The 72,089-nt window shown below is 34.8% G+C and overlaps 5 protein-coding genes and 1 non-coding gene across 10 annotated transcripts in view; 4 read left to right on the forward strand and 2 right to left on the reverse strand.

The window, feature by feature from the left end:
* The first annotated feature begins 8,503 nt into the window (after positions 1-8,503).
* TRNAI-AAU (transfer RNA isoleucine (anticodon AAU)) lies at positions 8,504-8,577 on the forward strand. The gene has a single exon. It is a non-coding gene; the product is annotated as a tRNA-Ile (tRNA).
* A 146-nt stretch (positions 8,578-8,723) lies between these two features.
* LOC105155659 (Pentatricopeptide repeat (PPR) superfamily protein) lies at positions 8,724-15,548 on the forward strand. Of its 5 annotated transcripts, none has more exons than XM_088877813.1 (9): positions 8,724-8,880; positions 9,004-9,134; positions 9,791-9,972; positions 10,283-10,673; positions 11,111-11,197; positions 12,686-13,808; positions 14,022-14,180; positions 15,136-15,268; positions 15,386-15,548. In XM_088877813.1, the coding sequence occupies exons 3-6, from the start codon at positions 9,851-9,853 to the stop codon at positions 13,661-13,663; spliced, it is 1,578 nt and encodes a 525-aa protein (XP_088733939.1). In that variant the 5' UTR covers positions 8,724-8,880; positions 9,004-9,134; positions 9,791-9,850; the 3' UTR covers positions 13,664-13,808; positions 14,022-14,180; positions 15,136-15,268; positions 15,386-15,548. The 5 variants fall into 5 exon arrangements, with proteins under 5 accessions (XP_088733939.1, XP_088733941.1, XP_011069872.1 ...); XM_088877815.1 differs by lacking the exon at positions 8,724-8,880 and adding an exon at positions 8,884-8,908; XM_088877817.1 differs by lacking the exon at positions 8,724-8,880 and adding an exon at positions 8,893-8,908 and having other exon boundaries at positions 9,869-9,972.
* Positions 15,549-17,156: 1,608 nt separating this feature from the next.
* LOC105155660 (PTI1-like tyrosine-protein kinase At3g15890) lies at positions 17,157-19,417 on the forward strand. The gene is made up of 4 exons (XM_011071574.3): positions 17,157-17,360; positions 17,462-17,615; positions 18,084-18,346; positions 18,448-19,417. Exons 1-4 carry the CDS (start codon positions 17,314-17,316, stop codon positions 19,124-19,126), a joined length of 1,143 nt encoding a protein of 380 aa, XP_011069876.1. The 5' UTR covers positions 17,157-17,313; the 3' UTR covers positions 19,127-19,417.
* A 6,904-nt stretch (positions 19,418-26,321) lies between these two features.
* LOC105155887 (uncharacterized) lies at positions 26,322-27,287 on the forward strand. Its single transcript, XM_011071871.1, has one exon. The coding sequence runs from the start codon at positions 26,322-26,324 to the stop codon at positions 27,285-27,287; it is 966 nt and encodes a 321-aa protein (XP_011070173.1).
* Positions 27,288-46,818: 19,531 nt separating this feature from the next.
* LOC105155661 (zinc finger protein CONSTANS-LIKE 5) lies at positions 46,819-48,505 on the reverse strand. The gene is made up of 2 exons (XM_011071575.3): positions 47,594-48,505; positions 46,819-47,498 (listed from the first exon to the last, which is right to left on the reverse strand). Exons 1-2 carry the CDS (start codon positions 48,368-48,370, stop codon positions 47,139-47,141), a joined length of 1,137 nt encoding a protein of 378 aa, XP_011069877.1. The 5' UTR covers positions 48,371-48,505; the 3' UTR covers positions 46,819-47,138.
* Positions 48,506-71,537: 23,032 nt separating this feature from the next.
* LOC105155662 (putative 1-deoxy-D-xylulose-5-phosphate synthase 2, chloroplastic) overlaps positions 71,538-72,089 on the reverse strand; it is a 6,229-nt gene continuing 5,677 nt past the window's right edge. The window contains exon 10 of the mRNA XM_011071576.3: positions 71,538-71,929. Within this exon, the coding sequence (XP_011069878.2) occupies positions 71,777-71,929 (153 nt within the window). The 3' untranslated portion in view covers positions 71,538-71,776. The remainder of the gene's footprint in view (positions 71,930-72,089) is intronic.

Raw genomic sequence — 72,089 nt, forward strand, 5'->3', positions numbered from 1 at the left:
AATATTTTTGTCTTTTAACTTTCTACAACAGCATTTAACTTGGTCTTGCATTTTTATTTTATTTTTTCGCGATTTCAATTTTTATTTCCTCAGAGCTTACCTTTCTCGCTAGTGGAGTTGAACTCCAGCTAATAAAATAACTAAAATCCCAAAAATTAAAAAATATAGTACCAAAATGCTACTCTAAAAAATTAAAGACTGAAAATCCCGAATGACCTAAATTGCAGGACAAAAAAACGCATTTAATCCCAATAGCATATGTATGTGTGTGTGCAATGGAGTGCGATGACTGTTGTATTTGCATTGCTGGTACAACGAAATAGCTACAAAATTCGTGCTAATATTATTAAGAAAGAAATAGATAATCTTAACTAGGGAATATTATGATTTTTTTTATTAAGGGTTTTATTTTATATATATGGGATACGTACACAAGTGTAAGAAAAGAAGCAGATGCTATATGTGGACGCGTATTTTCTGCTATGTTTTCTTTCTTCTATTAGTCTTTCGGAAGTGACTTGTGAACGTACCCTCAAGAGAACTTGGCATCTTATAAAGCTCATCACTTGTGATTTTTATAGGAATTTGGATAATATGCAATTTTATATAAGTGGTGCATTGGAATATATATATATAATGTGTTATAGTGCTATTCGTACTATGAAAAAACATTAGATTATATTCTTTACATTATAATTATTACAATATCATAATTACGTAAATTAATACGATATATAACCACTAATAGAAATATGATTGTTTGTTAATTAATTACGATATATGCTCAAATGAAAAAGATAGTTCTTAGTACAAATTAACCACAGCTCCACACTGGTCATTAGTTGTTGTTTTTGCAAGTGAGCAAAAACATATTAGCCATAGCTAATTAATATCATGGTAAATATTTTGGCCGTAACTGAAGACCATAGCAAATGTTGATTCATCATGATAAAAGTTCGAGTTCGCATGAATTTTGTTTGCCCATAGTTGATCGTACTGGTTTGCTGCGATTTTTAGGTCGTGGTTATTTATAATATAGCGAAAACTCAATTTTTTATAGTGCACGTGTGGTCATAACAAAATTGATAAGAAAGTTTAAGTTTTGATCAAAATAATTTATCAACATTCGTTTCTTTTACCTATAACTAAAATATTAGTCATAATTTTTAAATACAACTAATTTTTTAACATCAATGCAAAAACAGCAACTAATAATTATTGCACAGCCATAATTAATTAATTAGTATTCATCGTAATTTAATTTTAATTATAGTAATTGATCACAACCAACAACCATATTTTTTTGAGTGACATCAACAACTATACATATATATACATGTATGATAAAGAATTTGTGGTCAATGTTTTAGCTGAAGAAAAGAAAAGAAAAACAAAAAAATGTCATCATCAGCTTTAATTTGTTAGCAAATCTGCTTACACATGAACAGCTCGAAGCACGCATGATTAAGTGCCGATACAGCAACACCCACTGATATACCACATACGGACATATATATATATATATATATATATATATATATAAGGTCAAACATTCCCTCAATAATGCAAATGTCCTGAGAGCAACAATTCAAGCCAGTCCCCACTCCTCATTTACCAATATTTTGACCACATTACAATCTCTGTTAAGGTCTATTCATAATCAAACTGCAAAATTTTTGGTATTACATGCATACGTTTTTAATACATGCGCAATAAAAATACATGTTGAATGGTTTTGTACAGTTTTATAACCCTATTTTATTCGCATTGGAGGAAGAACTCACTATAGTCGGATCCTGGATTATCTTTTATATATGAATCTGATGTGAAAATATCGAATGATGTTGGTCGTGTTATCATAATTTTTTTCGTTTCAAATAATCTGAATGTATTCAAGTTATTTTTGCGGATTAATTAAGAAGGGACAATTGTATTCGCTCTTGCTAAGATTTGGTATAATTACACCTAGATTTTGTATTATTTGAAAAATTAAATATAGTCTTCTTGAAGTTTATTTTTATCTAACAAATAGGTTATAGCCTCCATTAGTTGAAATTCACTGAATTTGCTGATATTAACAAAAAAAGTGATTGAAAATTGATTTTTACCCTCGTCATATAGATTAATGGGTGAAGACGTATTGTAGGTCAATTTTTTTTCTAGCTAAACTATTTTTATACGGTGAAAATATACCTTATCATATAGATTAATGGGTGAAGACGTATAAGGGTAATTTGATTATAAAAAAAATATGTTTAACCGTTAATAAATCAATTGGGGTTAAATATAGATTTTTACCCAATTTTTTTCGTTAATATCAACAAATCTAGTGAATTTTGACTAATAGCGAGACTTAACTGTTATATAGAAGCAAATCTCAATGGTATAACATAATATTTCAAATTATAACGGATCTATGTGTAATTACATTAAAATTTAGGGGAAGAAAATGTAATTATCCATATTAATAAATAGGTTGGGGTTTTCACCTAACCTTGTCTGGGCACAGATTACTTTCACCATAAAAAAAAAAAGAAAATTTAATATTTTCACACTCTATATATATATATATATATATAATTAGCAAATCCAATACTTCAGTTTTTTTTTCTTTTTTTTTTTTTTTTGTGGTGAAGATAGGGCACAAGAACTTGTGGAAGGGCAGTGAAGAATATGGGGGTTTTTGTGTTTTTCAATGATTGCAACCTGCATTATATATTTGGATTGACGTCAGAAAATGATTTGAATTATTTGAATATTATTGAAAGTTGGCAATACTATTATGTAATAATTAATATTACATGTTGGTCCAAAAGTCTTATTAAGTCAGCATAAGGTTTCAATTCTTCTGGCTACAAATTAGCCTCATTGCAACTAACAATTCATTTGGTTCGAGTGAGAGGAAAAGAGAAATAGAAGAGGGAGAGGAAGTAGAAGGGGGAGGAGAAGGGAAAGAATAATAATTTTTCTTTAAATTATTTGATATTATTGGAAGGGGATTAAATCTTGAATATTTTCCTTTGTTTGGTACGAAAAAAACAGATTGAGAAGAAAAGACTAACTCTTATAATTTTATTGAAATACCCTTCTCTTCACTTTGTATCAAAAAATACATAAATTAATATTATACTAATATAATTTTAGTATATCAAAAATTTATAAATCTTATTAATAAAAATATTTATCGAATAAGAATATTTTTTTTATTATAAAATATTTATTAAAATGAGTATTGTTCATTTATTTTAAAATATTTAGTTTAAATAAATAAAAATTACTAACAAGATTATTTACCTGATTGTCGATTTTGATGCAGTAGTTTTTCAACGATTCTATTATTTTTTCTTTAAAATAAGTACCGTATTATCAGCAAGAAGGAGAAAAGAATTGAAGAGAAATTATATATAAGATCTATATGGGTAATAGAGTAGATAAAAGTAGCAACAGTACGTTTTGTCTTTTTGGCCATATACTTCCACTTTTCCGCCCAATTTTAAACGGAAACAAAATTGGACTCAAAGGAGTTTCATATACATCGAGTTTTACTTCATCTCGGTCTCTTCCTCCTAACCAAACACAAAATCATTTTTTATACATCAATTTTTACTTTCACTTCTCTTATTTCTCCATTTTCCAACCAAATCAAACACACTTTAAGCCAAATGCATGCATCCACATATGTTGTATGCCAACATATACTAATGTGCGTACATATGTATATATATATATATAAAGTACATATACTTATCACATCAAAAAAAAAAAAAAAAAAAAACAAGAGATCGACAGATATATTTATGTTTTTTGTATTTGTAATTTCACTACTTCGATAAATACTTTATTTTTTTAAAAATAATTTTCATAAATAATACATACTTTTAATTTTTGAATGATATATATATAAAGTACATATACTCGTCACATAAAAAAAAGAGAGAGAGCGCGATATATGTATATATATATATATATTTATGTTTTTGTATTTATAATTTCTTTTTCTGGATATATACTTTATTTTTTAAAAAATAATGTTCATCAATAATACATATTTTAATGTTTGAATGATTTGATTCTTGTAAAACCCTATAATATGAGTACTTGCGATGAATTTTGAGCATATATAACATATGTCGGGATATATCTTTTCAACTTTGAAGGCTCTTAGCACACAATATTGGGGTTGGTCTATCCCAATTTAATTGTACTAAACCCCAAATATAATTCTAAATTGATGTGGGCTTCAATAATTTCACCGGAAGTGGACTAATTCCATGGAGCCCAACATAGAACCTGAAAGCCATCTTCTTCTAATAATTTTTTTTTTCGAGTTCGAGTCATACGATTATGAGAATTTATATATTTTTTTATAATAGTTATGTATTATTCCAATTTTTTTATTTTTTTTAAGGTACTTGCTAAATCAAGATTATCGACGTATTGAATTAATTTCTGAATTTAGATGTACTAAATGATGTAATGAACTAGATTCTATAAAAATATATATATTGTTTTTTTAATTTAATTTTAGTTATTTCCACAAATTATTACAGCCGAAATACCACATTTACATTCAATAGATGAAATGTGAGTTTATGTTATATACGATTTATTATAATGGTTAACAATAAAAATAAATAAAAAAATAAATTACCAAAGCTGCACAATGATCGACTATTAATTATTGTTTATGAAACAAGACAACTTCAATAGTGTCATAAAATCCCTAAAAATTTCTCTTATATTTTATAAGATGTTTGGCTAATTTAATTTAAAGGGTGTTTGGCTAATAGTTTTTTTTTAAAAAAAAATTAAAAGCTCCTATAGCTTATAAGATCTTTTAGAAATATATAAAATGTCGGATTTTATTTTAGAGATATGTTCCTAAAACGTTTGAAAAACATAAGATGTTAAAACTCATAAATAGTACACATTAATTTAACTAAAAAAAATTAATAAATATTTTTTTTATAAAAATAAAAAATTAATGAATTTATCACCTAAACTTTTGTATCAATATAAGACATTCATGCTAATCGAGCATTAACATAAAAACATAATTGAGATATATATATATATATACACAAATATATATATATATTTTAATTACAATGACTATTATTGGTCATATAATTTACAATGTTTTGAGAATATAATGAATAGCCATCGCTGTTAAGAACAACCGAGATCCAATGAGAATTTCCGGGTAGCTCCTGGTCTTTGACATAAAAAAAGAAGGTTGTAATAAAGAAAGGGCGAGACTGCGCACTCATTTGATCTTGATCCTTGTGGAGTGAAAGTGAGACTGGACTGGATCTGCACGGCCCCCCTAATAATATCCATAAATGACTTATTTTTGGTAATAGATGAACATTCCCATATGTAAATTCGGGTGCATGAGCTAGCTGAATCGAAGAGCGTGAAGGATGCAAACTGAGACGTTTCGGTCCTTCCCTCAGATACTTTTTTTTAAGAGCTAGCATAAGAATTAAAGCAGCCTCCGAAAGAGGCGGCGAGAGCTGATTCGCAGAAGCAGCTCGAAGCTAACATCTTGAGGAGTCAAGCCCGCGTCCGACCATTCCAGACTGCAAGTAATATTCGACCTCGTGTCCGGACTCCAAAAAAAATTTCAAACTATTTGAAAAAAAGAAAAATCTCTTCTACATCAATCACGACTCCTTATTGAGGAAAAAGAACAGGAGGAATAGGAATCCAGTGCAAGCATTGGAGCTCTTGCTGTAATTTATGAGTGGTTGGCGCATCTACTCTTTCAAAACCCAGCTCCTTTTCCTCTCTTTTACAGAAATGAATTCAATATCAGTGTTAGCCTCACTTCCTCTTATAGCGATAGGATTCCTTTTTGCTTCTGGAAGACAGTCTATTTTGGCTCTGAATTGAAAGGTCCGAATAATCAACTCTGCAATCAGTTGTTAGAATCAATAGGTCTTCAAATTGTTCATTTGAAAAAATGGAAATCCTTCTTATTGGATGATCATGATACTTTCCAAAAATCGTCTCAATATGCCCTTTTAGATGAGAGTCAGTAGGCCTAGAAGGCTCCTATGCCAAAAGAGAATGCTCTACATGACTAAAGTCAAGGCTTTTTTCGCCCGAGGGTTCCTTTAGAGAAGAACCACGCTAAATAGATAGAATCCATTTCTACCAATTTCAGCAAAGTAGCGAATGTTTTTAGAAAATATAATATCAATAGAAATTTTATTTTTGCTTAACTACAATAATTTATTATGAAACAGTTAAGAATTTTATCTTGTTGGAATTCCAAAAACTTAGACTCCAAATAAAAATCTCTAAAATTATGCACAAATAAAATAGTCATCACTATTATAGCTAAATTAAAACTTAAATCCATGTAAATTATAATTTCTATTAAAATTTAATGTGCTGCAGATGAAAGAAAAAAACCTTGAAATTCTATAATTGAAATTTAACATTTTCATGCAATTCTCATAGCTATTGAATTACACAATACCATCTCACATGGCATCCAATCAGCACCGACCTGTCTAGCCAACTCGGATTGCGATAATGTGAAGAGTCTCTAGCAGGGTAGGACTCCTATGTCAATAAGATTCTTTATCAATCTAGGACTCTCACCTTAACCAACCTCCACGAAATGCTGGAACCAAGGATATCCCCCTCTTACGAGGACTCTCTTTTATAAATGCAGGTTTTACCTCCTGAAAGGGGAGGATTCTCTCTTTGATTTTTCTAAAACATCCTTCGATTATCATATTCCAGTGATTAAAATCACTATTCATTACGTAAGCGTTCTTATTTATTCTATTTATCTCGAATTAATCAATGATTTGGGCGTCGGAGTGGTAACGGTTTTTTTGCAGGTTGTCTCTTCAAGATTTCAACTCATTTTGATTCGGGAACTTATTCCAGCCCAAGGTAGTATGACCTGTGCGTCCCTCACATGCATCAATTGATGTCGTCTGTCGAAAATCACAAAGCTAAAATTGTGAGTAACAATGAAAGCCCTTGCCAATGCCCCGAGTAAGCAAAAATCTGTGGAGGCGTCTAGCAACGACCAGGCTCTACAGGTCTTTTTGGGGACCTCCTTGGCTCCTACAACTGAAACATCGCTCCCAGCACCCCCTAGACTTGCAGATCCCGTGGCGGATCCCCCACGATACAGTACACCTTGGATATCTCCTCAGTGGAATTGTCCCCAACCCTCTTGGAGACCATTAAGCAAATAATTGTTGCCGCATCCAGGATAACTGGCAACTTTAGCCCCTGTTTGGGCAGCAACCCTTCTGATATAGGTGCACTTGAAGAAGTCGATCCAGCCCCACCTGCCCCTGCACCAATTGTAACTGAAGCTTTGGACACACTGATGCAATCCCAGTCGGGGGACGTCCCTCCTCAATCGCTTGCCCTGCTAAAGTGCGCGCAGAAAGGACTTCAAAATGTTCAGTATCAGGTAATGAGAGCACCATCTGAGGAGTAGTAGAGTATCCCTTTTACTGAAGGGGTGATGGCAGATGAATTATTCCCCCAATTGTAAGTCTCTGGCTATAATGGAGTGTGATGGAACTACGGATCCCCAAGAACACCTCTCTCCCTTCAAAAACGTTGTACTTTTGCATCGACATACGGATAGGATCAAATAATGAGTTTTTGTCACCACCTTCGCCAGGCAGCCCAATAGTAGTTTAACCAATTACCCTCAGGCACAATAGGAAATTTTCAAGAGTTTCACTCCCTTTTCTTACACCAATTGTCCAGGAATTTCAAGAAGATGGAATTAAGCCTTTTTTTCTATAAGTCAGAAGGAAGGGGAATTCTTGAAGGAGTATCTACAACAATATGTATATACTATGTGTGCAGTTTGGCAAGTAGCATAACTCCTTAATAAATGAATAAAAAAGATACGACCTTGATATCAAATCAGGCTGCTATTCAGAAACCTGAACAATCCATGATTTAGTATTCTTAAATTGCATTGCCCCATCTTAAGAATCGTCCTTGCTTAGGACAATGTATGTGCATGCCATTGGTTCTCTACTTCTCCATGATTAAAACCCTCGAAACAATTCAGGCTAATTCTTAAATGTAGTTGCAGAATTTGCGTATTAATATCCGTCATCCACCGCTTCAAACTTGTTACATCAAAATTTAATACTAGAATTAAAAAATAAATTAAATTATTCGATGGACTTGAGATTAATTTTTAAAAATTTATTTCAATTCAATTTGGTCAACATAATAAATCAAGTTTGCACATAATTTCATATCGAGAGCACTGAAATCCAGTTCGAGCATGACTCCGTTAGTGAAAAAGAGATAAAATATATTTAAAATGACTTGAGTTACTTGATTTAGACTTATTTTCTGTTCAATTGGAATTCATTTAAATTTGATTTTTTAAGATATAATTAAATGTAAATAATATTTTAAAAATGTGGGGAATACTTGAACAAGTTTGATTATTGATATTTTATAGAATTAGCTTACAAATTCATGGGCCTTCGTCAATGGCCTATTAGCTCAGTTGGTTAGAGCGTCGTGCTAATAACGCGAAGGTCGCAGGTTCGAGACCTGCATGGGCCATCATTGTTTAATTTTATATTTTCTTTTGATTTTGGCCTACAAAATATGTATTTAAGTTTTGATCCATGGAAAATATTAAATGTCATTTAGTTTATTCTAATGAAGTTTCAAAAATTCATTAATAAATTTTCCAACAAAATTAATTGATATATTTTCTTTCTTGAGCTTGTTTTAATCCAATTAAACCTGTTCTAATTTACTTTATTATATATACACAATTAACTTAATCCTATTAAATGAATCGAGATCAAGAAGTATTCACTACTTTAAATAATATTCTACAGCGACGAGTGCGGCTTCCAGGTAATCCTCCTTTCTCTGTTGACACACGGTTGCTTCTATTTTTTCTACTGCTGGTTATGTCGCTTCTATTTTTTCTTCGACTGTTAGCTGAAGTGGTGTAATCGGATTCTTTATTGTGCTTAGGCTGGCAGAGTAAATCATTGTAGTGATGCACTACTCCATTGTTAGCTGAAGAAAAGAAAGAAGAAAGCAATCTCTAGCCTCTCTCTTGCGGCGGCTCCGACGCCTTCGACACAACTTTTTTCCGACGTCAGGTAATATTTCTTCTTCGTTATCTTTTTTACATTTGTAGAAGAAGTTTGAATGGTTTGAAGGTGTTTGTTGAAATGCCTCATTGAACACCTCTATGTTCTTCTCATCAGAATAGTCATTTTTTTGCTGAAAATATGTTGAAAAACGAACAATTTGGCTGATTCACAACTCTGCCTTGGGCCGTGATAGCATATTTGTATTGGTTTTAAGAAATCTAAGCCAGGTTCTTTTTTGATTCATCTATCAGTATTTTTGTATGTGACTTGGTTTCTGTAGTCTATTGACTGTGGTGAGGAGCAGTAGTTTCTATATATGCTTCGTTTGCTTTGTGATTGCAAACTAGTTCTGATAGATAGCTTCTTGTTGAACATAGTGTAGTTTGGTTATGTGTTTTCTTTATACATTTGCTTATGGGGGTGTTAAACTGTTAATAATTATGTTTGTTAATGTAGAAATGTACTCATCATGTCTTTTCACTTGTTTCTTTTTTATTTGGTGATCAGCATTTCTCACTTCATTTTGATGTCAAGTCCTTGATGTTATAGCGAATGTGCCTTACTAATAAGAAACCATAGCAAAGTGATATTGTTTGTAGATAGTGTAAAGTATGTGGATTCTATACCAAACAACATCACTAATGAAATTCTTCTACTTGCAGGTTAATCAATTGGTTCAAGCCGTATTTTTTCAATTTTTTCAGGTTAATTAATTTTTTCAAATGGGATTCTCTGCTCAGATCGCCCCTTTCAGGGCTTCCGCGTCTTGCCCGACGTATTTCCGGTTTTGCCGCTCCTGTAGGGTGTTTTACTCATTTTCTTCTTTGAGCAGAGTCTCATCCTGGTTCGGCTTCTTTCTAATTCACTCAGTTTAGGCTGTTCTTGAGGTGTTATATTTTTTTCTTCACTTGCCCATCTGTTGTGTATGTGGAGTTTGCTAATAGTTTCTTGCTTCTTGAGCATAAACTCGGTGGGTTTTTCTTTTGCTTCAAAATTTGTATATTGTTAGGAAATACAGGGGCTCGGGGCTTGGGAATGGGTAGTATTCTTTTGTTATCCTGGAAAGATGGAATCTTGCTGCAATGTCTTTGGTTGTATACTACTTAATCAGCCGTACTGCTGTATTTTTACATTCTGCGTGTACCATTTCTCAGGTTGGAAGATAGAGTGGCCCAGAGTGCACATGGTCTCCTATCTGAAAGGACTCTCAGTTCCGACTTACTTGAGTTAAACCAAAGATCAAGTTACAGTACATTTCAGCAAAATGAAAGCCAAATGCTTTATAGACCAAGAAACAATTTTGCATCTTCTCAGTGGGAGCAGCCTTTGGTTTATAGAAAGGTGAAAAGGAGAGAAGAAGATAACAGAGAAGTTTCTTATGGACTACATCCTCCTGGACATTCTGCTGAAGACTGGGGTAGAGCTACCAAAGAATGTAAACAGAACAAGAGACTATTTGCTCGTCGAAATAATGAATCTACAGATGTTAAAACAATCACAGAAGAAGATGTTGCAGAAAAAGCCAAGTCTGGGATAAGAAACATAGTAAGATATTCTTAAAACGGGCAAAGCTTAGAAGTTGCATGGTTCATAAAAAGTTTCACTAGTTTTAACAACTATGATTCAGGACTTCATTAACATGGAAAAGTTGTCTATCTCTCAGTGCATGTAGCTTTGCATTTACTTTGTCTCACCATCTGTGTTCTGCTTCTGAACTTTAAACTTAAGATTGACATGAGATATTGTTGGTTTAAGTGTTGATTCTGCTTGCTCTATTGCTGTATATTTCTCATGCTTCTTTGTATTTCATTGCCACAGATTACACCTTAATCTGATTGCTTCAGAACCTGTTACCTTTCAGTCCTGAATCTTAGACATACCTTTCTCTAACTTTGGTTTATGTATGGACAAGGGTGTATTATTAGGATGGAGGACGACAGAGTTCTAATATTTTTAACCTTGTATTTCATTTTCTAACTCAGGGCTATCACATGAATGGGAGAATCCATTGTTCTCTGAATATTAACACTGAAACCAGATGGCTGTCTGCAAGAAGACCTAATTTGCAGGTCCATCTATCTGTTATTTTCCAGTATTACTTATAGTCTTTATGTGTGCTCTGAACAAATCAGCATGGAACTCCAACTGCATATGAATGAAGCCACTTAATTATCCCAGTTCCTTGGAATCGAATTTTCACGGACTAGGTACTTTCTCATTGAACTCCACTTTGCAAAAACAATTTTAATTCTTCAAAATGTCACAGAGGAGTGCAGAGATAAATCTATTGCTGATTACCAGTGAGAGCGAATAAATTTGATGCCCATGTCTTTTATCCAATGCAGTTTGAGGAGGAAGGAGGTGTCAAGAGATCTTTCCCCTCTGAGACTTGGTAGTTGTTTGGAATTTCAATCTAGTTCTCTTAATTAATAAATTCAACAGTCCTTACAAGGTTTCTAAAGTCTAAACCTATCCTTTCATTATTGGTCACTACATTACCGGAGAAATCTGCTACCGGAGTAAAATTTTTTGAAAATAAAGGCAAGTGAATACAAGATCATAAGCTTTCCAGTACATGATGCATTGTGAAGATTAAGTTTGACAACAGTAAAGATGGGAAAGCAGCTGATAACTTTCTTAATTCGAACCCATGGTTTTACTTATGTTCCATCTTTGTTATAATTTAAATGATAAGCTTGAATACCTACTTGATCTGAAGTAAGTGAGACTAAACAAATCTTTTCATCTTTCTCATGCCTATATATCTCTTTAGGAATTTTTTTGTAGTTGTTGTAAGCCCGAGGTTTTGTTAATCTTTTGGTGTTGAAGCTCTAAACCGAACCAGTTGAATCGATACATAAAATCTTAGGACGCAGGACAACTTAAAACTTGTTGGAATGGGTTGGAGACATGGGTCCCAAAAGCACATTGCCCTCTCTGTTCTACACTGAGACCAGCATAGAGAACGCATGAAGTATACAGGAGTTGATAGAAAGTTTAAAGCCAAAGCAGATAAGTAGAGGTGGAGACATGGAGTTTCATACTAGTTGGGTTGGTTCCTAAGATTTTGTGAGGTAGGTTGAAATAGGTTGGATATTATAGGATTGTTGATACAAACGGATTTGAGTGCATTTATTTTTTAGCTAACCAAATAATGTCAAAAACATAATGTTATAATAATTTTCTTCTATTTCTTACAAATCCCAATACTACCATCTCTAAAATTACAAGAGTAAGCAAAAATGTTCTTGAAAGAAAAGCTTCTAAAAAAGATGAAAATCGTCATACAGCCCTTAAGGGTGAAATAAATGTGTCAATGTAAAATGATTAATTCCCTACTATTCTGCATATATGAAAATTTTGCCTCTTAATGGCAATGCTGAAGTGGGAAATTGCAAAAATATCTCTGAAGAGACAAAATGAAACGTTGTTCATCTTATAATCCTAATTGGGCGATCAATTTTGTTGCCTGAACTTCTATGTTTCTTTCAAGATTATTGACTTGTTCTCCAATGAATGGCTTTTGCTTGCTCTTTCATACTTGTGTTTTTCTTTAGGTTTCGTTGCTTCATTCTTCCTCTCCAGAAAGAGATGAAAGATCTCTTGAAGAATCCATACAGGCAGCAGTTGAAGCCAAGACATACCAACAAATACCTGAGCTCCTCAATGCCTCTAGAGATTCTTGCCAAACTCCAAATCCATTTTCATTTCTCTCTATGTTCTCAGAAAGCCATCAGGTGCGTGTAGTTGATGAAATTCTACAGTCTTTTATCCTTATTCGGCCCCGTTCACGACTAGGTGTGGCTTATTCCTGTCTCCTTACTTACACTCTTGAGAGCCGGAATCCTCTCCCACTGGCGCTGGCCATCATACAACGCATGCTCCGTTCTGGCTGTCTTCCTGTCCCACAGACTCATCTCTTGCTTTCCAAGGCGTGGGTTGAGGGCCGACAGAGATCTCGGAGTGTTTCGAGTATCCTAAACGAAATGCATTCAATAGGATATTCTCCCGACTGTGGGACTTGCAATTATCTTATTGTTTCACTTTGCAAAGTTAATAAGTTTGACGAAGCTGTTAAGGTCTTGCGGGAAATGGGTGGGGGATGTTGCATTCCAGATTTGGACAGTTATGGTACATTGATCAGTGAAATGGCTGAGCTTAGAAGGACTGGTGACATTGTAGAGATGGTGAAAGAAATGGTCAGTAGGCATGGATTGAATCCAAGGAAGGAAACAATTGTGAAAGTAGTGAATGCAATGCGGGCTAATAGAGACATATGGAGAGCAGTTGACATGATTGAGTTTCTAGAAAGAAAAAATGTGCATATTGGATTTGAGGGCTATGAGTTGGCTCTTGAGGGTTGCTTAGAGGGTCGACAATTTGTTTTGGCAGGAAAGTTTGCTATAAGAATGACTGAAAGAGGGTTTATACCATACATAAGAGTGAGGCAAAGAGTGGTTGAGGGATTGGTTTGGATTGGTGAATCTGAGTTTTCCTCCATCGTCAGACAAAAATTTGCAGAACTGAAATCTTAGCTTCTTGAATTTGATTTATGTAATTTACATCAAGGTAGAAAATTCTGTCATTCACATTCCTGCCATGCGTTCCCGTAAGCAACTGGCCGAACTTGATTGGTTCATGATGATATTTGGAGGGACTTGTATCAGAATCAACTGACAGGTATTGTTTTTCCATGCTTGTTCAAGAAAATGGTTATACCTTTGTTGGGGGAAATGTTGAATTACTTGAAAGCAGTCTTAATTGACTTTGTGAAATCAAATTTGAAGAGTTTACCGCATGTTGTCAAGTCCATCTTTATTTTTTTTACTAAAGTATTTCTTGACAAGTGTCTATAATGGAACAATTCTTTGTTTCCTCTTTCCCCTTTTGCAGAAAGGGAACAAATTCAAGATACAAGATAAATGCTGGCCTCGCCATCTATTTTCATTTTCAAAGTAATTTACATGCTCACCATCTCGCTAGCTTGTCTTTTCAACCGTATTATTGACGATTTCCGGATCAAGAAACTCGCAAACAAATAGGCACCTCAAGGTAAGTATTTAATAAAACCTTCATATAAAATTTCTGTGTTTTATATTTTTTACTTAACAAAGGTATATATTGCTTTGTTTCTAAGGAATATGTATATATTCTCTAATGCTTAATCAGTTATTGTGCTATAATGGTTGATTATGTATCATATTGATGCCTTTTCCATCTAAAGCATTTCTACGTAAGGTTTCCTATAATTTTTCAAATACTTAGTTCATTATTATAATTTCTAAAATTGAACGCATTGCGCCATGCCTTTTCCTTTTAAAACATTGTTCTTAGCCAAGTGTGATTGCTGACATTTTGATTTTTATAGATCACATCATAAATGAGATAATGAAAGTATTGTGTAACCAAGCTTGCGTATTCCACTTAGATGCTATCCAAATAATTAAATCTCATAAGCCTATAGTAACATATCTTAAATAGAGCTTTTTACTTTTTGTTGGGAAAAATAACGTATGATATGTTTTATTATGCAATGAATCAGCAAAGTTCACTAAGGCTTGAGTTTTTTCTTTTTTCTTTTTTGAAAACAAACAAGCTAAATAATATATCAGCTGGTAGTACAAGTTTTGTTACAGAATTTAGTCACAACCCGGGACTAAGGAAACTTTTTCCAAAAACCACGAACATTCATCAAATACTTCATTAAGATTTCCAGCTGCTGCTTCTTGAGTCGTGAAGTCATCAACTTGGTTGGATTTCAAGATGTCCTGACAGCACCGAGACTGTGATGGTCCTTCATCATGTTGCTGAGATTTATGATTCATGAATATGGAATTAGTTTGGATTTTAAAATTTAAGATGTCATGATCCTTTGCAAATTATAGTCCACTCCGTAGTTCTTTTGTATTTAGATTATTCAGTCCGGTAATGATTATAATGGAAGCTTTGTGATTTGGAGGTTTTCGCTGGAATAGAAATTCATTTCTTGTTTTTCCACATTTGCCAGAGTGCATGGATAGCGGCGAGTTGCGCTCTATGTCGGCCCTCCGTGACTGTGTAATATGATGTGTAGATTTGCCTGCTTGGGAATGGTGGCATCAACTTGATGATTCTAATGGGGGAGTAAAAGCGCCATTCATGTAGGATGTGCTCTAAATTCTCAGGCTTATTTTGATAGTGTTCATTGGAGACAATCCTTTTCTTCTCAAGATTTACTAAGGTATTCAGGCTGTTTTTGTGATGGTTTTGCCTTGCAGAATTAATATGCAGTTATAAGTCTGAAGTGGACTGAAGGACTCTCCAATTTCATATACGGAAGTAATCTTTGGAGCCCGATCAAATTATGTAATCTTTAGACGGAGATATGAAAATATCCATTTTGTTCTTGTTATGCTAAAGACAGCACAATATTCCAAGTTATTATGCTGGTGTCCTTGCAGTAAAAGTTAAAAGGATGAATAGCAATTTACGCTCTTGTGATATTAAAAATAAGTAAATTATTTTTTATTAAAAAAAAATAGCAATTTATTCTTCTTGTATTTTTTAATATGAAGTAATTTATCTCCTTGTTTAATGAGGTAAAATGTTTCATTTTAAAAAATTTAGGAAGGTAAATTACTGTAATTTTTAATTAATTTATTAAATAATATTTTATTATATAAACAATATAATAATTATTATATAAGATAATATTTTATTATTAATAAATATATATAATATTATATATATTAGATGTGAAAGAAGGGCAAAAAAAATACAAAAAGAAAAAAAAGTACTTTCATAGCCAATTTGCAATGAAAGCGCGTGTGGCCCAACTTCTGTATGGAAGGATTTTTTGAACATTATTTTATATCATAGGAATGTAAGTGATACTTTAATTTTCATAGGGTTTTTTTAAACATATTTATTATCACAGGTATGTCCCTGAATTACATGATAGAAGTCATACTACATAATTATATTAATATTTTAATAAATTGAGCAACTGTGCAATACATTAATTTGATAAATATATCAATACAACATAATGAAATAAATTACAATAAATTCATATAAAATTAGATAAATACCCACACATCTAATGTAATTCAAACCAATAACCTTAAACTTATTTATGGGGCGTCAGTTTTAACCACTAAATTAAGATATTATTAATGAAATTAGTGTTATTTTAGTGAATGAGAAAATTTGGCTTGTTGTACTTAATTAACCTTTGATATTTTCTGATGATGTAATTGATCGCATCTATCAAAGAAAAAAAAATTACCTCAATTTTCTTATATATCCAAGTAATTATATATAAGAAAAAAAAAATAGCATTATCTCCACTTAATCAAGTTGGGATTAATCCTAACGAATATGTTTTCTCTCGTAAATATATATATATATATATAAAGGTTTCCATATTGACTATATATTGCATTAATTTTGATAAACGTTCATCACTTTTTTAAACTTATACGCCCAATGAATTTTAATATGTCCTACTATATTTTAAATTAAATCTCAATTATTAAAACATTCTTAAAATGAACGTATATATTTGCCAATGAGGCCTAATTCAGTTGGCGAAGTTGAAACCTCATGATTTTGGAGGTAACGATTTCGAATTCCGCCATATGCATGGAATGTTGTTTACTGCATAGTAAGAGTGTTGTCTACTGCATGGTAGGGGGTTTGTTTACTGTAATAGTAGGTGTTGTTAGGTAGAATATGATTAATTTAATAATTTTTGTTAGATTTTAGTATCGATATAAATAATTATAATTGTAATTGATTTATCATGATTAAAAAAAAAAAAAAGTGAATGTAAATATTTAAAATTGTGTCTATGTTTGACGCTACATGATTAAAATTGGTGGCGATGCCCAATTCTCAAATCGAACGGCTGAATTTGCAATCCACGTGAACATCTTTAAAGCCAAATGGCGCCACAGGTGTAAACATGGACTTCAGACTTTGTCAAGTATATTTTTATTCCCTGATTTCTATAATATTGATAATATGTTATCAGTCCTAGTTCTTACAATTAGCATGACATCAGTTACATTACCAGCCGGCTGAGGACGGCAGTGTCACCGTTGAAGATGACAAACATTTGCTTTAAAGACCATCAATCGTCCTCCTCGCACCATAACCCTAACTGAAAAATTAACTCCAAAACAAAATCCCAGTTTCTCAAATTATGGGATCATCATTCAGTTGCTGTGGCTCTGAAAAAGTTGAAGAAGGGTATGCAAACTATTCATGAAGTGCTTTGTCTTACGAAACAACACATTTAGCAGAAATTTATGTTGTGTTTCTATGTTTCTTTTCGTCTGATCTTTCCTTAGGTTGACGTCGGGGGGCGAAAACAACAGTGCTTCATGGAGAATTTTCACGTACAAAGAGCTGCACACGGCCACGAACGGATTCAGTGAGGATTACAAGCTTGGTGAAGGAGGTTTTGGAAGTGTGTATTGGGGCAAAACGTCTGATGGTCTTCAGGTAAGGAATCTTGCTCCCTTGTTATTATCGCGGTTGATATTTCAATTATATATAATATAGGTAGGTGTTATTTCATGTGCGATTGTAACTTTTAAGAAATACAATGGGAAGTGTCGTCGTACCCGATGTATGCATATATCTGAAAAATATATAATAGGTATCATCCAATATTCTCTAACAAGAGGGTTTCATCCTAAAACTGATCGCAAGCTGCAAACTTTGCCATATTTTTTTTATTCATCTAAAATTTGACAATAAGCAACAAACATATATGTCTGTCTCAAGAGCTGTGGAGAACCATCGCAATATTTTACCGTTGCAAATACCTGTTGCAAGTATATTTCTGAGCCTATACTTTTATCTATGGTTTTAGTTCAAATGTTTTCCAATAAATTGGCTCAGAATTTAGGATGAGTGTTGAAAAATTGGAATTTTGAACTGGTGAGTAAATTTTTGCTTGTAATGCAGATTGCGGTGAAGAAATTGAAGTCCATGAACTCCAAGGCTGAGATGGAGTTTGCTGTGGAAGTAGAGGTACTGGGAAGGGTGAGGCACAAGAACCTGCTAGGCCTGAGAGGCTATTGTGCCGGGAGTGATCAACGTCTCATCGTCTATGATTACATGCCTAATCTCAGCTTGCTTTCCCATTTACATGGCCAATTTGCTGGTGAAGTTCAGCTTGATTGGAAGAAAAGAATGAAGATTGCTCTTGGATCTGCTGAGGGCTTACTGTAAGAATGTCAATTGTTTCAACTATATATATGTATTTACCATCGGCAAATTGGAAGTGTATTTTTCAAGAACTCTGAGTTAACATATCAGTAATACACAGGTATTTGCACCATGAGGTAACACCCCATATAATCCATAGAGACATTAAAGCAAGCAACGTGCTTCTAGACTCCAACTTTGAGCCCTTAGTGGCTGATTTCGGGTTTGCCAAGCTGATCCCGGAAGGCGTTAGCCACATGACGACCCGTGTAAAGGGCACGCTGGGATATCTAGCACCCGAGTACGCTATGTGGGGAAAAGTCTCCGAGAGTTGCGATGTCTACAGCTTTGGAATTCTCTTGCTAGAAATCATCACAGGTAGGAAGCCCATCGAGAAGCTCCCTGGTGGCATCAAGAGGACAATAACAGAATGGGCCGAGCCACACATCACTAGAGGGAGGTTTAAGGACCTTGTGGACCCAAAACTTCGTGGGAACTTTGATGAGAATCAGTTGATACGGACCATTAACGCTGCTGCGTTGTGTGTCCAAAACGAGCCGGATAAGAGGCCGACAATGAGGGAGGTGGTGGCCCTTCTCAAGGGACAAGATGGTAATGCCAAAGGGACTAATATGAGGATCAAAAGTGTCAAGTATGGTGAAGATTTGATGGCCCTTGATCAGGAAAGTGATGAGGAGAATCATGGTGGTGAGGATGAGAGTAGTATGTATGGTGTGTTTGGTGCTTTGGAGGCACATAAGATCCAAAATCCTTACAAACGTTATGCGGACAGGAGATAAGTGAGAATGCATGTATAAGAGTTCTAATTACTTGTGTTTTTCTCTTGTTTATGTATACTTGGTTTGATTATACGAGGAAAGTTTAATTCAATTTGGGTTTGGTTGAATTTGAACCAATTATACTGTAAGTGTAATATACTTATTGTGTGGTTTGTATACAGTTCAAAAAGTGACTAATCATATGGCAAGTGTATCACACTTATTATGTTATTGATTTGATTCGACCAAACCTAATTTGATAAAGAATTTTCTGATTATAGAATGTAAAGACAGTTATTATGGCAAGGTATGGTGGTCAATGTTAGCATAATTGCACAATCTACCCCTGAGTTTTAGTATATTCCACAAAAAGTCCTCCATTTCGGATAATTATACTAATGTTCCTTGCTGTCATAGTTTACATATCTTTCTCGCAAAGAAACCATTTGTAAGGAAATTGCTAAGTAACGATGACTGTAGGAGTACAATATAATCAGATACTTTTTGTAATATACGTAAATCTCAAGGATGTCAATGTAATTTTCTATTAATTGTTTGATTCTTTTTTCCCATTTTCTTGGATTGAACAAATATGTATGTTCGATTACAGTTCTAATATCAGTTGAGTGATTCTGTAAACCAATTCGTAAGCTTCATAACATGTAAATATGGATCGAGAAACAACCAAAACTTGGTGCCGATTTGCATAAAGAAAAACAGGGACCAGCCGACGGCCGGAGAACCGACCCACTAGGCGTGGCCAACCCATGTATTCCTGGGTTACTGAGGTGAGATGATCTCAGGTTTTAATTCCTAGAATTGGCACAGTCCACTCTGAGGTGAGACTGAGCTGGATCCCCCCCCCCCCCTCCGACTAGATCTACCAGGCATTTTTTTGTCCTGGGTCCGGTTGGGACAGCTCAGCCAATAAGACATAGAGTTTAAAAGTAAATTAAACTACTCGATATTCGGATAAAATCGATTGGCAAAAATCCATTCATGTTCGATTTATTAAATTTAACAAATCAAACTTGAACAAAACTTTTTCTTCGATAAACTTTCAAACTCGACTTAAACTCAATTCGATTAATGAAAAAAATAAAAAAACATATTCTCAAAAATATCAAATTATTTCAGTTCCATTCATATTTAATCCAATTAAGAAGCTCGTCTAAGCACAATTAGATTAATAAACAAATTAAGTTTAAATAAAATTTAATAACAATTTAAATAATAATTTATTTCACTCGAACAGAATATTTAATTTTTGGGCGGGTATTTTGGTTAATGGGCTATTTCCTTCAAATAAGACCCACCCAGGTTTATATCAACGTATACGGGGATGTGCCCTGATAATGAATCTAATAGTAATTTATATCTTTTCACAAGCATAAATTATGTATTTCATAGCACTAGAAAAAAAAAATACTATTAATTATAATATTAGTGGCTATATTAGAAAATTATAATTAATGATTATTATTAATTACAGTTAAATAAAATCGATGAAAAAAGTTAATTTTTCCACCATAAAAAGAATATTTGTCGCAGCTAAGAGCTATGGTCAAAATATTTATCATGGCTTTTAGTCATGTCAAATATTTTCGCCACTTTTGAAAAAATCACGACCAACAACCATCGTGTGATCCACATCAATAACTATTTACTATAACTATTTTTTATTAGTCATGATAATTAATCTTAATTAAATGTTATAATTCTTCTAGTACAACTACCCTCGTATTATAGTAAAATTGTGCAAAATTCTTTTATGTTTATTTTATAATCTAAAAACCCCTATATTTTTAGAACCTTCGCACGAAACCCCATTTCGTCAAAAGCTAATCACCCGTGTTCGGGTAGTGCGAAATGGCTTAATTTTTTTCTTTTTTACTATATATGTGTTGATATATTATTTATTCATGTTATTTGTTATAAGATATATTTATTATTTATTTCTTCTCATATTATGTGTATATTATATATTCCAGAGCTATTAAAATATAGGCCTTTCAGCTTTTAAAAAATTAAGATCTAACAATTGTCAAAAGTTGATTATATCATATGATGCTACGTGTGTTCAAGAGAGATCCAATAACTATTAAAATAAAGATATTATATAAAGGATAAAACGGTCGGTGCATAACATTTATAAAAACTTCAGGGTTTAATCTTATGCTATATCTTTCGGGTTTAAGGTAATATATATTTTAGTAATATTATAAATGAGTAAATTATTTTTTTATAAAAAAATTATAGTAATTTATCCCCTTGTATTTTTTAAAATGATGAAATTTATCTCCATATCTAAGAAAGTAAATTGCTTCATTTTAAAAAAATATAGGGGGTAAATTGCTATATTTTTAAAAATATAGGGAGATAAATTATTTTTTTTTTATTAAGTGATAATTTGCTCATTTATAATATTAAAAAAAATTGCTTGTACTTTTCCTTATATCTTTCACATAATGATAATTTTCATAAATTTTGAATAATAGGTGTCGTATGCAATTATCCCCACCTATTATTCAAGGCCGTGTTTACTTTGTTGCACTCTGTATCTTCCCTCCAGATTCATTTTGGATTGTTAGTTGGATTGTGCCAAATGGGATGGAGTGCTTAACTGTTTATTTCCTCGGATAAAATTCGGATTGTATCCTTAAAATTCTGTTTACCTGCATGGATTAAACCGACAATTTATTAGTACTATTACCTTTTTGCCCCCTTCAATTTGAGAAATTACAGTACGCAGATGCCCCCCGCCCCCCTCTTCGTCTTTTTTCTTCCCTCTCTTTCCCCCATTTCTGCTTTAACATCGTTCTGCCGCGAAAAGGGAGCCTTCCTCCTACCCGTTCCAATCGACGACTTCAACCACCGTATTCGCGGTAAGTTAACCTTATCCAAACATTCTCTGCAAGCATGAACGTCATATGTGTATCGATTGTAATCTTTACCCGACCCCTTATCTCGATTTTTAGGGTTTCTGAATTTTCGTATTCCTTTCTTGCAGTCGGCGACTTCCGTGGATTCCTAACCATTTCCAAACATATTCCCAAAGGTAATTGCTACTCTTTATTCATTTTGTTTACCCGCCTTTATGTCCGCAGTTCTGATTTGAAATTTCTTGTGCTTTTCTTATAGCTCACCTACTACTACACTCAACACATACAATACTTTCTTTCCTCTGTTAGTTGTAATTTCTTCAATTTTAAATGCTTTGCTCTTTGTGAAAAATTTGTCATACACCTGGTACGTGTAATGTTATTTGTGAAATGCGTTATTCCATTTACCTCAGAATGTATGCTTTCCTTACTCTGACTAGTGTCTAATTTTCCTATGCGTTAGCGTTAATTGCTACATTATTTATCAATACATATTACGAATATCCGATGATTAGCTTACCATGTGGTTCCTAATGTCACGATGTTGCACCCCTACACTGTTACTCTTTAGGGCATTTCAGATCGATAGCGCTCACTCCAAAAATGATTTTAGTAGTATCGATTTCGAAGGTAGAACGGGGGGTGGGTATCGTTCTTCTGCGTCAAACGAATCTGTTGTTCGTTTTTGCCGTTGTGGTAGGGATGTTTTCTTACACACCTCGTGGACTACCCTAAATCCGGGTCGAAGATTTTGTGGGTGCTCGGGTAACGAGGTTCGTTATTTCAATACGAACTTACTCATGTGCATACAATGTTCGCTGGATAATTCGTATATGCTATTCTCAGCGTGTACGAATCATTCCTTCACTGTTGCCCATTCCTTTATGTAAGACATCTATATATATGCATCACGTACCATTCTTTATAATCAGGGTCAGTACAGCGACACGTTCCAATGGGTGGTCCCCCCTATATGCCGCAGGTTAAAAGAGATCATTCCCAAACTGTTGAATTGTATCTACGAGTATGAAAGTCAGATGAAACGTTTGAATGATCGTCTACAGGCGGAGGAGATGCACCGTTGTACATTAATAAATTATTTGATGGTCTTAATCATTGTTTGGCTAATAACTCTTTTTATTGCGTTGAATATCTAACCTTGCTTAATCACTCCGACTGTGTATAATTTTTTGTTAGCTCAGGCACTTCATCCACGCTTTAGTTTATGCAATTTTTATTGTCACATGTGCTGCAGTCTACAAATAAGTTCTCATCAATCGTACGGTCTAATTTTTATTTAACTATTTCTTCCATACTGTATATGCAGAAATTCCAATTATTTTTCATAATTGTTATGTTTTCCATTGCTTATTAATATCGTTGTAGTCCAATTTAATAATGTGATCTTATGGTGGTTTACCTTATCTGCAACACAAATGCCATTACACATTCTTTGTATTCCATACGTTATTACATTAATCCAATATATTACCGAAAATTCCTACTACTCTTGATCTTCCGGGTTAAATAAGCTTGTGCCTTATGAGTACACTGTACAATTACAACACTTCACTTTGCACCTACGACTGGGGTATTCCATTGTATGGTGATGTTTGCATTACTTATCATCATATGTATTAAAACATTTGCACCTGTACTTTTTGCATTCAATCAGAATATTCCCACATCCCTCAGTTAAATTGTGTAGTGCATTCATTCATCCACCTACCCATCCACTAACTATTTCATTTAATGTGACATAACTTTAAGCATTAATTGGGGTGTTGCTGTTGTGAATAAATTTGATGAGATAGTTTCAAAATGTCGGCAGACTGCAATGGTTAATAGATCTGCTGCATATGCATTTACTACTAATGCCCGTCATATCCTACACAACTGCCACACTTTGCGATTAATTACTCCCATCTACCTTAATGTAATGCAACAGACAGTTTAATTACTAGGGAGTTTACACTTTGTTCTCACTGACAATTGTATAGTGCTTTCCATCCATTGGCCAAAACATCAAATCATAATCCCCAGCTTACCACTATAAATGTGACTGAATTTTTCATTTTTGATTTGCGACATCCTTTCTTTCTTTCGTACACCCCCCCAACATACTTTTTCTGGAAATATCAAATGATGTGGCCCGACGGCTTCTACTACCAGCGCTACATGTTCTATTGTTCCAAGTAGACAAAGGATATGGAGAGAACGCTTGTTAGTAAATTGTTCAATCATGCGAAGAAAGGTCGTTTTCACCACGATCATGAGAACACATTCTCGATAACTGATACATTGGACGCGGTCCATAAATGTCACGGTGTGAAGATTGACCTTGGTTTGGGAAAGTACGTCGTCAAGTTCCTACACGAGAGACACGATATTTTTGGGAAGCTAATTGCCCGCCGGGATGTTATCTACAACACTAGGCTACGTTTCGTGACAACGCTTGACTCAACTTGGAAGGAGTTCTACAAGCTGATTTATTTGTTTTAAAAATTTTATCAACATATTGTTACATTAGTATATCGCGGACAACCATGAGAATGTGCACTTATATTGTTTGTGATGTATGACTTTCTATTTGCAGGAATCCCGCATCGGCAAATGCTACGTGAATGCTTATGAAGACATGTAGGACGATCTCTGTAAACTCTTTACCCAGCAGGTGGACTCAGACTCCACTTCTGTTGATGATGCCAGTCCTGAAACCAAAGAAGGGGATTCCAAGGAACAATCCGATCATATTGTCGCCCTTCAACTATCCGAGCCTTTGGGGGTTGCACAAAAAGATCCTTGCCCGTAAGGCTATGTCTCGGATAGCCCTACTTCGAGCTCATTCCTCTGGAATTTCTTCGATGATTTCTACAGGTGCGAGGATGACGCCGTCTTGTTGCAGCCACTGCCGAGTGTTCCAAGTGCCGGCCAAAAATGCTCAGATATCAAGTATGGGAGCCTTGGCGCTGCAAGGTTTGAAGGATGATATACATTAGTAAAAAAACATGTATAAATTATAAGGGTAAAAAAGTAATTAGATGAGTGGAGACACACCATAAGCAAATAGAACCCATCACACCATACAATCTCCCATACCACTATAAATACCAAAATACTAATTTTTTAATTCAAGCTACTATTCATTGACAAGACCCATTTTCTCATGAAAATTAGACATTTTGCGAAAATTGTATTTCGCTTGGTAAGCACTTCCGTCATGGTAAAATCCCAATTTCATCCTTTAACAAAAATCCTCAACCACATCATTGGCGCCGTCCGTGGGAACTATTTACCACGACATTGAGCATGCAGACCAGGTCCCGGGCTTGTGACGTACACGATCTAAGATGCAATCCAAGAAGTCCAGGCAAACGGAATGGAACAGAACTCCCTTGGCGAACAGTCAGTTCCTCAAGAGGTAACCCCCCTAACGCACCAGCAGACACCCCTCAATGGGGGAGTCCCCTCGTCACATCAAAAATCTCCGGCTGTACCCCCAACTGGAGTACTCCCCCTGGATGCCTCCCCCGAGAGCCAATGATTCAGCTGACACAGGAGGCTTTGCTAGCCTTGATTCGAGATGCATCCACACGAGCTGCGGCTCAAGCCGTGGCCCAATTTGTGGCGCAACAACCAGTGAACCCGCCCCCTCCTTCCCCTCGCAGAAGTCGAGAACTATCCTCGGTTCCCGAGGAGGAGGAGCAGAGGCGAGAGGAAGTAAACAGTCGGATTTCTAGACCCGAAGTAGCACAAACTCGCGATCGGAATCTCCCTAACCGAGAATCTTCTGCCCCCCACCAACTCGGGGAGCCGAGAATTCCTACTTGTCGTTGGCTGTGGCGCCTCCAAGACGAAGCCCATTTGCCTCCCATATTCTGGCCGAGGCGCTCCCAGCCGGTCTCAAGGTGTCGAATCTACCAGAATATGACGGGGCAGGAGATCCACAAGAACACTTAGACAAATTCTATGCCAAGATTGACTGGTATGATCTGAGTGATGCCGCATACTGTAAAGTCTTCCACTTTACACTTTTGAAGCGTGCGTTGGCCTGGTTCAACCAACTGTCCGTTGGAACTATTTCCAGCCTCGAGCAGTTGGTTCTGCGTTTTTTGCACCACTTCTCAATGAACAAAAAGATCCCGAAAACAGCGGCATACCTGTTCACTGTTCGCCAGAGAGAAGGTGAGACCCTGAGAGACTTCATATAAAGATTCGTAGATGCAGTTCATGAGGTCCCTCACGTCAATCAAGAGTTGTTAGCCAATATCGTCGAGCAGAATCTACAACCGGGAAGATTCAAGGAATCTATAGCCGGCAAACCCCCTAGCACTATGGAGGATTTGATTGTGCGTTCACAAAAATACATCCGCATAGAGGAGTCGAACGCGATGGATCCTTCATTCAACAACAAAAGGAAGGGTCGGGAAGAAGAGAAAGAGTCGAAGAAGAAGGAGGAACGCAAACACGTACCTCCAGCTGGTTTCGCCCGCTATACCCCTTTGAATGCTCCCAGAGGGGAGATATTAGTTGTAACTGAGCGGCAGGGACTGATCAATCAATGGCCGAAAAAAATGAAGGACAATCCTAAGAGGCTCAAATCCGATAAATACTGTCGTTACCATCGAGACAGAGGGCACACAACGGATGAGTGCCACCATTTGAAAAATGAGATCGAAAAGTTGATTCAAAGAGGATATTTAAAAGAATATGTCAATCGGGGATCGAAGCACCAACCTCGGGACTCAACCTCCAAACAAGCTGGGAACGACGACAACCTCCCCACGGCAGGGGTCATCGTCGTGATTTCAGGTGGCCCCGTTGGGGGCGACTCAACTAATGCTAGAAGGGCCCTCACTCGAGCAGCTAGGGGGAGTCACGCGCAAACCCCCATCCAAGTTCACACCATTAGATCGCTGCAAGAGAATGAGATTTCATTCGGCCAACAAGACTTAGACCCAACAAGGAATCAAAACAATGACTCCTTGGTCATCTCCGCCACAATATCTAACTTCTGGGCCAAAAAAATCTTGGTGGATAGTGGAAGTTCGGCAGATATTATATTCTATGATGCATATGTCCAGTTAGGGATTGATAACGCACAACTTCGGAAGGTGAACACCCCTCTCATGGGTTTTAGCGGTGACATGATCCAACCAATGGGGGAGGTGATGCTGCCATTATCCCTCGGTTCTCATCCAAAAAGATCCATGAAATTAGTGAAGTTTCTCGTGGTGAAAGCCCCATCTGCTTACAACGTCATCTTGGGGAGACCAAGCCTGAACCTCTTCCGACGATAACATCTACTTTCCACTTAAAGCTGAAATTCCCCACTCCTGATGGTGTGGGGGAAGCGATAGGGGATGAGAGAATGGCGAGGGAGTGCTATATGAATACACTTAAAAGATCTCGCCAGAAGACGGATGAGGCGACCAATTGAAAAATGAAGAGGAAAATAACTGATGGGAGGCGAGAGACAACAGACCCCCCAAAAGAGTACGTGGGAGCACCTTGTGGGGAAAAGAGAGTCGAAGCCGTGGAAGAACTGAAGGTAATCCATCTCTCCATAGATGGCGAGAAGACTGTAAAGATAGGTACAGAGATGTGTCAGTCTACTGAGGAGAGTTTAACACGATTTTTGGTTGAAAATAAGGAAATGTTTGCATGGAGCATGACGGATTTCTATGGAATCCCACCCGGCGTCATCACTCACCAGCTCAATGTAAATCCCGAAGCAAAACCAGTGAAGCAAAAGAAAAGGATATTCGGACTGGAGAGAAGTCAAGCAATACAAATAGAGGTGGATAAACTGTTGGAAGCGAAGCACATACGCCCGGTGCAATATCCGGAGTGGTTAGCTAACGTCGTCCTGGTCCCGAAGCCAAACGGAAAATGGCGTCTCTGCATCGACTTCACCAATTTGAATAAGGCATGTCCAAAAGATCCCGTCCCCCTCCCGCGAATTGACTTGCTGGTTGACTCGACCTCCGAATGTGAATTGTTAAGTTTTCGTGACGCGTATCAAAGATACAACCAAATTTCGTTGGCACCCGAAGATCTAGAGAATACGAGCTTTGTCATAGACCAAGGGATCTTCTGTTACAATGTCATGTCGTTCGGCCTGAAGAATGCCGGAGCAACATATCAACGGCTCGTCAACGACATGTTCAAAAACCAGATAGGTCGGAACATGGAAGTATACATAGATGACATGCTGGTTAAGAGTGTCAAAGAACAAGATCACGTCAAGGATCTGGAAGAGTGTTTCCAAATCTTAAAAGCTTTTGGCATGAAGTTGAATCCCGTCAAGTGTACCTTTGGGGTGCGGGGCGGAAAATTCCTCGGTTACATGACCTCCGAAAGAGGTATAGAGGCGAACCCCGAAAAGATCAGCGCTATCATGAATATGCGCTCTCCCAAGTCAATCAAAGAGGTGCAAAAGCTCGCCGGAAAATTGGCTTCCCTGAATAGGTTCATTTCGCGGTCTGCGGATAAGGGCCTACATTTCTTCAAAATACTTCACGGTGCGGCAAAATTTGAATGGGACAAATCTAGCCAAGAAGCATTTGATGTGCTGAAGAGGTATTTATCTTCGCCGCCTCTATTGACAAACCCAAGAACTGGAGAAACCCTCTACCTTTATTTGCTAATTTCTGGAGATGCGGTTAGCTCGATTTTGGTACAATAGGAAAACAGAGAGCACCACCCGGTGTACTATGTCAGTAGGATGCAGCAAGGGGCCGAATCCAAGTACTCCCAAATCAAAAAACTAGCCCTCTCTTTAATCACCACAGCCAGAAAATTGAGGCCGTATTTTCAGTCGCACCAAGTAGTGGTATTGACGAATCACCCCCTGAAGCAAATGCTTTCAAGTCCAGAGGTCTCCTGAAGAATGGTCAAGTGGGCTGTGGAGTTGAGTGAATTTGGTGTCGAATTTCAACCAAGACCAGCCATTAAGGCACAGGCGCTAGCTGACTTCATTGTAGAGCTGGTTATGATGAAGCAGGTATCTCTACACCTTCCTGGAGTCTACATGTCGATGGATCATCAACATTGACGGGAAGCGGAGCTGGAATAGTGTTGGAGAGCCCTGAAGGTGATAAGTTCGAGTATGCGATAAAACTGGAATACCCCTCATCTAACAATGAAGTAGAATACGAGGCGTTCTTAACAGGAGGTAAGTTAGCTTTAGGCGCAGGGGCAAGGAAGATTGTCATTTATAGCGACTCACAGGTGGTGGTCAACCAAATCCAAGGCTCGTTCGAGACCCGAGATGAAAAAATGGCTAAGTATTCGTTGAAAGCAAAAAATCTACTTGAAAAGTTTGAAGAAGCCTCTGTTATTCAGGTGTCGAAGACGGAAAACGCCATAGCTGACCAACTAGCTAAATTAGCAAGTTCGATGGCAGCTATCTGAAACAGAAAAATCACCTTTCTCTCTTCAGAAAGAGCCGCGATAGAGGAGAAAGAGGAGATCATGTGCGCTGACCCAACATCTCTAAGCTGGAAGGAAGAGATCGTCAATTTCCTAACTAAGGGAGCCGTGTCAGAGAATCAAAAGGAGGCGAAGGCCTTGAGAGGAAAAGCATCCGGCTTTGTCATGATGGACGAAGAGTTGTACAAACGTGGTTTCTCACAGCCCCTCTTAAAATGCCTAACTTCTGAATAGGGAAATTATGTCCTACGAGAGATACACGAGGGAATTTGCGAAAACCATCTTGGAAGAAAGGCCCTAGCAGGAAAAGCCCTCAGGCAAGGTTTCTTTTGGCCAACAATGCTCTCCGACGCACACGGATTAGTTAGGCAATGTCGGGCGTACCAAGAACATGCAAACATTAAAATCACCAGCCGGCAGCGCTGATGCATCCCCTGGAAAGCCCCTGCCCTTTCGACCAATGGGGCATGGACCTAGTTGGGCCATTTCCGCAAGCCGCGGGGCAAAGAAAGTTCCTAATCGTTGCAGTGGACTATTTTACTAAGTGGGTTGACACCGAGCCGTTAGCCAAAATTTCAGAAAAGGAAGTAATTAAGTTTCTATGGAAGAACATCATATGCCGCTTTGGCATCCCCCACGCCATAATTTCCGACAATGGGACTCAGTTTTCTAGAACAAACTTAAGGACTGGTGCAAGGGATTGGGGAATAAATAATTCTTCACGTCAGTTAGCAATCCCCAAGCGAATGGACAGACGAAAGTCACCAATGGGACGATACTTCAACATTTGAAAACACGTCTAGGCAATGCAATGGGGGCATGGGTGGACGAGCTTCCCAGTGTCTTATGGGCCTATCGAACGACGCCGAGGACCCCAACGGGAAAATCCCCTTTCAACCTGACTTATGGAACATACTCCGTAGTGCCCGCAGAAATTGGAGAACTTAGTTGGTGAGTGAAATATTATAACCCAGACTGCAACGAGCAAGAATTGAGAATGAACTTAGACTTTGTCGAAGAAGCCAGAGAGAAAGCCATAATCCGGGCTGCTATGTACAGGACTCAAATGGCAAAAGCATACAATGCGAAAGTCAAGCCAAGAAACTTCTAAGTAGGAGAGCTAGTATTGCGAAAAGCCGAGGCCTCGGGCCCCATTGGGAAGCTGGATCCCAAATGGGAAGGCCCCTACAAAGTTGTAGAGGTGGTGAGTGCGGGGACTTACAAGTTGCAACAGCTCGATGGGAAGAACATCCCTCGCACATGGAACATAAAAAATCTAAAGAAGTATTACTGTTAAGTTGTCGGAGTAGATAGAGTTACTTTTTGAACAAGTTGTAATAGAGGGCAAAGTCGAAGTGTAATGTTTTTCTCCCCCCCCCCAGTAGCCCCTCGCAAAACTCTTGTAATTCGTACTCTACTAATGAAGTTAATTTTCCTGCCACAGTCAATCTTTTCAACAAGGGGACTGTGGATTTCGTGAGGCCCCCTTGAGGCATTACTTGCTCCGGGCCCCCTAAACAAAAGTCCATCAGAGACCGCCCCCCAACGATGTTGTCCCCAAAAAATTTTGCCCTCCCTAAATGAAGTTGGCAGAAATCCAACTCAGGACTCGAGCAAAACCATCCCTTGAGGCGAGACCCAAGTAAAAAACTTTACGAAAATGAAGACAAAACTCAACCAGGAAGTGTACAACACGAATAACATGAAAGACAATTACATACAATACTATAACCGTGAATTAGAACCGCCTACGTACGAAAATGCCTCATACGAGGCGAAGCGGCCAAACCGAATATTATACGTCGTTTACATACGGAAAATCAAAGTCATACTAAATAGAACAATTCGATTACATGCCACAAGGAAACGAAACTACGAACTTTTGAACTTAGGGGGCTCAACCATCGGCAACTTCTACCACCTCCTCTTCACCCTCGGACACGTCGGGATCAAGAAGTCTAATGTCGTCCTCAACAATTTGGCCCTTCTCGCGAAGAGTCCGACGAAGGACCCGACGACACCTCCGAACTGCATCATCATAAATCGGAGCGGCCCTGTCAGTTAGGATCGTCTCGAACTCCTCCGATTCCTGGAACTTTGAGACCACCTCCTCTTGAGGCTTAGAAATAAAAGCAACACCGGAGGCTGAGGCCAAAAATTTCTTCCCACTGGAGACCTCTCGCTCAAATCAACGCTCCCAAGAGGCCACATGCCCCAACGCCTCATCCCTCTCCTCCTTAAGTTGGGAAAAGTCGCCCTCCCGCTGCTCCAAAACAGTCTCCAGACGTCGCATTTCCGCCAGTCGAGCGGCCGTTGACACAACCAAAGCCTGCAAAAATGAAGGAAAACAATCAAAACCAATAATGTCACACAAAGTAGTTGGGTAAAAAACACAACACAAACTCGAGCCATATTCTTAGCTAGCAACTCATCCATATGCTCCTCCGAGAGATCCGCCACCTGACTTAAGTCTTCTTCACGCACGACGCCTCGGGTGCGGCTCCAGTATGACAAAGAGCCCCCCGCTTGGCTCACCCTCGCATCACGAGCATCGCCTTCCGCCACTGAAACGACACCTCTCTGCCTCTTTGGAGAGGGGGAAGGACCAACCATGGGAGTGGGGAGTGAACCAGAATGGCCGCTGCCAGTTGAGACCCCATGAGGTGCGGCGGACACGAAGCTCCCCACCTGTGGCGGTGCCGATTCTTGGTTACGTCTCTTCTGCTCCCTAACCGCCGCCTTTCGGGCACGCACGACATCAATCTCAAGCTTCTTACCTGAAATACATGAAAAATTTAGCGCAAGAAAACCCGAACCACGTTCATGAAAAGACAAAAATGCATAAAGAAATGTTGCGGACCAACTTAAACGCCGTATGACAATTACAAGAAAATACCAGAAGGAGAATAGTGGGCGATGTCCACCATGCGGCTAAACAACCCCGCCGCCATAAACCCCTGGACGCAATTTTCCAAACTCCTTACGGTGAGTAATCTTGATAGGCGAGCTACTCCACTCCGAGGCCAAGCCCCAACCATCATCTCTAACGTAGAAAAATTTTTCCTTCCAAGGACCCTTTGAAAAAACAAACCCGGCCAAAAACCTACAAGCTTTCTAGGGAGTAAAGTAAAAGTACCGCCCATCATCAGAAGAGTCAGACACTTCCGCCACTCGGCGGACGGTCCATAAAGCGTGAAAACTTTCTAGTGTTATCGGAAGCCCCAACTCTAATAGACGACGTCGCCAACCCTCGAAACACATAAACGAATTCGGTGTAAGTTGGCTAACACAAATACCGTAGCTCCGAATCACCTTGACAAATAAGGGATGAGGAGGAATGGAAAATCCGTTATCAAAATAGGCAATGCAAACAGTGAAACACCCAGTAGGAGGATCCCTGATCCTTCGACCCCGAGAGGGAAGAATAAACTTATGCACGGAGGGTACCCTATAAGTCACGCGAAGGTCGGCTAACTGTTCTCTAGTCAAAACGCTGTCGCAAATACCAATTTCCACCGTGCGGCATCGAGGAATGCGGTGACCAGGAGCGCCCGGACGTCTCCCGTCAACTCCCAATGCCACAACTACGCTCGGTCGGGCGCACCTGGGTGATCTCCGCCTCACTATCGCTTTCAACTTCCTCCCCTTCACTTTCAGTCTCTTCATCCTCACTGACGACCTCATCGTCAGTCTCACATCGCTCAGAGCCAAGCGCCCCATCTGATGCTGTGTCATCACATCGGTTGCTACGCCTAAAATCCATCGAATTCAACTTAAAATCAGACAAATCCTCTAATTTCTCACCTGAATTCTCACCTGAGTCAAAAGAAGGACACTTACGTAAACTCATAATCGCGGCAATATGGTCAGGGAAGTAGCCTTCTAGATACAGAGGAAGATCATCCCAAACTCTTTCAGCAGGCGAAATAAAGTCCGAATTTTTCCCTCTACAAAAACCCCACGCCAAGACACCAGAGGCAGGGTCCTCCGCCCAGGGCCCCCAGCCCGAGGCACGGCCGCGAGCTGGAGGGGGAGCCACGCCCCCCAACTCGAGGCACGGCCTCGGGCTGGGAAGTGGGAGGCGTCTCCTGCCCCCAGCTCGAGGTGCTGCCTCAAGCTGGGAGGGGAACCTCCTCTACCCAACTCGAGGCACGGCCTAGAGCTGGGGAGGAGGCCTCGAGCTGGGGGAGGCGCCCCTGCCACCACCTCGAGGCCCCGCCTCGAGCTGACGGCGGGGCGTCCCCCTCGGCTCGAAGTGTCACCTCGCGCCTCCCCCCACCTTTGTCGCGCTCTCCCCTCCGTAGGAAATGCCGTCGTTCGTCGGTCACTCACAATCACTCTCTCCACCCCATATTTTTCACAAAGTAAAATGCAAAGCAAATGCACCAAATGAAAAGAGAAGCAAAATTTAACTAAGAAAATTACCTTTACTAGCTATGGTGGAGTGAAGTTTGGAAATAGAATGAAGCCAAATGTAAGAAAGAAAAATATATGTAAGTAGGTGGAGGGGGTGCAATTAATAGCCCCCAACCACCCACCCACTCCCATTTATTATTTGTAGTTAGTCTTCTTTGATGTTTACTCTCGCACAAAATATTCTACCAGCAAGTGCATATTCCGTCCGAGAGCGGGGGGCTGTATGATGTACATTTGTAAAAAGCATGTATAAATTATAAGGGCAAAAAAGTAATTGGATGAGTGGAGACACACCATAAGCAAATAGAACCCATCACACCATACAATCTCCCATACTACTATAAATACCAAAATACTAATTTTTTAATTCAAGTTACTATTCATTGACAAGACCCATTTTCTCCTGAAAATTAGACATTTTGCGGAAATTGTATTTCGCCTGGTAAGCACTTCCGTCGTGGTAAAATCCCGATTTCATCCTTTAACAAAAATCCTCAACCACATCAAAGGACAAGCCAGCTCGTCCGCGTCGAATCGAACTCCCGTCAAGAAGGTTAACTGAGCCATGAAAGCTTTCAGTGTGTTCTGTTGGAGGTTTATGAGGAAAGGGTTTCAACAAGGAGGTTGTGTGAGGTACACAACTAAAAGAGGCACCCCCCTTTTAATTTAGTCATAACATTTCAGAACTTTCTCAAACACACCTCAAATAAGCTAAATTGTCCCTTTCCTAGCTAGCTAGATAGGCTAAGCCTCAAACATATTCATCTGGCTCTCAGCATCTCTCATCATCCCCCATCGTCAAAGTCTGAGCTGTAGCTGCATCGCAGCTGCTAGGAACCTGATGGTTTGACCCGATTTTAGTATCTCCATTAGCATTACTCCAGTTTTCATTTTCAAAAAATCAGCACACTCAACTAGAGCCTCCAGCACTAACTTGAGCTGATCCACAAGCAACTCCATGCTATGCCCTACCCCGTTCCTCAGCCGGCCCCCATGCCTCAACAATTCCAGCATCGGTGGAGTTGTCTGCAATGCCAGAATTACAAGTTGGAACATTAAGTATAAATAGTTGGGATTTGCAATGAGTTTCTATCAAGATTCTTGAAACACCTCTATCTTATTACTTATTATTTAAGTACAATCAAGAATATATAAAATCTAAAAACGACACAAAAATTTATATAGTTCAGGTCGGGTCATATTTGTAGAATTTACCAACATACCTCACATTACCCTGGCCTCCAAATTTATGGTTATGTAAGGGAAGGAAGTAATAATTATTACCATGACTTCTTGGACCTTATCAAACTCATCTGTGATTTCTTTCTCCTCCTCCTTGATTTCCGTCATCAATGTGTTTATCCTCCAACACTGTTCCTCGCTCAAGTCCAAGACATTGTTGATCACAAGCCGGTATGCTAATCCAGGCCTAAATCCGCCCATCCAGAGATAGGCTCTCTCAAATGAGATAAACCAAGTAGGCATAAGCACTAGGAACACATTGTCTCCAATCATTCTTGAATTAGCTTCAAAGTACTGGCGATAGTGCCTAATGACTCGGTCGATAAGGTCCTTGCATTAGGCCTCGTTCACCTCATTGTCACAGCCGTGCATGGGAAGCTTTATATTATATTCTGTAGATATACATATATATATGTGTGTGTGTGTGTAGATATTAATGTACGTATAACTTAAAAGATTGTGGACTTTTCCTTGGGACTGATGTTATCTGTTGCCAATATTTTCTCATTCCGTCGTAACTTATTTAACTTTCACACTTTAGTATGTCTGTAAATACTTTTCATTGTGTATAAGACTGTAGGCCACTACTTAGAATTGTCATATAAGGCAGAGAATGTTTGTTCGTTACTATTGTAGGTTGTCCTTTTTGGTCTTATATGATTGTCTGGGTTCCATATGTTTTGTGGACCACCTGCACGTATTAACCGTACTGTCTGTACTAATGTATAAATTATGTTAATTAATGAATGTACGGATGGTTTTATGTATGTACTCAAATTTTATTTACGTGTACTTTGCAATTTCCATTTCTATACTCTTACAAAATAATTTTTTGAATGTGTAATTTGCACTCTCCACTTCCGTATTGTTTTCCATAAAAGTCTCCACCAAATACGTAGTAACTCAATATGTGAAGGGGGATATTAACTTTTTTCCTTTATTGTAGGAATGTAAAATGAATCTGTAATTAATTACAACATGGACTTCATATACAAGGTTACTGCATTATCAATAATCTGATTTTATGTATCCACACTTAACCGTACAGTACGAACACATTTGATTACAACGGCACTATCTGTTGATTTCCAATGCAGTCTTAAGTACACAGTTAATTATGGAAATGTGCCATTTATTTTGTCATCCAACCCGCCTCCAATACCCACTCATATAAAAGGCATGTCTCCTGCCTTTTCCTGAAAAGTCCATCCATCTCTTCACAAACCCTATTCACCTTCTTCCTCCATTCTTTTTCTTCACCCACCAGCGTACGCTGCTAACGTCTCCATATGTTTCGCTGCAAGTATTCCATGGGTCAAGCGCAGTATTTTTATACCCCCATCTGGACCAAGGAAGTCGACAACGCGTTCTGCACCTACCTTCACATCCATGCGCTCATGGGCAGTCCACAGTCCAACCCATTACGCCTCGATAACTATGCGTTCAGAAACTTTGCGAATTTGGTGAAGGAGTATGCCGGCCTGGTCTTACGATTTTTTCAGATCCAGACTGAGCCCTCTGCGTTTGCGATACGGCACTTTCGGTAAACTGCTTCACGAAACTAACATAAGATGGAACGAAGAGGCAAACAGGATATCCGGTACAAAAGAAGATTGGCGCCGGATCATACGGGTATGAGTTTCTCCATATGCTTTCTAAACCTGCTGTTTGTTAGGCAGTTGTACATTCCGCCATACAAATCACTATATTCTGCAGGAAAAAACCCTTCGCCAAGGCTTATTACTACTTTGATGAGCCGAAATGGGATCAGCTACGGGAGATTTTCGGTGGATGCGAATTTGCGCCTTTCACAGAAGGAAGTACATAGCACAGCATAGCTTAATAAATGATGCAGAAACAATGGTAGAGAGGAGGTGAAGGGTTTCAGACGAACTCACCATCAGATCCCGTATTAATCCCAAGCTAACTGTAGAGAAGATGACAGAATACGACAGATGGTGGAGTGAACAGTGCGGAAGGCAACTCCGATCCAGATTCTTTGCCCCAAAAAAGGAGAAAAAATAAAGATTAAGGATAGCAGAAAAATAAAATAATTTACCATAAAAAATGAGATTCGAACAAAAACCATGGACGACACAAAGATTGAAAAGCCAAAAAAATAGATACACAGACAAGTTGTCAGCCACATTCAAGTCACCCGACCGAAAGAACCCATATTACCGGTAAGAACACAGTGTGGATGCAGAAGGACTCTTGTAGAGGGAAGTTTTAAAATGATGTAGAAGGCGTTAGTGGGAAATGAAAAGTGATAGAGAATTAAAGTCGGTAGGTGGACCTGTGCAATTTCATCATTTCCGGTAGAAAATTGAGGATACAAATGTAAAATTGGCAGGTGCAGAAAAGTGGGATAACTCAACAAGATTCAAATCCCACCCCCTAGTCCGGATCCATATCAGGCGTTTTATCCAGCCAAGTACCGGGCTTTTGTCGTGAATATTGGGCTATGCTGTTTGAAAGTAAACGGTGGGCTAACCCTGATTAAGGTGGAAGTCCTTTTTATTCTACGTTAGTAAACACGGCCCCTTCTTACATTCACAAAAATAAATATGGATCCTTCTTATAATTAATTAAATATTATTAATAAATGTAAAAAATTATGATAAATGGTAATTATCTACGACCATGCAACAACTATTAGCTATTATTTTATAAATTAGATCAAAATATTAACCATAACTAAAAAAATCATTGCAAATGTATTTACCATAAAATTTAAGATTTTTTGTATCAATTTTGTTTGTTCGAAAAACATAATATTAATTTTCTATAATTTTTAAATCGTAATTATTTATAGTATAAGAACAATTCGTTTCTTCGGAGTAATTTTCACTAAAAAGAATCCCCAACAAAATTCTAATGGTGTAATCTTGCGTGATAGAACAATAAAAAATAATCATATCATAAGTATATTATATTAATTACGTAATTCATCTTTTTTAATTATATATTAATTATATGATAATGATATATATATATCATATAATTAATTTAAATATACCAAAATGAATTACTGTAAACTAAACATTTTTATCTAAAAACAAAATGAAAAAACATTAAAGATTTATTTTTACAATAATATAAATATTAATAAAAAAACCAGTCGCAATCAACGTCGGCAATAAGCTTTCTCCACATGTTTCTCATTAAGTAGTAGTACTCTTCTTGTTGTCTTTCGAGGAAAGAGTAAAATTAAATGGGAAAGAATAGGGAAAATTTGAAGGCATGTGATGGGCTGAGGATGGCCAGTTGATGTTCCAAGACAGGCAAAATTGGTCCCCATTGTTTAAGATCATTTCATATTTAACCTCGTATTTTATAGAATTTTAAAATTAACCTCATATTTTGTTAAAAATTTCAAAGACGGTTAAAAAATATTGCAAAAAAGGACCCCACCCCCAATTGTAGCGGGTCTTTCGGCAACAACTTTCTGATTCTGTTTGTAAGTTTTAATGGAATACGAGATTAATTTTAAAATATTATAAAATGTGGGGTCAAATATGAAATAATTCTAAATTATGGAACTAATTTTTTAATTTTAGCTTCCCAGACAAGTTGCTAACTGAATAGTTGTCCAACCAGTTATTGGCTTCAGACAAACTCTATATTTACACAAAGATGTGTCCGTGAGCATAAGACAAGAGACCTCAAATGGCACAAATATCATTAACAGTTTCATGTCAAATATCTCATCGATTACATAATGACAATCTTTATTAAATTAAACACTATGGTCTTCTTTATTTTGGCATATTAGTTAGGATATCGCACTCAGTAGTTATATCTAATACTAACGTGTTACTCGTGCTATGTACGATTTAATTTAATTACGATTAAAATAATATTTTATTATTGTTTTAAAGTATTTAAAAATCAATTCAAAAAGAAAAATATATTAAATGAAAGATTATTAAAGAATTGTTATAGGTGCAATAGAAAATTAATATAATATGTTACATAAAAATGGTCCAAATTTTAAATTGACTAATGACGATAAAATTAGCTTCCTGGAATTCAGACCTGCAAATGCCAGAAAAAAAAAAATTGTGACCCAAGATATGATATAAGTTCGGAAAAAAGTATTATTTTAGTCCATTAAGTATGCCTAATTTTAATTTTAGTCCGATAATTATGTCCATTTTTGTTTAGATCCAGTAATTTACAAAATTGCTTATTTTTAGTCCTCTAGCAGACTTTCGGACAATTTTACCCCTATGCAACTTTTGAAAGGCAGTTTTAGTCCATATGCACTCATAGGAGTAAAATTGTCCGAAAATTTGTCAGATGACTAAAAGTAAGCAATTTCGTAAGTTACTGGACCTAAACAAAAATGAACATAGTTATCGGACCAAAATTAAAATTAGGCATACTTAATGGACTTAAATAATACTTTTCCCTATAAGTTCATTGTGTTGATATTGTTATTTTAAACTATTTTTAATTATTTCATAAGATTTTGGTTTGTTGAGAAAAAAATTATTTCATAATATTTGTTTATTTCACTTGCCTTTTCAATAATCATTTAATATAAATATCTATACTTAAAAATAAATACAACTGAAATAATGTCTTAGATCAATGTAGGAATTGAGTTTATAGGACATTAATTGTGTTGATATAGATAATTTAAATTATTTTTTTCAATTGCCTTTTTTTATACTCATTTAATATAAATGTCTTTGTAGTTTTTAATAAAAGCTCATTTTCTAATAAAGAATTAATTTCAAACAATGTTGATACTTGATTATGCTAAAAAATTGGAGTCAATAATATAGTTTAGAAAAATTCAAAATTCTATATATTTAAATTCAACTGTTTGATTATGCTAGAAAATTTGTTATACAATATATAATTTTACGTAGTTACTGTTTTATAACTTCATCTATTATAATTGATATAATATTAATTTATCTTGAATTCAATTCCACATAACTTAAACATTTTATTAAATCTAACTTAGCGATAATCATAATCCATTTTTCGTTGGTTTAGTCATTAATGTAATTTCTGAAATTTATTTTATTTTATTTTATATAAATTCGGGCCACTGGCAAATTGATGGAAGGATAGTTGACCAAGAATTTATAATTTTGAAAAGTACATACTTGGCCATAATTAGATTCCTCTCTATATGGCATGATTGGATCATACCGTGTTACCTTATAGGTGAGTGGAATGTATCTAAACACATTTCTACTCATGTATATAAGGAATATATATGCATTACTAGCAGAGTTGTCACAAATACATGATGTCTTTCCATGTTTCGATGTTGCGATAATATCGGTCTGATCCTAGCCACATTATTCGTCAGCTGGAGATAGAGATTTCTGAGGAGTTGACATATGTGGAGTAGCCAGTAGAGATTTTGGATAGAAACGTAAGGAAATTGAAAAATAAAGATATACCGATGGTAAAAGTGAGATGGAGTCATCATTCCCCGAGGGAGGCGACTTGGAAGGTTGAGGAGCATACATAAATCCATAAATGTTCCATACATAAATTTAGTTGTCATTATAATTATTTGGTCGATTATCTCTTGTTTCTCGTAAAAAAACATATTGGTTATAGTGAACTCAAACACTATAATGAAATTATATTTCACTTATATAATTAAATTCCACCAACTTATCTTTATCATTACTAATCAATCTAAAGACCTAATACGACTGACTTGACCTTGAACTACATCATTACCTGACCTCGGATTTGCACATAATGTAAAGATATTTTAGAACATCAAACAAACGATAATTCTAAAACGACAAACACACAAGTAAAAGTGGCACCGACAACAACACTACCACAATTTCTTTTCGCAACAAAAATCATACATTATGTAAATTCGTAAGATATTTTTCTTAATAAATTCATACATTATGTAAGGTATTTTTATAACTTATAAAATGATTAAACTTTATTTTAAAAATAGATTCTCGAAATATTTAGAGAAAATAAATTATACGGCCCATAAAACATCAGTAGTAATAGTTGTATAATCGATATGGATAAAGTAGAAAGAGCTCGTTAAAATTTTAGAAATAAGTCTGGGATTTTTTTTTTAAAAGAACTTATAAACTCATAATATTTTATATTTTAATTACTTTACAATATCTTATAAGATATTTTCAAAAAGTTATAAACTTATACAGACTATACGGGAAAAGTATTATTTTAGTCAGTTAAGTATGCCTAATTTTAATTTTAGTCCGATAACTATGTCCATTTTAGTTTAGATCCAACAACTTACGAAATTGCTTACTTTTAGTTCTCTGGTTGATTTTCGGATAATTTTACCCCTATGCAACTTTTGAAAGGCAATTTTAGTCCATATGCACTCATAGGGGTAAAATTATTCAAAAATCAGGCAGAGGACTAAAAGTAAGCAATTTCGTAAGTTACTGGACCTAAATAAAAATGGACATAGTTATCGGACTAAAATTAAAATTAGGCATACTTAGCGGACTAAAATAATACTTTTCCCCAGACTACACTGAATTGAGTAAAGATAGATGTTTTGGTAGAGTTAGATTAGATATAAACCAATCAGAAGATGCTTTTTATGCAATAAATGTACAATTTAGAATGAGTGATCGATCACATTTATTGTATAATTAATTTAATTCAATTAAAGCTAACTAGATAAAATTTACATCTTTTCGTACATAAAGTGGATTGGCAATTTTATATTTCAATTATGTATAGAAAAATTTAAATAAAATGAATTACATCATTTTTGTATACGTAGAATATATATATATATATATATATATTAAATAAAATAGAAAAAATATATCAAAATTTTAAATTAAAAAAATCCAATTCGGATTTCTGGGCTTTCAAACAAAAAAGGTTAATGCGGAATGGAAATGTCCAAGTGCGACTTTATGAAGTTGACTACGCTGGGGCCCAACAAAAGTCGCTGAAGATAAAGGTTCCCAATATGCAAGCAGTTCGGGGCACGCCGCACGTGAACTTCATGTGATTCCGGGACCATTAGGAGCCCATTTGTATTATTGTCATTAGTTGTTGCTTTCCACTGTTATTTATAGAGTTATATAATAGTTCACAAAAAGAAAATAATAATAATGATAAATTATAATGAGATCCCTTATGTTTGTCATAATAATAAATATTTTTATTATTTTAAAAATTTATAAATATTTTTCTGAAGTTAATGATTGTCTAAAATACCAATCATGAGGGCCGATTATAGGGGAGTAATTGTTAGACAGTTATTGATTCAAAAGGGGTATTTCTAATATTTTGAATAATAAGGGAGAATTTGTAATTATGACGAATTTCAAGAGTTTGTTGTGATTTATTTCAAAAAAAAATAAATTATTATATATGTATATTTAAATATGTTTGTATAGTTAATTAGAAGTTTAAAAAATCAATTATTATTTTTAAAAATATATATATTAGTAAGAAAAATAAAAGAAATGTTGAAAGAAAACAATAAAAAAAAGTTGTAAGAAATTAAAAAAAACATGAAAATTACTAAAAGAAGAATGAGAAAATATGGAAGTTGCGAGTAGAAAAAAGTGGAAATTATTAAAAAATACAAAAAGTGGGAAAAATAATAGCTGTGGACTTTCCTTTTTATGTTTTTTTAAATGATTCGTTTTGATGTAGTTTAGAAGCCATAAAGGGTTTTTATTTTTTATTTTATTATATGATAGTTATTATATTATTTAATATATTTTCAAACTTTAAAATTTAATTTAATATATCAATAATTCAAAATAAAAAATACATTCAAATAAAGTAAAAGAACAATAATATACGACAGAAGTAGATATATATGTATATCCGTGATGTTCGAACTCACAGTTTTTTGATTGTGAGGTTTCAACCTAATAATCGAGCAATGTCTCATTGACTAAAAGCTTCCTACTTGATACCATACGCTTATCTGTACCAATTATTTAAAAAATGATAGCTAATTAAATTTTAGGCTTCATTTGATTCAGCGAGAGGAAATGAAAGTGAATGGGCCGAGCGGAGGATAAATATTGATTAGTCATGGTAAAAATTTAAACTTTCATATTAATTTTATTTTATCAAAATTAATAATATATTCCGAAGGAATAATTAATTTTTTTTCAATTTTATTAATTAAACAATTCTCTTCACTTTCTATCAAAAAATAAATATGGAGAAAAATTATATGTATAGGTAATAGAGTAAATAGAATGAAAACTAGTGCTCTTTTGTCTCTTCAATCTTATAACAAAGCTGGATTCCAGAGTTGTTTTATATACATTCAATTTTACTTTTACTTCATTTATTCAACTCCCTAACCAACTACCATTATTTTTTTCCGTACATTCTATTTTACTTTGACTTTTTTGCACTCCCAACCAAACAAATACTAAACAAATACACGGTAAGAATTGGGAGGTCTCAACTAAAACCCTTTAATACTTAAATCAAATTCAATTTAAGTTTGATGAGCTGGATCACAAATTTCGCAAAAATTGCTTACTTTTTTTTTTTTTTTTTTTTAACAAAAACCACCTAGAGGTGGGGGGAACTTTTCGGAGTCCCCAATCCTTCTATATTAAAATACACAAAATAGTTACAGTGGGGAGAGCTACCTCTCTAGAATTTCTAGCAAAGCCATAAACAAGAAATACTACTCCCTTACAAAGAGAGCAACAATAAACAAGGAGTACTACTCCCTTACAACAAAAAAACCAAAAATTGCTTACTTTAGTTAGAGCTTGTGTGAAGTATTTATTGTAGTTATGTGTACTTGTATAAGTACGCGTATTAGATTCTTTATCGTACAATTGTCCTAAGATCAAAATTCCTCCGTCAGGACATCGGGTCAGGTCAAATTAGACTAAGTCCAATTTAAAGATGAACATATATTTGTCATATTATGATGTCTTAGGTCTTACATGTGGATATTATCAGTATTTTTCTTGTTTTACCCCATGAGGACATAAAAGTATTAATTAAAATATTAATATTATCTTTATTATACTCTATACATAAATTAATTTTAAATCAAACATATAAAATTAGAATAAAAAACTATTACAAGAAGTAAGTGATTGCATTTTATTTTAATGTGTTTTGATCAAATATACAACTAACCTTTATAATATATGTGAAAACAATTGACGCCTATTCATCTATTTATAATAATATTATTATTCACTGGAAAAACTATAATTTTTTTTTTATGGTTGACTTTTTTTTATAAATAATTGTAATAAATTACAACAACTCATTTTAATATATTGAGCAATACTCAATTCAATCCATACATTAAATTCATTAAAAACGATAAATAAATTACAATAACTCACATAAAATGAAACAAATACTCACACGTTTGGTGGGATTCAAACCCATAACCTCAAATTTTTTCATATGACCTCAAGCTTAGTCTTACCAAATTTATAAATCGTGATGACTACTAATTAATCACGACTTTTCAAGGATTATTAGCCATAGCTTTCTCCAAGCAATGTAAAAAATATTAATTACAACTAAAAATTACGGTAAATATTTAGGCGTGTCATACGTAAAACCATGAACAAATCTGATTAACTGTATTCAAAACTTCAATTTTCATTTCGATTTTATTTAATCATCCTCGAGAATAGCAACCTGCCGTAATGTTTAAATCATAGTGATTTATAATATAGAGATTAATCCATTATTTTTGTACTGATAATTACTGGTACTATTATTATAAATGCCATTGTTGTTACTTTGAGAAATAATAAATATTTATATTATATATTAAGGGAGAGTATTTTTTTTATGTCTTCCTTATTTTTAGTCGTTTTTTTTTTTTGATTCACTGACTTTCATACTTTCCCCACTATTTACAAGTGGTAAAAACTAATTTCTAAATAGTTATTTATTTATAATTAATAGTTTTTTTTCTTTTTTTCATACCTCAAATATGCTCTTTTAAAATTATTTATTTTTTATTATAATAATTTTTATATTATTATTTTTCTACAATAATCTTTTTCTCAAATAATATTTAATTATTGAAAGTTTTTTATGCACATACACCGAATGGTGTTTTTATATAATTGAAGGCCACTTTTATGATGTCTTCGTATATTTGGTTAATTATTTAATTAATTTTTATTTTTCTCTCTCTTCACCTTCCTATTCCTCTTTCTTCCCACCTTTCATATCTCTACTTCTTCTCTCACTCTTTTTCTAATAATTTCCCATCCTTTTTTTAAATTTTTTAACATTTTGATTTATCTAATTAAATACATATACACCTATACTAACACAGAAAAATACCTTCCACACTTACAAACGGCAGTAAATGACATCAATACACTAATTTTTTGTAAAGTCAAAAATACCCTTTAACTGATAAGATAACTAACCCATTCAACTTTTCAAATTTTACATTAATTGATAAATTACTTTTTTTTTTTATATTTTTTAATGCAGTGTATACTTTTATTTATATTATTTTTAAAGCGTAAATTATTTATTATATACACACAAAAACCACTTATCACAATAACTTGTATATTAATTATGCGGCTTTGTGATTATTTATTTGTATTAGTGAAGACACCAAAAATTTGGTGTGCAATAAATCAAAGATAAGAACAAAAAAAAAAAGATAATTGAATTCTTGGAGTTGAGAATATGCCGAACTAGGGTTAGAGGCCAGCATTGAAGCAGTTGGGTGAGAAGGGCAGCATGTTTGGATCAGAGTGCAGACCTATTCTTGTTTTATCCAAATTTAGGTTTACTCAATCAGCACCTAACCCTACGTTACTCCCTCACCTAACGCTATTTTTTCAAAAAAAAAAATAGAATAAATAATAATAGTAATTTTTGGGTTGGAAAAAGACCCCTCAGCCAACCAGGATCCAGATTTAGATCCCACTTTCTCCATACACCAAGAGATGTATTTGGGCACGTCCAGACAGATGGACTAAACCATCAATGATTGTCACTACCAATAAAGGTAATACTTTGTACATTGTTATTAGATATACATTATGAAAATTATGTAATATTTGAAAATTAACTATGATTTTTAATAGCTCTGATATCTTTTAGGATAAATTAGAAAGACTGTTCTAATATTTATCATAATTACAAATATTTTTTTATTATTTTCAAAATTATTAATACTCTCGTTTAAAAAACAGTACCCTTCTTGCAACGAGATGTCATGAGAGGGTATTTGTTAACAATCATTAATTTCACGAGGATATTTTGCTATGATTGTATTATTTAATTTGATTAAGTATGTAAAAAATTTGCATGCTTTTACTACTTTATTATTCTTACAATAGTGATTAAAAATTATTGGTACGAATTAACACTTTAAATTTTTTAATATAGTAATTACTCAAGTGATAAGGTTGGGGCGCCGGAGAAGTGCGCTTTTATTTTCTATAGGAGTTTATTATTTGTCAATTTATTTTATTCAGATGAGTTTTTTTTTTTTAATTTAAGAGTATGGAATTATTGATGTAGTTTAAGCAGCATTTGAACGATGTAACGACCGTATGTGAAAAAAATTTGAAACTATTAACTAGCATTTGAATGATTTAGTAAAATGAATTATATAAGAAAATTAATAATTTAATAATTAATGAGAGAATATTTTTGTAAATAATAAAATTTTAATTTAGAATGTGATTTTAAGGTATTATTGATTGATTGAAAGAGTGAAAGTGAAAGGAGGAGTATGGAAATTGGAAGAGGTGAAAACTAAGTGCAATGGATTGGAAGCTGACTAAGAATTTAACCCTTACACAGAAAAGCCCCTCAACTAAAAGTAGATGGGCTTTCCATGCTGCAGATACAGATACAATCATGGCTGTAGCGCTGATACGACGTCGTCGTCGTCGCCGCCGCCTGGAAATTCAACAGTCAGACTCAGACATATGGCCGGGAAAGATAGTGCTTAATTTCATTCATATACTAATTAATGCCTTTTACTATCCCTTCAATTATTTCACATTGAAATGCAAATCTAATCATCGAGAGACTGATACAACGACTTCTTGCTCCAAGCTCCGCCGTCAAAACGACGGCACGACGCCGTACCTTGCGTCGGCTATGAAATTAGCAGCGCCGGCGCCGAAAATCCGGTCGATATCGGACTCGGCGTCGGTTCTCTTTGCGAACCGGCCTTTGATTCTTGGCCGGGTTTCGGCGTACGCCTTCCGGGAGGCGTAACGAATTGTCTTCTCGAATTTCCTGTTCTTTCTCTTCTCCTTGTACCTTAAAACCCTGGCTTCCCTGTCCATTCCGACAACCTGGGAACCTTGGTTTCCATTCAGATCAAGGGATGAATTTATGTTTCGCGAGAAAGGGTACGAGATTTCCGACAGGGCGCTCCCGTCGGGTACCACCCCCACGTCCATTGACGATGATGAAACCTGAAAATTTTGTGTAAAGATGATCAGCTTAATTGAGCATTTATTTTGGTGCATGAATGGGGAAAACATTAAAGTTTTGTGAGTGGTGTTTTTACACTGTGACTGAGAGATGCGGTGGTGTAGCTGCTGTTGTAGGCATTGATATTGGATCTTGTGAAGTCGATCTCGAACCTGTTTTCCGATGAGTGATCACGGGTTAATCGAGCAGGGGCCGGTGGTTTGATGGTCGTCTGCACAGGGACGACGCTGTCGCTGTAAGGTTGTGATGAAATTTGGTAATTCTCGAAATCAATGAACTGATCCGAGTCCTGGAACAGTAATTCCATGGATTTTAAATCAGGGGCTTCCGCCGGCAGTTTGGCTGTAATAATCGGGCTCGTGGGAATCCACGAATCAGGAATATACCCATTTGTGTCTAATTTCCTGTCAGGCTGGCTGGGGTGATCAGCCACAAAGATGTTAGAGTTGCAGTCGCCGGCGGGAACCAGCAGCGCGGCTGCGGCGGATTTCATCACCACTGACTCCGCCGTCTCATAGAACGGGACCACTGCGACACGCTCGTGGCGGCCAGCGAGGGGGTTGGCGGAGTGGATGTCGCGGTCGCAGGTTACACAGAGCGCGGCGGCGTCAGCCTTGCAGGTGACGGCGGCAGGGGCCTGCTCGCAGACCTCGCACATCCAAACCCGCTCGTGTTTCATGTTGTCGTGCACTTTGGCGTCGCAGGCTATGCACATGAAGACGGAGTCAGCGCGGCAGAAGAGAAGGGCTGCGGCGGACTTGCAGTAGTCGCAGGGCTTGGCCACGACATTCAAGGCCGCCGCCGGGAAGAACTTGGGCCTGGCAGCGCCACCACCGTCTTGTGCGATTCCCATTTTCTTGAAAAATGAAAAGAAAATTGGATGTTGAATTTTCTCTGAGTAGTGAATAGTCTCAGCTGGTGATTGCTCTCCAATAATATCGGTGACTAGGCGTAACTAGTGGCCTTGGTGCCAATCAGCAGAGTTTTGCATCTCTATCTATCCAACAAGTCATAGGCAGGGAAATCTAGCTGCTGACGAGTGTGGGGTTGACACGTGGACGCACTTCCTGCCACAAAAAAGGTTTGATGTCCCGACTTGATATTTTGTGTTAAGTAGTTGTCATTTGTCTGTGCCGACGTAGGGCCCACTATTTGGGGTTGGGGGGGGGGGGGGGGGGAGTGGGCTACGAGGACTGGATAGATTATGATTTATGACAACTATTGACAAGAGTTGTTCTTACATGAATGAGCAAGAAATCTAAGGTGAAATACATTTTGCGCAAGTTGATCACGAGAGTGATTATCAATCGATTAATTAAAAACAAAGATCACGGGCAATCTACTCTTATGTTACTTTCTTTATCAGAAACAACTCTGCTTTCTCATAACTTTTGTACAGTTAAATAATTGAGTCATAAATGCAAGTTTCATTAAATTACGAATTTTTGTAAAATTTGATATAATTAAAAATATTTCACGTTATTTCAGAAAAAATATTAATACACTCTTTGATATTTGATAAATTATGTAATCATTCGATAGATGCTAATAATGTCCACTTTTTTCTTGTTGTTTTTAAAACAGAAATAAAAAAATTATCAAAAATAGCTAACAAGGTGAAATTTTCCTTCTTGCCTTACCAGTCCATAAAAAGGAGTTTAAATTTTTAAAAAATAAATAAAATTATAATTTATAGTCCAAGAACATTTTGTTTAGTTCAATGAAAAAAAATGAATAAAAATCTAACGAAATGGGCTAACTGTTGGGCGAACGTTAAAATCAAAAGGTAGTAAAAATCAGAACGTTGAATACCAATAGAAGAATTATGAATTTTCTTTGTCATAGTTAATTAACATGATTAAAAAAAATTGTGATAAGTACTAATTAACTACGTGCCCAACAACTATTAGCAGTTGTTTCTGTAGGCAAATGACAAAATATTTTGATCATACCTAAAATGTATCATGTCAAAATATTGTTTTATTGTCGTCAAAATTAAAATTTTCACATTGATTTTGTTTGACTGATAAAAAAATATGTATTGCTTTACCATAATTTTTAAACCGTAGTTATTTATAGTGTAGAGAATAATTCATTTATTTTTTATAGTGTACAAAACTATGTTATAAAAAATATTCAAAAATTTAAATTAGAAAACGTCATATTTCTCAAAAGGGAAAAGATGAAAAAAAAAAAAAAAAGAATCGAATATCTATAATTAAATATAATAAAAGCTATAGCTATTAGTAGTATTAATTAAGATTAAATAATTACATGGAATAGAACAAGATGATGTTCATTTCGAATGCGACCTTGCCTAAAAATAATTACTACTATACCGACCAAGAGGAAAAAAATCTATAAAATTGTCTATACATGCCAATAAAAGTAATATCTCAAAATTTTGTCATCTATCTACACTAATGTTTAAATATCTAAAGTTCCCAAGAAAGGAAGTATCTTAGAATTGCGTACGAGTGTGTGTTAATGTGTGTGCATATTTATGTACAAACCACAGTTAGATGCAGTATGTGTAAATATTTTTATACACATAGGGATGTATATATGAAAAAAAATAAATAAATAAGTGCAATTAGGATTATACATGTATGTATTTTGATAAATTCATATAGTTGTATAAGAATACTGTCCATTTATTTGATCGGTAATACATAAAACTATATTGTATTGATTGAAAATGCATTGGTACGGTTCGTTTTATTTTTTATTTTTTAAATAACAACGTCAAAGCGGGACGTTCGTCTTAAAAAAAGGATAATTATGTATGTTCAAGAAAAGGACACTGTAGCTGACAGACATTGTCACGAGGGCTGAAAATATACAAAAACGACCATATATAAACTTGATATGTATTAATACGGTATCATTTTTAAAAATATAGTATTAAGAAAAATGTAAAATTGAGAACGTTGGACCAAAAATCTAAGTCAATCTTTATAAGTAGTACATTAAATAAAAATGCAAGATTTGGGACAGATAATATTATTGTTCTACAATCCTTTCCTAATTGGGAGGCCATTGGAACTGATAAGGCACGGAATAAGGTCACTGACATCGGGGTTCTCATTTATTCAATCATTTATCTTTGCACTGATCGGACCGTTACTATTACTGTTCCAATACTAGTGTTACAAATTGTGTTCTTAATGTTGTGCCAACCGTGGAATAGTAAAATATTATAACTCATATTGGAACGCTTTTGTTAAAAATTGGAACGATCCAACAATTATCATTTCAAAACGTGGTCCAAAGGGTGATGAAAATATGATATTTGAAAATATTATTTCAAAATGTGGTATAATTTAAGACACTTTAAGTACTTTGAAAAATGTGTATTACAAAGCCCGTTCTTAAACGTGGAATTTGCGGGAATTATATGTGTTGCAAGTACGATACCAAAGTGTATCACATTTAGGAACGACCTTAATGTATTAAAAACATTGTATTACAATAACCATTCCAACAGAGCTACAACGGCTAATTTTCATTCTTAACTGTGTTCCAATGCCCATTCCTAAATGTGCTACAACGACTATTTTTTGGGTTTCAAACACTATTGCAATGACCGTTTAAATTTTCTTATATATATTTTCTTTTTATTTGCATTTAATTTTATTATCTTCTTTCATTCTTATATGGTAAAATTTAAATTGAAAAGTAATATACTTGGATAGTATTTTAAATTTCTTAATCACCATATATTCATATATCTGTCTTTTTCTAAAATTTGAAGTATAATAGTATATGGGTGTGACTGTGAAGTACAAATCTACATCATTTGCTTGATAAAATATTGACTTTCTATTATATTAATTGGTCAGCCAATCTTCTTATTTGAATTATTTATTATGATTTGAAATATTTTATATAAAATAATTTACGTATATTTTTGAATAATAAATATGAAGGTGATGCCGCTTGGAATTCAATTGGTGTTTTGTTGCTTGAGGTATTATCCGCTCTAGCTTTGCTCACGGGTTTATCCTGAAAAGGGTCCTCTCTAAGAAGAGGAGGCCTTGAAACTTATAAGTCACTTAAACTCTTCATCTGTAACTAGTGTGGAACTGCCTACATCATCAGGCACCCGAATGAGGAGCTTGGGAGGGGCGAAGGCCTTGTTTCTGCAGACAACACCAAATGATGAGGTTTTGGGACTCAATTAGTTCTCTGTTGCGCGAGGTATTGTCCGCTCTATCTTCCCAAAAGTCGTACGGGTTTGTCCTAAGAAGGCACCTTGTTAAGGAGAAGATGCTTTTGGGCATATAAGCCACTCAAACTTCTCATCTGTAATCAATATGAGACACTTGTCTATATCAGAAAACAGTGAAAAATCTAATGTTAGAACGTGTTATTAGAGCCTCTTAAATGTTTTAAGTTTTGAGGGGAATGACTTTGCTTTAATTTATTTCCCCAATATAGCAGTTGGCCAACACATTCAGTTAGGTCTTACTTGACTAGGAAGGTTGAGACATCACAATAAAAAAATTATATGAGTTCGAGTCTCATAAATGTAGGTCTATATCTATTTTTATAATAATTTTTGTTTCTTGCTCTTATTTGAACATATTGTTGTTTCTTTGTCCAGTTTGAACATATTATTTGATTTGATTATTAATATATTAAATTAATTTTTAAATTTAAATGCACTGAATAATATAATGAATTGCATACTAAAAAAATCTCATTTTTTTTTAAACAAAAGGAATTGTAAATTGATCAATTGCATTTGTAATAAAAAATTAAAAAAAATATTTAAAATAATGAAAAGATAAATAAAAGACTATGAAGAATAATAAGTATCATTACATGCATGTTATATTTCCAGAAATATTTCTGTCACACTCTTATGCAAAAACCAACAAGAAAAAAAAAATGTATTTTGATTAATTTTCTAATTAAATTTAAGTTCCATATTCAATTAAAACTTAGCCCAATTTAACACAAGTCAGTTGAACATGTAGAGTTTGAGGGTATTTGCAACTATTTAAAATAAATATTAATCAACTTATCGATGAAAATAAATTAAAAATAATATTTTTTTTATTTATAATTTTTACTTATAAATTGTTTGAATTAAGTTAATTTAAATTAATACCTATAAACATTTTCCTTACCAATTCGTGTAGATTATTGATAAAATTATAACCATTAATTATTTTCCCAAACATTCCATCATCAACTTTTTTCTATTTTTTATTTTCATTTTTAAATACTCCCAACTCTTACTATTATCTAACTTTTTGCATATCTTATTTTTATCACACAAGTAGAAGTTATTGCGAACACTCCTTTCATAGCCTGCTATTCCAACTAATTATCTTGTGTTTTTTTTTTAAACACGCACTCGTCACACTCATGCATAGGCAAACATACCGGTTCGAATACAAAACATCCCGCAAAAACTTTTGAGGCCAAACCATTGGGCTTCCCCAATTAGAAAAATTCTTACACAAATCAAGTTTGGTCGAATCAAATCAATCGCATAGCAAATGTATCACATTTGTCATGCGATTGGTCACTTTTTCTTTTAACCGTAGACCAATCACATAATGAGAATATTACACTTGCTAGGCTTCCATGTAGCCAGACGTGATTCGAATTAAAATTGTCCCTCCAACTACGGAAACTTCTTGCCCGAATCAGATTTGTCCAGACCAAATCAATCATAGAACAAGTGTGATACATTTGTCACATAATTGGTCACTTTTTTGAAACTGTACACCAATACGATAAATGTATTACACTTAATACATAATTAATTCAGATTCAGCCGAGCTTGACTCCAACTAAAATTTTCCTCCAACTAGTTATCTTACCTGTTATATACGTCATTATTTCTTTACTTAATCATTTTCTTGGTCAATGATAAGGACACGTAATTTTTCCGACCATTTTATATTTGAGCCACTTATAATTTTTCACTAATTCTCAATCTCTTAGCACAGACTCTGCAAACTCAATCATCATCAGACTAAAACCGACATCTGATTAGTTTAACATAAGATTAGCTTACCTTTATTCTTTCTTTTGAAGTTATAAAAGTCTGAGCAGCTTTCTTCAATTGATTAATAAATAATAAACTTGTAATGCTCTCGCATGCTGCCACATTTGATTGGACGATGTCGTCTTGATCAGTCTTTTAGGTAAACGTGGCAATCAAGGAATTAATCCTATATTATTTAATGAATTATTGCTAATTAGAATATTCATTATGGCTAAGCACTTAATCTTATGGCTAATCAACTTTTGCCATTAGTAGAAAGTGGGATACAATTGACTTTGTCTCCAGTAGTTAATTATAGCATGGGATAGAGCTAAAATATTTTAATTTATCTTATACTAATGTAGAAAATTAAGGTATTAATTAATACTTATAATGGAAAGAAAAAGAACATATCATTATTACAATTCTTTAGTCAATACACATAATTTGCTGCCCAATTATTTAATTTTTAAATAATTGATTTTAGAGAATTATAAAAAATTCACAATTTTATAATTATGGATTAGATGTTCGTGAAATGTTATGATTTTTCAAATTGAACAACCATATTTCTATTTGAATGGACCCCATCAAAAAGCCGGATTGATTCAAAATCATTTAGTAGCTTTGTCGTGGAAGAACGAGGTATTTCTATCTCCCTACTTTAGCCAGTGTGTCTTTGCCCTCTGATGCTAGTACTTTTCATCCTGTGCTAAGAGTCTGTCCAGTTTAGTCTGGAATCTCCATTCGTGCACCTTAGCTTCAATAGACTGTGCTCCTCTCTGTATGGGAACTATCTCCTTCTGCAACTAACCAATCTATTTTCTTCAAGAAACCCTCAAAGGCTTAAGCCCCAACTATAGAGCGTCTTAGACAACAGTGTACCTAACATGGCCCTGCATCGTATAACCAACTCCAAGAGTCCACGATCTAGCAATCACTTCCTCACAATTCGCCTTTTGGGCCCATTGAGCTTGAAAACGGCAAGGCCGCATTTGATTGTGGGTCTGCACCTGAGGTGGCTCAGTAGCGATGAGATTGTTGCATGGCCTGAGTAAACCGTAGGGTTGCGACGAACTTGAGCTCCAAGAAACATTTGGGACCATGCTGAGTTGCTATAGGCCCGGTCAAGACGGTCCTGGATCATTGCTGGATGATCCTGATTATTGCACCACGTAAATTGAACCCCCTTAAACCTTAATCATGTAAATCACAACTCTGCAACTCCCTAATTCAAAAGAAGCCCCCATCGTCTTTCTCATTTTGGTGCAGGAGTTCATTCAAATCACCGCCACCAAAGACACAGACATTAAGATCCCTGGAGCAACCTCCAGATCTCCTTTCTCCTACACACATTCGGTTTATCATAGATCCCAGAAAACCACCACCATTGAGAGGAGCCCAGAGTCTCAACAAACACATCAATTTGATTACTCAATTAACTCTGAACAACTACAACCATCAACTTAGACCACAAACAAAGCCAGATGACCCCTTTTATCCCTGGAGTATAGACTAATCCCATACTATTCTAATTTCTATTTAACTGCTTAAATCTTACTGTTGTAGCACTTGGTTTCCGACAAGAAGCCCACACTATGGTCATGGGTGCCAATGTGGTCACCCAGGAATTGAACTGTTCAAGGGCTTCCTAACCTCTGGCAGTTCCAACATTGGATATTTATAGTGCTAGAACAGGACATTTTGGTAAGAGTGTAAAGTCGGTAAAAGGGAGTGAGAGGCCCTAATCGTAGAGCTGGAGGTGAGACGTCGGCTGGAAGGGACATTTTTGTGATGAGGCACAAAGAGCGACAAGTTGATTAATGGATGTCAATTTGGGCAGGACAGATGGCTAATCAGGAAGACGAAAATTTGAAGTAAAGCACGGGATAGGGCCCAGAGCTTAGGGTGAGTTGAAATGCGTGCAAACGTGGATGACCCTGGGAAAGACACACAATGTCAGCCCTGAGTTTAATCAAAATTTCAGTACCCGAAGCCATTTGCTAAGGACAAAGTATTCGGGAGTAGATGGACCTCCACCCATGAAATTACCTATCTGTTGCCAAAATCGAGTAGTAGCTACCTCAAGCACGCTGCAAACAACTAATTATGCCCTGAACCGCACAGTGCTGCTAGAGGTGTCTAAGGCGATGACATAAATGGTAGAAGTTTCGCAGTCATTCATATAAGAACCTAACTACATGCACCACCCCCGTTTCACTCTTCACGTACATAACCCTATTCAACGAACGCTGCATGTTGAGACTAACCCTAATCCGTAGAAAGGCCCCCACACCCTGCCATCCTTTATCCTTGTCTACATTATTGAATCTTCTAATATGATTACCAATGAAGTCAGCTCTTTTTTTACATCATTTTTTCCAACGGTAGATTGTGGATATGGACATGGAACTCACACCAATCAAGATCGACAGAAGCTGGATTTTCATCCTCTTCGAGTGCTCTGAGAATATCCAAGTTCTTCTCGAACACCCACAGCCCATTTTCCAACACCTATTCTCGATCAAGAGCATGATTGAAGCAAATCAGACACCGCAACCCTCAATAAGTTTGGTATCCAATCTCTTGATATCAAAAGCCGTGGTTAAGGTAAGCTTTAGGGCTTCAAAGTGGAAAGTCCATCGCGACAGAAGGCAGCCCACCACATTATATCCTCCAACCTATGCCCTGTGAACAAGCGGTCACCAAAAAATCCACCTCCATCTCATCCTCAACCATTAATAGGAACACCTTCCAAAAGTGAGCCAAATCAGGCTCCATGCATGCGGCCAAAGAAACCATAGAATCGAAAATACACCTGCGACAGGATGATAAAGCACAAACCAGCAACCCTAATGATCGAGATTTGCAAAAAAGGCAGATAAAACCTAAATTGAATATTGTTTTGGAGAAAAATCACTTCTAAAATAAACTTAATTGATGATGTTGGGTGTTAGGCCCTAATTATTATTATAGACATAATACACAAAAATTATATATTAATAGAAAATTACAGCAACATAAAGCAGCGGAAATAATCGATCAATCGAGGCTTAGAGAGCCAAATCTATTTTTTAGGCTTTATTCACGATCACTAAGATCGGAAACCATAAGATAAAACCCACGGTTGCACATGGTTTTGGTACAAAACCCTTGCCACAAAGGCTATAACCCTCGATCATACAGATCCTCATATTTGGGGTAGAATCAAGCACTTTTCGATTGATTGCTTACAATCAAGAAAAACCTACCACCATTATATAGGTAGCTCTCGAAAGTAGAAATGGAAGAAGGAGGCCAAGGCAAAGTCCCAAGGCCATGGGAAAACCGCGACCATAAATGAGAGGTTGAAGAAGAAGACATGGAGAAGAGGGAGCATCAATCGGCCGTTTTAGAGAGAGAAGAGAGAGATGTGAAATATGAGAGATTATGATTAAACGTAGATATAAGTAGTCAAACCAGGTATGGGTGGGTCGGATCATGGGTTGTGGGCTAGTGGGTCGTGGGCTTAGGCCAAACCATAGCCATCCAAGTAGCTGCATTAGGCCTACCTATTTTTGGTCATAGGCTATCAAAATTTTTCAACATGCTCCACCTTGGACCAAGACCAAAAAGGAGCCTGGCCCAAAGGGATTAAACGGATCTGGCATTCATCATAGCCGAGAACTTTTACCTGCAAAACAAATGTTAGTAACATGATAACACAAGATATAGCACACAACTCATTTTGTAATTAATACTAAGAACTTTGAACATTTGAACGCAACAATTATCGCTAAGTTAATTTTCAAGAAAAAAAATCAAGCTATAGCATATTGCTATTGAGGCACAATAAAAAAGATTCAACCACCCACCAAGGCACACAAAGAACTCAACTAGCCACTCAGACATTTACAAGCCACTTAGGTACAACCAGCCACACAGGCTCAATAAGCCACCTAAGCACGAATCACACAACCACATAGGTTCAACTAGCCACTTAGGCACATTCATACAACCACTAAAGTTAAATCAAACATCCACATAGCTTTATTTTAAAAAGAAAACATTTAGCCACTTAGGCAAATGACACAAAGACTAACAATATCCACAAAGGAAAAATATTACTTAATGCACTAAGCATTAATATCACTCACAACACAAGTGTACATAGCGATCATTTGCACAAAGCCAAAAATATTCTTCAATAATATTACACGTAGCATTCACGAAACGAACAAATTATGAATTGATGCAATCAATAAAAGTTTCAAATTTTGAAAGGATCCCGGTCAAGCTCAACTAGATACCCACAACCTCAAGGGTTCGGCCAAGTGAGTGGTTTGATGGGGAGATTGGGGAATAGGTTAATAATAATAATATATCACATAATTTTCAAAGAAAAATGCAGCAGTACTTCGAGAGGATTAAAACAAATTTTGCCCCAAAAATAGACACAAACAAAGGCACGAAAAATGGCTAAAACTACAACAAAAAATTTCAGAAATATCGCAGAAATTCTCGGCCAAATGACAGTGAAAAATTTAGCAGCAAAACAGCATCTAAAGTAGAGAAAAAACAACAATTTTAGCAACTAATTTTACCCAAAAACAACAATAATTTTTCAACAATGTCACACCAAAAAACAACGGCTTTGTTTGGTTTTGTATTTTCGCATTTCCCGAGACAAGATAAAACACACTCAATGTTTGTTTTTGTGTTTTTACACATTATCTGCGTGTTTTGATGTTTTTCAACTTTCTATATATAATATATATATATATTTATATATATACATAATATAAAACAGACATGATTTGACAATAAACAGTAATTTTTGTCTCCCAAAAGTACAACATTAAAGATAAAATATTTATATATATACATATTTATATATAAAAATATATGATTTGATAATGAACAGTAATTTTTGTCTCTCAAATCCCAACATCAAACCTACACCACTTATTATAAAATATTTTAAATTTTTCCAAAATACAAATCCAAACATATCATCTATTTTCAACACACACTCATTTATCTCTATTTTTCTCTCTCTATTTCCAAAACACAAAACAAAACAACTAAAACACAAATCCAAACATAATGAACAATTTTTAGTAGTAATTTCAGCACCAATTATCGCACAAAAACAGCAAATTTTAGCACTAAATTAACGATAAATACAACAAAAAACAGCAGCAATTTCGCCAAAAAATAAAGAAATGAGGTTTGATGTTGCCGTGCGTCTTCAAGATTAGAGTAACCGAGATTTTGATACTACTGTTGGGTGTTAGACCCTAATTATTATTACAGAAATAATACACAAAAATTATAAGATATTAATCGAAAATTACAGCAACATAAAGCAGCAAAAATAACCGGTCAATCGAGGCTTAGAGAGCCAAAATCCATTTCTTAGGCTTTACTCATGATCACTAAGATCGGCAGCCATAAGACAAAACCCACGGTTGCACACGGTTTTGGCACGAAGCCCTTGCCACAGACTATAACCCTCGATCACACAGATCCTCACATTTGGGGTAGAATCAAGCACTTTTCGATTGATTGCTTACTACCAAGAAAACCGACCACCATTATATAGGTAGCTCTCGGAAGTAGAAATGAAAAAAGGAGGCCAAGGCAAAGTCCCAAGGCCATGGAAAAACCGCGGCCATAAATGAGAGATTGAAGAAGAAGACACGGAGAAGAGGAAGCATCAACTGACTGTTTTAGAGAGAGAGAAGAGAGAGATGTGAGATATGAGAGATTATGATTAGACTTAGGTATAAGTAGTCAAATCGGGTTTGGGCAGGTCGGGTCATGGGTTGTGGGCCTGGGCCAAACTGTAGCCATCCAAGTAGGTGCATTGGGCCTACCTATTTTTGGTCATGGGCCATGAAAATTTTTCAACAGATGAAAGACTGTGTTGTCCTTATGTGTAAAAGAAATACTATCATTTTGCTTATTATTTCACTTGTTATTCATCACTATTAACTATATCTCCACAAAAAAATCATAAATTTCATCCCGATTAGTATTTCATATTAATATTTTAAAGATATTATAGAATATGTTTAATTTAATAATGCTCCCACTAAGTAATATAATTATTGACTCATATACAATAATTAAACTTGCATGATTGCAAAACATAATTAATTTATTAGTTAATCAAATAATAATATGTGAAAAAACAAATATAATTAGATGATATAGCATATATAAAATATAGAAAACTTAAAACATGTGAAAAGATAAATTTAATTATTTTGAATATTTTAAAACTCATGAATTAATATAAAAAGCTCTCCGAAACATTTATTTTCATAAAAGGTTGGGATATGGTCCTGTTATTATCAACCATATATTACTAATTGTAAGGACTCAAAGTTTGCATTTTATCTAATTATTTTTAGTAAATATTATTTATTTTCTTGAAGAAAGTATAATTAATGGAAAAATACAAACACACTTTATTTCACTCATTATGTTCAATATCTAAAGTTAGAGTTTTGTCATCATTATTTTTTTTTTTGTTTTTACTACTGCAAATTCTATTACTTTGTTTGAATTCTTATTTGTTTATACAATTAAACTCAATTATTAAAGGGTGTATTTGAGTTGATGAATTTGGATTTGAGGGAAGGATCTGAAAAAAGGATTTTAAAATACTTCATTTAAAAGAATTTGAAATTCATCCAAATATAGTTTAAAAATTAGAATAGAAAAATTCTTTAAATTTATAAATTATCCAAAGATGTTAAATTTTTTTTTTTAATTATTAGGATTTGATCTGTAATTTCAAATCTTTCAATCAAAATGCAACCTAAGTGTTTTTGTAAATTAATTTTATTTTTATTATAGTTTTTTTATTTTTTTATGGATTGTGTGTGTGTGGGTTGCTAGTCTACATATAATAAAGGGATAATTACACTCCCTTTTTCTAAGGTTTGGTGCAACTACACGTAAACTTCCTGTGGTTTGAAAAATTCCGTCTAACATCTCAGGGATTTGTTTGGTTATAAATAAGTTCATTCGTTAGTCAAAATTCATCAAATTTGTTGATTTTATTAACTCCTGATTGACTTATTACTAACGTATTGCAGGTCAAATAAATCTTTTTATAATCAAATTGCCCTCATACATCTTCACGTGTTAATGCATATGAAGAGGCATATTTTCACCATTATAAGGCTAGTTTAGTCTAAAAGAAATTGATATTTGCCTTCGATTGACTTATAACTGACTTACTGCAAGTCAAATAATTTTTTCTCCAATTAAACTACTTTTATAAAGATGAAGATATACCTCTCAACATGAAATAACGCATATAGATATATCATGGTAATTTGATTTTAAAAGATTTATTTAACTTGCAATAAATCAATATTAAGTCAATCAGGAGTAAACACATATTTTTTTTTTTTATCTTTTTTGTTAATATCAGCAAATTTGGTGAACTTTGACTAACGTAATGACTCATTTATTAGATGAATACAAACTCAAAAATACTAGATGTAATTTCTCAAATTACAAAAAACTTACATTTAATTACATCAAACTTAAAAAATACATATAATTATCACAATTAATTAATTTATATGAATACAAAAAAATTACGTGTCACAACGATTAATATAAATAAAAATTTAAAAAACGAGGAAGAGCGTGGGAAATTACGACAATGCCCTGGGTACCGCGGCTCAATGCAGATATGGGCTCGGAAAGTGAGGAGAAAGGATGAGAAATCAGCGTTTGGTAACTGAGTTATTGCAGTGGTATTTGGGGCACTAATTTCCGCGCAAACTTAAACTGATTATTCCGCACAAAAATCAGAGTCTTGTTTGGGCAATGTGGAGGAACAGTGGGCTCCACTATGTGATCATGATATGCGGCACACCGGTTTATACATCACATGGTTCGATAGATTTTGCTGGGAGGGACCATGCAGCCAGTAGGACGTATCTGTAGTTTGGTGCAACCCACACGCCTTTAACCCCCCCCCCCCACCCCACCCCCTTTTTTAAAGAAAGGAAGAAAAAAAAAGAAAACTAATTTATTCATTAATATAAATTTTAAAAATTTAATAAGTTAGTTAGTTTATTAGCTAATTTTTGACTTAACAAAAAAATAGTGCAATGGTGTCATTAACCGCGTTTGTGAGTGTGGAATGACTTTTTATTTTATAAGTATAGATGTTGATTACACTCTTTTCCCTTAAGATTTGGTATAATTGTACATAAATCTCTTGTGCTTTGAAAATTACATCTGATTTGGCATGTGATAGGTCAATATAAGTTAATTAAGGGTATATATTAATTTTTATTTAATTTTTTTAATATCATCAAATTCTGTAAATTTTGACAACGGAGGAATTTATTTGGTAAATTAAAGGAGTTCTCAGAGGAACTAAATGTAATTTTTTAAATCACAAAAATTTTATTTGTAATTATGCTAAATTTCAAATAGGAAAAGTGCATTTATCCCTTTAATTTTTTTCCTATCATTTGTCGTATTAGAAAATAAATTGAAAAATTATAAGATGTGGGTAGAAAATAAGAACAAACATAAAATATAAAACACTAAATTACGGGATTTTTTCTTCAAAATTCAAAAGAGAATAAACAAAAAATAAATAAATTTAAGTAACAAATTTTCTAAATAATTTTAACCACGAATTATCAATAAATTTTAAAAATTTATTGCTTAAATTTATTTTTTTTATTTATTATCTTTTGAAGTTTGAAGAAAAATAAAAAAAATAGGTGCATTGGATTACAACTTGAAAAACACCACAAAATTGGAGGAAGATAGCAATTTTTTTCACTTTATATGAAACTTCCGTTAATTTAACAGAAAAGTTAACGAAAGGACCAAAATTGCAACCTTAAATTATTTGAGGATCAATATCTCATCAGTGATTATATTTGAGAGCAAAAAATATATTTATCCATCTTTTGTTGTTGACTAAATATCCTCAAACATGTTTGTTCTTATATAACTAGCCATTGTGGCACAACGCTCCTACGTGCATATAATGAATATATTTTTTTTGCATACTTTAAAATATATTTAAAAATAATATTATAAATAAAAATAAACAAAGAATAAAGAAAGAAAAAAATAAATTATAAATTAATATAAATTTAAAAAGTTAAATAAGTTAATTATTTTATCAGTTGAAGGGCATTTTTGGCTTTACAAAAAAATTGATGCAGCGGTGTTATTAACTGCCATTTGTGAATGTGGAAGGAACTTGTGAGATGAAAAAAAAATTATAAAAAGACACAAAACGTAGTGAGGCAAGAAAAAAGAAAAAGTATGTGGGAAAAAAGAAATGTGGAGTAAAGTAAGAAAGAAAAAATAAATTATAGTCGTAAATTTATTAAAAATATAAAAGCTTGTTAGAAAAAAATAATTGTAACATTGTTCATTAAAATTATGAAAGTTTGTGAGGCCAAAGAATATGGGGAACGTGAGAGAGAAAAATGGAGTAGTGGGGTGAGAGAAAAATAAAATATAATTAAAAATATATTAAAATTACTATTATAGACATCTCTCGTAGCATTGGATCAATTTATGAAGCATGCGACTATATTTTGTGGCAATCACAAGCAGACCTGGAGTTAACCACCCTTTTTTTTATTAATTCAATTCGGTCCTGGATTGAGTTAGTTCAATCCGACCTACTGTGCATCTTGAATACAGACATATGCACAAGTCACTTTTTTTTTTTTTTTTTTACCTTGGTGGTTGAGGATCCTAATTACAAAAGTGTCCATAATCTGTAAATTCAAAGAGTGAAATTTAGCACTTTCATACATAAAAAAAAAAAAGAAAAAAAGAGAAAAGAAATGAATTGATATTTGAACTCTCATGCCTTCAAATAAGGCCAACGCATATAGTGATAAGATAAAATAGTAAAACATATCCCCAATAAAGAGGCAATTCCAAGAAAAATCGATAAGACTGTGACATTTACAAGCTAGGACTCGACAAACAGCTTCCGCTTGTACTCTTATCGATCGACCCGTACTCAACTCATTTTTTTTTTTTTTTTTGACAATGTTTAACCTCAATATTCTATTTCATTTTCAATAAAATGGCTATAGCCAAACTTTAACACAGGAGTTCTAAATAATATTTAATCTTGTAAGTGAAATTGCATTAGCACATTTAATGAGAATAACTTCTAACAAAACTTGAATTAGGTGCATATATTACAATTTCCCCCTAGTTTCAATTACTGTATCTTACAATTAGGTGCATATCAATTAAACAAATTTTTATACACCATCAAAATCAAGCAATTGATCTGAGCATATTTGAAAACAAATTGGAAACGAAAAGAACATAATGATAAACCAAAGACAACCAAATTAAACAAACAATATATCTGACAGTGTTTGTAGCAGATGAGATGGCTGTGATTTGGTTAACATGATTTTTTATTTTCTTCGTGATATTTCATTCGAAGGTTGACAATACTATGGATATTTTTTTGAGGGCTGAATTTATGATTATTCTTTTGATTGGAATGGAAAATCCACTCCCCCTGCAAATAATCAATCCAATTATCCTTAATACCTTAACCATGCGAAATGTCCTAAAAACAATACAATTCACAAAATATATTGATCCGGGTCGAAATATGCATGACCTCCTTGGTCGGATGAACTGGTCCTCCAAGCGGTTCGAGGTCGCTATCTCTCCCAAACTGATGTAAGGGCCTTGAGACTAGAGAAACAGATCGTTAGGCGTACTGGGGTGACTCCCAGCTAAACCTTCCGATACTTAAGTCAACGCTTGGTATCTAGATCGTGAGTCAGGTCGTTATTGAGCTAGCGAATCTGAGCAATCTAAATTAAATAGTAGTAGAAAGGGCGTACCATAAATGTACTGAATATGACATATTTATAGTGTAAAACTAGGGGTTCTGTTGGTCCAATAGATATCTACCACATGTCCCGGATTGTCAGGGTTGGGTCGCCCGCACCGACCCGTATCGTGACCCAACCTTATTAGGAAAACACGGATCGTCTAGATAAATTTGCAATTTGAAGCTTTTCAGTGATAAAATAATTTTTTTCAAATAAAATTAGGGTTTTACCATCACATATGCTCAAGACACTACGACAACAACAATTCAGATGCTCACAGCCATTTTTGTCACCATACATAGATGAGGACCTAAGAGGTCGAAACAAATAAAAAATGATTATGCTGTTGGAGATTCAAAAACGGTGATGGTATTTTAGGTAGTTTGTAAAGATAGAAAGAGAACTATCAAAATAGGCTAAGGTTCCATTTTTTTGTCCTCTATAAAATTAGTTAATTACTTTGGAAAAAAGAAGTTGATGAGTAAATTATAGAAAAACAAAGGACAAATTATATGAAAGTGCATAAAATAGCTTCTATTTTAGACACAAAAGTGTCTTCTTTTTTATAGTTATTATAGATTACCATATCTTTAGAATTTTTCTAATTAATAATTGATGCCCCTCAAATAATCTTTGATTCCAGGAAATGAGAAAGTGAGCCCCGCTGAGCAATCCAACAGACTAAGCCTATTGGGCTAAGAACAGGGCATAATAACCTACAAACTATTCTTTTTTCCCTAACCTTGCAATCCAACAAGTTGAGTCAAAATACAACAAAAACGATATGTTGCATAAATTGCCAATGCTCTAGAACACGTCATACTAAAAGATCTCCAACTAACTCTAAATAATCCGACTAAAGATAACTCTTCAAGTAGCAAGTAACAGATCCATGAATTCTCAAATAAATTGGAAAGGCTTAGTCAAGAGGTTATATTTTCATCTAGATAAATTAAAAAATCCTAAATCTACACGTGCAGTCATCCAACAGTGTACAATTCACCCCAACTGCTTTCGGAGTCTTGCTCCAGGAATGTCTATAATTTGACTCTTAGTGCAGTAATTTTGGTGACAACTTTTGTCACACTTTGACTCTCTCTCTCTCTCTCTCTCTCTCTCTCTCTCTCTCTCTCTCTCTCTCTCTCTCTCTCTAAGCTACTTTTAGCTCACTCTTTGCACTCTACACTAATTTCATCATTTCATATCATATTCAACTATTATTATCACATTGATTCAAGTTTTCATTATCATTTTTTCGGTAAGAACATTACTGACTTAAATATCGGAGTGCTAAACTCTCCGTTTTGTAGCCTACTCCTTCAACTATCATAGTATTGTTGGATATCGTTATGTCTCAATAATATTTATTCATGCATATTTAAAGTTAATAAGAATTGTGAGAAAGAATATTAGTCGTGGTCTGTTGGGTATAAACCCCGCAGAGGAAGCTCGTAAATCCTTCACTCAACTATTACAGATTTAGGGGGTTTTGAATGCTTAAATAATACAATGATAATAATAATTACAGAAACAAAATAAAACGAATAAAAAATGTCAGCTCAGGGAGCCAAAGATCCGAGGTGGTCGACACGGCCACAAGAAGGTCGACAACCACAACCACTCACGGTTGCTCCTTTCTAACCAAGAGAATACACCACTAGTTCACACAGAAGTTAGCCACAAAGGATTAAACTAACCACTAAGGATTTTCACAAAGAGATTTAAGAACACAAGGATTTTTCTCTTATGTATTTTTCGGGTTAAAGAAACGAGAGGGAGGAGAGATATTTATAGTGACAAGAGAGGATGAAAATGGTGGTGGTCAATATTCCCAACACCATTGGGAAGCAATTGTTGAAGGATTCAAGGAGACAGATTTGAATGAAGAAGAGAGACCGCGGCTTTAGAGAGAGGGAGAAATAGACAAAAGGCTACTTCATATGAGAGAAAGAGAGAGATGAGTGAAAATAATTTAGGGCTATTTTTTGGGTTAAAAGCTAATTGGGTCGAGTTATGGGCATGGTGTTGGACTGGGTCATGAGTTGGATGAGTGGGCCTTGGTGATTAATAAGAGTCATGCAAGTAAGTGGTGGGTTTTGGGCCTCCCATTATTGGTCATGGGCCAAATATTTTTTTTACATTCTCTACCTTGGAACAGGACCCGATTGGGAACCTAGCCAAAAGCCGAATCTTTGGCATTCATTATAGCTGAGGACTTTTACCTGGGAAAAAGATGTTAGTAACATGATATAACAAAGTATAACACTCAGCTCAATTAGCATTTTTAAAAATTTACAACAATTAACACTAAGTTAATTTCAAATGAAACTAAGCTATAGCATATTGCCACCAAGGCACAACTAGCCATCCACTAAAGCACAACCAACCATCCACCAAGGCACACAAAGAATCAACAAGCCACCAAGGCTACATCAAACAACTATTTAGATTTTTTCAGCCACTTAGGCTAATGTACGCAACCATATAGGAGAAAACGGCCACCAAGGCATGCAAAGACTCAACTAGCCACAAAGGCTCAACAAACCACCTAGGTTTAACCAATCACTTAGGCATATTTCACGAAGACCCAATTAGCCACTTAGGCATACACATATGGCCACTAAGGCACAATCACACAACCACATAGATAAAAATCGTGACCAAAGCAATATCACACAACCACCTAGGTTCATTCATACAGCCACTAAGGCTAAATTAAATATCCATATAGGCTTATTTTCAAAAACATTTAGCCACTTAGGCTAATGACATAAAGACTAACAATACTCACGAAGGAACATTACTTAATGCACTAAGCATTAATTTTACTCACAACACAAGTGTACATAGCGATCATTTTCACAAAGCCAAAAAAAACATATTCTTCAATCATAATGCACTTAGCGTTAAATTATCATGTAGCATTCACGAAGCAAGAAAATCAAGAATTCCCAAGCCAAATCTCGACCAGATACCTGCGATCTCAAGGGTCCAGCCAAGTGAGTGGTTTGACAGGGAGATCGGGGAATCGGCCAACAATAATATATCACAGAAATTTGAGAGCACGATTACAGCGGTAAATAGCCACAAATAGAGGCAGAATAATAGACTATCAGAGGCCAAAAAAACGGCTAAACTACAAAAAAATTTCAGAAATTTCTCGAAGATTTTCTGTCGAGTAGCAGTGAAAAATACAGTAGCAAAACAACAACTAAAGACTACAGATATAGACAGCAAAACAGCAACTAAAAAACAGCAACAAACAGCAGATTGATGGTTTAAAAACAACAAAACAACAATTTTCAGCAACCCTTTTTTCGCCAAAAGCAGTGGAAAATCAACAACAAAATAGCAATAGACATACTAATTTCCACATAAATGAATACTCAAAATTCTCCAATTTCCTTTGCTTTCGAACTGCATATTAAAATTGCATAATGTTCTTTACTTCTAAACAAATATCACATTAATGAAAAACATTACTACTCTTGCAACCATTTTTCTGTCAACAAATAACTCCACCATCACTAAAAAGATGCATAAAAAAAAAGAAATTCAGACAGTCAATATTATGCCAAAAAAAAAAAAAAAAACAAAAATCGCACGAAGCGGAAAAGAACAATCTTACCGGCGTCGGAGACGGAAATAGAAACTACGGCTCTAATACCACTGTTGGGTATAAACCCTGCAGCGGAAGCTAGTAAATCCCTAACTCAACTATTACAGATTTAGGGGGTTTTGAACCCTTAAATAATACAAGCCAATAATATTATGGTAATAATAATTACAGAAGTCAAATAAGCGAATAAAGAATGTCAGCTCAGGGAGCCAAAGATTCGAGGCGGTTGACGCGGCTACAAGAAGGCCGACAACTACAACAACTCACGGTTGCTCATTTTTCACCAAGAGAATACACCACTAGTTCACAAAGAACTTAGCCAAAAAGGATTAAACTAACCACTAGGAATTTTCACAAAGAGATTTAAGAAAATAAGGAATTTTCTCTTATGTATTTTTCAGGTTAAAGAAATGAGAGGGAGGAGAGATATTTATAGTGACAAGAGAGGATGAAAATGGTGGTGGTCAATCTTCCCAACACCATTGGGAAGCCATTGTTGAAAGATTCAAGAACACGGATTTGAATGAAGAAGAGAGACCGCGGCTTGAGAGAGAGGGAGAAAAAGAGAAACGGCTGCTTCATCTGAGAGAAAGAGAGAGATAAGTGAAAATGATTTAGGTTTATTTTTGGAGTTAAAAGCTAATCGGGCCAGGTTATGGGTATGAGTTGGATCGGGTCATGGGTTGAATGAGTGGGCGTTAGTGATTAATAAGAGCCATCCAAGTAAGCAGTGGGTTTTGGGCCTCCCATTAATGGTCATGACTAAATATTTTTTACATGATCAATTAATTATTTTATTTTATTTTTCTTTGTCATTAATTGAATAAATATAATAAATATATAAATTGCGCGTACACATTGAGTGTGCTTCTATAGCTAATTACAACAGAAGCCAACACGTAAAATATTTATACCAAAACATTGGTAAAATATATGAATTTAAATATAATGTAGGTTAAACTCCGCATTCTGACACGTTGCTCTCTTCACTTTGTTTCATATTAACCGAATTTTTTGTATTTTAATTTACACTTAAAAAATTTATGCTCGTGGGACGAGGCATCGTATGCGACGACGGCTAATTTTAAATGTATAAAAGATAAATAAAATATGAATTTTTGGATTATATGTTTTGGAATTTGACAAAAAGATAGTATGCTGAGAGTAAGGAGCATTATTTATATTGTTATTTTAAAAATATTTTGAAAAATATACTTAATTTGAACTTTAAGAAATTTTTAAAAAATATATTGTTATAAAGATATGTAATGAATTGATAATTTTTTTATAAAGTGACTATTTTGAATAAAACTTTCAAGGAATATGTTGATAAGAAAAAGCAAAAGATAATTAGTATATTAGTTAAAAAGATAATTAATTACCAAATTAACATACCTAATTACAAACATTATAATTAAATATAAATATTTTCACGGAAATTACACTAATATGTAGATAGGCAAAATCACATTCTCTTTTGTCCCGTAATTATAGGTCGCTAGTATTTTTTTATCATGTGAATTACTTTATGTATATATTTAGCTATTTCTTTATCAATTTGTAGATATAGAGAGCAACTGCCGTTATCAATTTGATGAAAATCCCTCAAGAGCCCTCGAATTGAAAAAAAAAACCACATATGGGACTCAATGTGTGAATTTGTTTGAGTGTGGAACCAAAATTAGAAACAGGTCCATTTATGGGACCAAAAATGTAATTTACCCGCAAAATTATATTTTCTTTTGTCCTGTAATTATAGGTCGCTAGTATTTTTGATCATGTGAATTACTTTATGTATATATTTAGCTATTTCTTTATCAATTTGTAGATATAGAGAGCAATTGCCGTTATCAATTTGACGGAAATCCCTCAATAGTCCTCAAATTGAAAAAAAAAAAAAAAAAACTACATATGGGACTCAATGTGTGAATTTGTTTGAGTGTGGAATCAAAATTAGAAACATGTTCATTTATGAGACCAAACATATAATTTACCCGCAAAATTACATTTTTTTTTTGTCCTGTAATTATAGGTCGCTAGTATTTTTTATCATGTGACTTACTTTATGTATATTTAGCTATTTCTTTATAATGAATTTAGTCATTAACATCTCATATTTAATCATTTTTTAACAAATTTAGTCATGTATTGATAGTTTTATATTCTTCATATTGAAATAGATCTCATCTTTGATGTAACACAGTTGATATTCAGAATTAAATTCATCCAAAACAAAAAACTATATATATATAAATAAAATAAATTACAAAAACAAAAGTCTTACAATATATAATTACATGACAAAAAAATATAATTTTGCCTCAATATATATTTTGGTTGCAATTTTGGGCTTCAGAGACTATGGCAACAAGATGAAACATTTGGGCTCTGAATTTATGACAAATATTGCCCACTAACTTTATGAGAAACGATGTGGGCGCCAACAATATTGCCACACAAATAATTTATAGACGTTGCAAGACATTACAAATATATATATATATATATATGCTATTATAATGATTGTCGTTTGAAAATTATAATAAATTAAATTATTTATTATGATAAAATAAAAGCAGTAAAAATAAATAAATTTTGACTATGAAATCAATATTTATCGTGATTTTAGCTGAGGACAAAATATTTGTCATGTTCATTTCAAGAGATTATGTCAACAACTATAAAATTAGAAATGAGAGTAAATTTATTGATAATTAGCAATAAATGCAGCAATGACTAATAATTTTAAAGTTAACATTTAGAAATAAAATATTTTCTCACTACAATTATAAAGAAACTTTAATATTGCCAAACTTCGTAGCTGGCCTTAACAGAAAAATTAATTATTTTTCGAAAATTTTTTACTAATAATATTTTCGGTAGTAAAATTTCTAACAATATCAGCAACAAAGAAAAAAAAGGATGCTATAATCAGCATTAAGCTGCTTACAAAGTAAATATTTTTCTTGTTAATATTGTCGCTAATGTAAATTAGTGACGAATTCTAGTATTTTATAAGGAATTTGTGTTGTCGCTTATAACATTATTTCTTATAGTGGTATTAATCATGGTTTGCAAAGTTTGGTCCTAAATAGGCAATGCACTTATAATTACAACACTAGAAGAAAAGTTAGTATTGCATACGATTTTAACAATAGATTAATGCTATGGTACATAACTGTTATTAACTATGGTTAAAGAAAAATCGATGCACAAATTTAATTTATACATCATGAAAATTATTTTTGCCGACATACTCGCAAAAATAACACTTGAACAAATATTGCGTGACCATTGTCAATAATTCTTTTTAGTACGACTATTAATTTTTATTTATGACAATTAGCTATGGTACAATGTTATTATTTTTGTAGTGCTACTACAACCTCATATGACTGTACTTTTAATTTTAGATATATTAATATAATTAAATTTAATTTTAAAAGTTGTCGATATAAATTATCCAAGAAAAACATGACTTGAACATATATAAAAAAAATGGATATGATTATTCTTCCCACTTACATAACCCAAATTCAAGAATCAAGACAACTTTCTTTCTGCAGAACAATATATCACAACGTTTTCCACCGAATAAAACTATAAATTATTACATGATCTATTTCTCTTATTTCTTCTTTCAGGAAAGTAAATCAAGACAAACTTCCCCTCATGGATTTGGTCTTCTCATGACCAACCTATCTCCATATGTACAAGATGTATAAAACGAGAGTCCCTGTGGAGACTATCCTCTTAGTTCCATCCAGGTAATTATTACAGGTTCAGCAACTGGAAACTGTCCTTTCCCTCGCCAATTAGTGACAAAACAGTGCCCGCAATGTGCTTTGGGCTGAGCCCAGCTTCATCAATCTGGTCACTTTGAGCCCCGTGGTCGATATATCTGTCAGGGAGCGTCATCGGCCTCCACTGCACCATGAAAAGCAAGAAACAAGTACAGGTTAGGATGATACAAAAATAGAATGTCTGATTTTGTGTAATTGCGTACTTTTGTCCAATTTTTTCGTGACGTTTGCTGGAGTTAAACGAACTACCTATCCTAAATAAGAACGTATTACATTAGCGGTTT

The sequence above is a fragment of the Sesamum indicum genome, linkage group LG2, assembly GCF_026168435.1.
Source record: "Sesamum indicum cultivar Baizhima isolate 11 linkage group LG2, ASM2616843v1, whole genome shotgun sequence".
In the NCBI taxonomy this organism is placed as follows: Eukaryota; Viridiplantae; Streptophyta; class Magnoliopsida; order Lamiales; family Pedaliaceae; genus Sesamum; species Sesamum indicum.

Bases quoted from the DNA above. Each gene is read 5' to 3' on its own strand.
- LOC105155659 (XM_088877813.1), top strand. From the start codon at position 9,851: ATGGGATTCTCTGCTCAGATCGCCCCTTTCAGGGCTTCCGCGTCTTGC. The intron at 10,674-11,110 runs GTAAGATATTCT...TTTCTAACTCAG, and splicing joins AGTCTGGGATAAGAAACATA to GGCTATCACATGAATGGGAG. The intron at 11,198-12,685 runs GTCCATCTATCT...GTTTTTCTTTAG, and splicing joins CAAGAAGACCTAATTTGCAG to GTTTCGTTGCTTCATTCTTC.
- LOC105155661 (XM_011071575.3), bottom strand. From the start codon at position 48,370: ATGGGAATCGCACAAGACGGTGGTGGCGCTGCCAGGCCCAAGTTCTTC. The intron at 47,499-47,593 runs GTAAAAACACCA...CAAAATTTTCAG, and splicing joins CCGCATCTCTCAGTCACAGT to GTTTCATCATCGTCAATGGA.
- LOC105155887 (XM_011071871.1), top strand. From the start codon at position 26,322: ATGGAGGATTTGATTGTGCGTTCACAAAAATACATCCGCATAGAGGAG.
- LOC105155660 (XM_011071574.3), top strand. From the start codon at position 17,314: ATGGGATCATCATTCAGTTGCTGTGGCTCTGAAAAAGTTGAAGAAGG. The intron at 17,616-18,083 runs GTAAGGAATCTT...CTTGTAATGCAG, and splicing joins AAACGTCTGATGGTCTTCAG to ATTGCGGTGAAGAAATTGAA. The intron at 18,347-18,447 runs GTAAGAATGTCA...AGTAATACACAG, and splicing joins GGATCTGCTGAGGGCTTACT to GTATTTGCACCATGAGGTAA.